Source organism: Zootoca vivipara, chromosome 7 (genome assembly GCF_963506605.1).
Source record: "Zootoca vivipara chromosome 7, rZooViv1.1, whole genome shotgun sequence".
NCBI lineage: Eukaryota > Metazoa > Chordata > Lepidosauria > Squamata > Lacertidae > Zootoca > Zootoca vivipara.
In genome coordinates, this window is record NC_083282.1 from 60,808,936 (window position 1) to 60,881,024 (window position 72,089).

General features: G+C 42.0%; 1 protein-coding gene across 5 annotated transcripts; it reads left to right on the top strand.

The window, feature by feature from the left end:
* Positions 1–2,916: 2,916 nt before the first annotated feature.
* Positions 2,917–39,979, top strand: CTTNBP2NL (CTTNBP2 N-terminal like). 5 transcript variants are annotated; one of them, XM_035123020.2, is made up of 5 exons: positions 2,917–2,986; positions 11,483–11,590; positions 25,008–25,238; positions 26,753–26,860; positions 27,689–39,979. In XM_035123020.2, exons 2-5 carry the CDS (start codon positions 11,492–11,494, stop codon positions 29,123–29,125), a joined length of 1,875 nt encoding a protein of 624 aa, XP_034978911.2. In that variant the 5' UTR covers positions 2,917–2,986; positions 11,483–11,491; the 3' UTR covers positions 29,126–39,979. The 5 variants fall into 5 exon arrangements, with proteins under 5 accessions (XP_034978911.2, XP_034978910.2, XP_060133133.1 ...); XM_035123019.2 differs by lacking the exon at positions 2,917–2,986 and adding an exon at positions 2,993–3,213; XM_060277150.1 differs by lacking the exon at positions 2,917–2,986 and adding an exon at positions 3,220–6,178.
* Positions 39,980–72,089: the final 32,110 nt, after the last annotated feature.

Genomic DNA, 72,089 nt, shown 5'->3' on the forward strand with positions numbered 1-72,089 from the left:
GTTACAAAGCAGCTCTTTTGAGCGGTCAAACAATGCTTCTAATGTTTGAGGGATGTTTTCTACAGTTCAGTTCTTCTGCGTAATTAAAATTGGTGTGCATTCATTGGCATTTCCTAGCAGGGTGACATATTAACACTGAAACATTGCTGAGTTAAATTAAACACAATGCATAGTGCTTTATGATATTTTAAGTGAATTGGTGGTATATAAATACTTCCACAAACAAACAAATTACTGTTAGCAATTTGGGGGGAGGGATGCATGAGAGAGTGACTTTCAGATGGAAATGTGGAAGACTCCTCTTGGGCACAGACCTTATTTGAGGGTCTGGGACCCTTTAATTAGCCAGCCACATTTCTTATCCTGTGTTCAGACACCTGTGGATAATGTGACTAATTTCTTATCTGTCCTATAGTCAGGGGCAGCTCTTGGCAGGGCTTCAGTGTCAGCCACCTGTTAGAGGAGCACTGCTATATAGTCATGTAGTCGCAGACAATGTTTATGTAAGATAGGAAAGGGGCTTGGGAACTCAACTCAATGTAGACCAAGACCATGAAGGATGCTACATACTGGTCATTAAATAAGTCCATCTCTTGCTGTTCTGAAAGAGTTCCACCAACTGAAGGGACCTAAGCTATCTAGCTTTTGCTTCCCTCTTCCATCCACCCCCCCCCCCGCCCCACCATCTTGCCTCAAATTAAATATGTTTGTCAAGGAACAGTACTGGTGTGCCCTTTGCTTTGCACCAATCCAAAAAGAACCTCTGCTCCCAGCAGAACACCCTCCAGTTTACATAAGAACATGAGGGGTCCCTGCTGGATCAGGCCAGTGGCCCATCTAGACCTGCGTCCTCTTCTCATCTTAACCAATGAGATGCCAGTGAGAAGCCTGAAAGCAGGACCTGAATACAACAGAAACTTCCCCTTCTGTTGTTTCTAGAGACTGGTATTCAGAACTATTTCTGCCTCTATCAGTGGAGTTAGAAGATAGTCATCAGGGACGGGTTAGTAGCCATGGATGTTCTTCATCCACTGTCATTGGCCAAGGCAATTTCCCTGCTGAAACCAGGCCTGAAAACAGATTGTAGTGGGTGCAGGTAATTAGAGGCAGTGCTACTGCCAGGTTATTTTGCACCCTAGGCAAGACTAACTACTGGCACACACACACACACACACACACACACAAATGCTAACTTCAATTTTTTTAAAAAAATGTATTGTAGGGGAAAAATGAAAGGCAAAAAACTTGAAACTTCAAAAAAAATTGCAAGATTAAGTAATGCAACAATCTTTGATTGTCTTTCTCAAATAAAAAAAGAAAATGTTTTAGGACACAAATCATTTTGAATTGGGATGTAAAGAGTCTCTTAAAAGTTTCCATTTCAGGCACATCAATTTTGTTACCAATTCCTTTAGTAACATGTTTGGGCAAGTTCAATTGATATAGTTGCCAAGCAATTATATTCTGCAACATTGTTGAGCAGATAAGTCTATATAGTTGCCAAGCAATTATATTTTGCGACATTGTTGAGCTTATGTAAGTTTTTGTAGTTTGAGCTTTGAGAAATTGCATTCAGCACTTTCCACTGGCACTGAAAGTGTGGGAAGAATCGTTGGAGGAACAGATACATTAGACAAATTATCCAGGAGTTTTTGTTGTAGTGTGAAAAGAACACTTTGTGGCAACATGAACTTTGGAAGTCTTTGAGCTATAGCTATAAATTCACATAAATTCTTCAGTATCAATATCTTGCTTCCATTGTGCATCAATGATTTTTCCAAATTACTGCTGGCCTTAAGTACATCTTAAGGAAGTTTTTTTGTTGATACTGTATATATTATACAGGAAGCCAGATAGAGAATTATATTGTTGTAGCTGTTGGAATCTCTCTTCCACAGACTGTATGGGCATATCTAAGACAGCATAGTAGAAACCTGCTTTGAATTTCTTCTTTGGAGTTTGTGGTGCCTCTTCTAAGGTATCATATTTCAGTTTCTTGCTCCTTTTCTAACTTGTTCTGTCTCAACATTTGGTACAAGGATTTCTAGCTGCTTTGCAATCTCAGTAGCACCTATCAGAACTTGCTGGGAAAATTTTCATCACACTCGCAGACCACAAAGGTAACTATCGGTCATTTGCAGCTGGCTTGTAGCTGAATTTAAAACATCTTCCTAATTTTGTAGTAACTTGCTGTAAAATTGACTTCAAAATGGATGTCTTACCATGTAAGAAGGGATACCACAAACTCGAACTTACCGATTGCATCAGCAAGGGCCTTAACTTCAATTCAGGAACAAAATTTAAAAAAAATCCTTCCAGCAGCACCTTAAAGACCAACTAAGTTTTTTATTTTGGTATGAGCTTTCGTGTGCATGCACACTTCTTCAGATACACTGAAATAGAAGGCCCCAGACGCTTATATGTAGAGAAAGTGTGGGGAGGGGTATCACTCAGAAGGGTGGTGGAAATGGGTGATTGACTGACTTCAATTCAGGAAGTATTTCCAGATAAACCTTTTAGGTGTGTGTCATCAAAAATCTCATCAAAAATATTGGGGGGGGGGAGTAAGCCCCACCCTGCATAATCGATCACATTGACGCAGCACACGCACACCATTTGAATGGGAATGCCCATTAACGGGGGTGAGGCTCAAATATTTTATTCTGGGCGAGGGGGCCAAATGGACCTTGGCCCCTAGGACTTGGATTCTATGCCCAGTCCTGCTGCAACCCCACCCCCCACGGCTGTATGCCACAGACTCTTTCGCTTGCTGAAGCGTTGGGACAGAAAAGCTTCCACTGGTACATTTCTGCCGCACTCGGCGACTGAAGTTTTACCTGGAAGCATTTTTGAATTTGGCGCCAGAGGGTCCGTCGCTAAGGTGGTTGCTAAGGACGCCTTGGGTTCTCAGAAAGACGTCGCTACTTCCTCCTTCCTTCCTGCATTCAGGCCAGGCTGAAGAAGGCACTCCTTGCGAATCGCTCTGGTAAGGGCTGCTTTCTCCGGGTCCTCCCCTCGCTGAGCCTTTTTGCATAAGGAAGGGGAGCTCTCTGTTTCCCACCCAGAGAAGGCTGCTTGTTTCTCTCTGTGTGTTTTTCCCTCCTCCACCCGGTGAAAAGGGTGTTTGCTTTGTTTCACTCGGCCACTGATAAAGTCTTCCACCGGGAGCTTGGCTACTTCAGCGTTGTCTGCCTTCTGTGCGTTGCCTTGCATGTAAGTTTAGAGCTGCTGGCTTAGAAAAGCTTCCTTTGCGTTTAAGTTTGGAGCAGCAGGTTTGGAATGCTCTCTCTGTTTGTTTGGTTAGAGCCCACACACAGCTTATTTTTTGCTTTCTTTTAAGACTACAGCTGCCTATTTATTTTTAAAAAAATGTTCTCTCTGTGTGTTTTTTGCATTTACGTTTGGAGATGCTCGTTTATCTATTATTTATTTATTTATTTATGGCTCTGTTTTTCGTTCAACTTTAGCTCCCCCTTAACTTTTGGCCTCGTCCACTTGGCCCTCCGAGCGATGGTAATAATCTGGTGCTCTGGCAGAAAAGGTTACCCTGCCCTTGTTTTAGAACATCGGGTACTGGGGAGGGGGGGGTGCATTGAGCAAGTCCCAAAAGGAAAAGCGGGAACTTCACAGATCAGTCTGCACCTTCAAATGCAACTCATGATCAATAAAAGTTATTGCAAAAAATAACTTGTACATTTGGCAAAAATAAGTGTTTGCTTGCACAGTTGTAACAGATACTATCATGGGAAAGCACAATTACCACTATATATTGTGTGGAATGACCCTGCATGTCTGGGACTTGGGAGCTGTGTGTGTGAGAGAGAGATATTCTAAGGTTTGGTTGCCTTGTAATCCATATTTAATTTCCTAAATGAGAGGCGCTGCTGAGCAAGATTTTACTGAGAATCCTCACAATCTCAGGAGTGTAAGGATGGTCGTGGTAACTTGGTGATACAGCATGAAGCACTTTGCACATGCAGAAGCTGAGCAAGTTTTTAAAAGCATGTTTGGAATGGAAGAAAGTGTATTTATTTGTTCTAAGTGATAAAATGAGTCTTTGTATGATAGCAACGAAGAGGGGGAAATGAAAATTTCTGGTGACTGTGGGGTACTGTGACCACAAAGGTATGTTTTGGGCAGGAGCAGGTCAGATAAACCTTGTGGTCACAGACTTTTTAGAGGATTGCTGTTTGAACTGTTTGGTTTTGGATTGTTTTAGATCTGCTTGAAAACGATTTGGTAAGTATTAAAAAAGAATTGAGGGTTTTTATTTATTTTTAATGGGTGCCAGGATAGTGTTCAATAGGACTTCTTTCTGGAAACAGGTTGAGACTAGGAAAATCAAATGGCTGAAACAAAAATAGAAAGTATTTACATTGACTGCTTAAATAAAGGGCTGCTTTGGACTACTGAAACATTTGCAGTGCATGACAATTTGTTTACTATATGTCAAACTTTATTCATGACTTGGTGAAGGATTCTGGCAATCACTTTATGTTTTGATGCCCTCTCAATTAATATTATAGTGATCTTACATGTCACCTGCAGTGGTATGTAGTTTTGTATGACATTAGAGAATATTGTAAAGCGTTTCTTCCTAGAATGATTTTTTTTATTTAGAAAACCTTTCAAAGTAATGAGATTCCTAATTTAGTAATTAAAATCTGTCTTATTAGTATTTTCAAAAATCAGTATTAATGTAGGATAAGGTTCCTCGAGGTTTGCCATCACTGTAGCTTACTCTAGCCACTACCTCCAATATCTCTGCTTCTTTTAAAGTTATTGCTTTTGCATGCCACTGCTATACTGAACCTGTGTTTGTTGAAGGTGTGCTTAGTGGCCATAACGGCACTGACAGCATAAGTTAGCAGGAGTTCTAAAAGCAAACACACTGTTGTATAGGAAATTAGTTGTATGTTCTAGTTTTTTCTAAAAATGAAGATGTTATATTTCTAACAATTACTAGCAGTAAATTAATTTGGATTGGCAGGAAACAAGGACTGAGGTTCTGATTTGGATATCTTGAATAATATGATTTTAAGACTTTTAATTCCTAGGCTCATGAACAGATTTGTATGTATTTCCTTTTGACTATAATAATACAAATATGCTCCTGCAGATCTCTTTAACTGCCACCACCCAAAACTATTGCTATCATGCATTTTGTAAATTTGATAATTTGTTATCCTCACCGCTTTGGCTATTGTGCCTCTAATATTAAGCAGAAATGTTGCAGCAACTATAGTTTGTTCACGTGCAACACTACACACATGCCAGTGTGGAGGAAATGGATGTCCGTATGGCCATTCTACACATTTCAGGCAACAAACAGTGATCTGGATTATACTCAGAATTATAATTCTCAAGATCCCATAATGCATCAGACTATTCCAGGACCCACTAGTGACATAGCTTTAATGGCTTTAATGTTATCTTAGGACACCACTAGATAATCTTGTGTGTTTTTCACTTCCCCATGCCTTTTTCAGCTTTCATTGTTGCTGCTGTCTCCAGCTGGCTTACCTCAGGCAGACTAAAATGGGGATTTCCACACTGAACACCGTCTGCCTCTTTTGGAAACATGTTGTGTCAGACTGATTTTTTTTTTGTTACAGTCCTTCTGACTGAGAAATCCAAGATGTAAAGTAAGGGTGGAGGGAGGTGTGGAGGAAAGTGAGAATGAAACAATTGTTCATGTGCTTGGGAGGTAACTTTGCACAATTAATCAGAGTGCATGGCTGCCCCCTGAAGGATGGTGTATGTCTTCCTGCTCATGAAGTCCAAGTGGTCTGCCCTTGATTCAGTTCTGGGTTTCATGCCATGTCACGTAAAAGGTCCCCTTTTGTATTATTTTATTATAGATATAGAATGGTTGGGGAACACTGAGCAGTCCGTTTCCCACTCCTGGTAAAAGCTCTATTTGACTCATTTGCAAAAGTTGCATTTCACTCATTTGCTACTACTAAGAGTATGTACAAGGATGAATGCGGAAAGCCCTTGAAAGGCTAGCTTGTATCTCAGAGTAAATGTTTGGCAGTTCCTGGATTGGCCAGAATGATATCCAGTTAGAATCACCAGAATATGATATGACGTGAACTGGAAAAAAAGCTCTTTATTAGGAGGATGATTGTGAGAAATGAATTGAAGCTACTGTCTTCAATTTGGAGAACTGAAGAAGGTAAACCAGCAGTGACTTTGTATGCTACTGTAGGTTTTGTGCAGCTTTCTATAAAAATGGCTATCTCACTATATGGTCTATGAAACGAGGGTGCTGCCATTTATCTATAAAGTAGTACCTCGGGTTAAGAACTGTATTCATTCTGGAGGTCCGTTTTTAACCTGAAACTGTTCTTAACCTGAGGTACCACTTTAGCTAATGGGGCCTCCCGCTCAGGGCCAGCCCTACGGCAAGGCTGGGGGGTGCTGGGCGCCGGGCTGCCAGGGGGGCGCCGGGCTGTGCCCGCCAGACAGCCGCGCTGGGAAATGGGGCGGGGGGGGGGCGCCGGAGGGATCTTCGCACCATGGCGCCAGGGCACCAGATATGCTTAAGATGGTCCTGCTCCCGCTGCTTTGCTGTCATGTGATTTCTGTTCTCAACCTGAAGCAAAGTTATTAACCCGAGGTACTATTTCTGGGTTAGTGGAGTCTGTAACCTAAAGTGTCTGTAACCTGAGGTACCACTGTACTTTACTCAGGGTTTGTGCCTCTGATAATTTCAAGATGGCAAAAAACTTTTAAATCCTTGCTTCTGCCCATCACTTCATGCTGGATGAAGGCAAACAAGTTGAAACCTCTTCCAGTAAGACATAAGCTGTACTCAAACATTTTATCTGGAAGGTGCGTTGGAGCTCTGACCCAACCAAATGGGCTTCTCTTTGTAGAATCATAGAATTGTAGAGTTGGAAGGGACCCTGAGGATCATCTAGTCCACCCCCATGCAATGCAGGAATAGGCAGTTTTCTCATACGGGGATCGAACCTGCAATCAGCACCATGCTCTATCTATCTAGCCAACTGAGCTGTCCAAGCATTTCATTTCTGATTTAACAGGTCTTCCAGTCACAGGGAGTTTTCTAAACTTGTTCAGCTGAATGCACTTAGAAATCCTCTTAGTATGTTTGCACTAAATGCACAAATGTCTGCAGAGGAGCCCCCACACCCAAAGATGTTGGTCTTGTTTCATTCTTATGTTTGGGTGAATGTATTACCATGGCTGAAGGAGCTATGGTTTAGGGAGCAAGCTGATTTTGATAGAGGTTTTCAACCAGTTTTAGATGGGTTGCCCTCCCGTTGAAAGACCTCATTCATAGCATGTTCATTGGTGGCAAGGAGTAACTTTAATCAATTTAAGGTGTTATTAACTATTATTCCTATCATTGCTGCCCATGGGCCAAACTGTTTAGAGCTGATGGGAGTTTTCCCAAAACTTTTGAAGGGCACCATGTTGGCTACCCCTCTTCTATAAGTAAAAAAAACCCCAAACATTCACAGGGTAGTTCTGATCATATCTGTTCTGCTTCCATTGCTGAATGTGAACAGCTACATGCCAGCTGATGCTGTGAACCAGATTTGGCTTGACAAATCCAAGCAATCATTCTTTACAGCACCAGTTAGCTATTTCTGCTCTCTTTTTAGGTGCTTCCAAGTCACACAGCCTGGCCTGTGTGAGTGATATTCATGAACAGCATTTCTTTGAGAACAGCCTCCAATTCACAGGCCCCATAGATGTGACTGTTGCAACCTCTGCCTTTAATGGACAAAGTGCTGGCTTAGATCTATCACTTGGCATCATTGCTAGCTGATTCTCAGAACAGTGCTGGAAATTCACAGTACAGCAAAGAGGGAAGTGCAAGAGAACTGGGGACAGAATAAATAAAAGAACAGGCATATATTTCTGATGATGGAAAGAATGTGTATCAAGTACCTTTCGTAGCGTTGGAGTTCCGCTTCTCAATAAAAGTTCTGAAAATGCCTCTCAAAAGACAGTGGAGATTATTGTTCCATTTTAAACCTAAGCAAAGCAGTAGCGGCACTATCCAGAGTTCTGTAGAAAAAAATTAGAAATACAAAAAACTGCATCCTCACAGACATCCTATAAATGTAGAGGAACCTGTGATTTTACCATATTAGTACTTAGAAAGTACTGAATGCCTTTGCAATCACTGAGAAGTTATTTAATTGGATTTCTTGTATACCTGCAGGATGAAGCAAAAAATATCAGATTTGCACAAACAGATATTTATTTGGCTGTTGCTGAATGAATCCCTCTTCTTCTTTTTAAAAAGGGAGACCTTTATTTTAAGTAGCTATCAGTCAGCATAGAAAAATAATTATTATTTTTGTTTGGCACAAGGATACATACTTGGCTATTAGAGTTTTCCAGGTTCATTTTTCTTCATATCTTTAGTACGAGACAGAGATAAGGGGCTAGTGATTGTGGGAAAGTGATGGTTTTCCCCCTCAAATGAAGAAAATTGGATCTCTAAGATTTTACATGCAAAGTTCTGAGTTGTGAAACTTTATAGTAAGCAATTGGACCCAGCTGAAGTGTGACTTGAGATGGACAGTACATGATGTCATTGAGTGTTACTTCTAGGTAAGTGGGCATAGGATTGCTGCCTAAATAACATTTTTGGAGTCCCATTGTATACTTGGCATTCTATACCATGTAGAGTGTAAATACTTTGTGCCATAAAGCCTTTGATGTGCCACAAGGCTTTACTGATTTTTTTTCCTTATTACTAGACATGCATTGAACTGTGCTTTTAAGCTGCTGCCCTATATATTTATTTATTAACATCAATTGAATTTTCTTTTGAGGCTACTGACATCTGGGTAAACACAATCCGAGTTGTGGTTTTTAGGCTGCATTCACAGTCTACTTAAAACTTACTCAGCTTAAGGATGCTGCAACTGCAACTGCCCTAGAGTAAGTGGGTTGTGGATACTTTTTAGCAATAGGAAAAAGGAATAACTTTTTAATCTCAAAAGTATATAGATAAACTGAATTAGCGCTACACATGTAAACTTCTGTAGAGGTTGCTGTTCTTGCATATATACCACAAGGAAGTACAGTAATACATTCCACGTTACGTGAAAATGACAGCATATTCTCAGCTAGCACCTTGGGGAGTTTTTGAAGTGCTTAAAATTCCAGGGTTACTTGGATACAATGAATTTAAATGAGGTTCGTGCACAGAGGAGCCTTGTTTCAGTAACAGGTATGCGCTGTCAAAGAGTTTAAGAAGGACAGGAAATATCTTCAATAATTGCAGGGAAATGCTGGCCTCTGTTTATTGTGGTTTATGCCAAGGAAATAGCACCAGGCATCTGAGGCAAAACCTTCAAACACAGATCTTTAAAAAAGAAAAACTGCTGATACATACTGCTGTATTGAGCTGGCCTTTCAGAAACGCTGCAATCAGTGTTTATTCTGATTGGTGTATTCACAAAATAATTGTGTGCTGCTTCACTCTGGCTAGAACGTGTGCATTTCGTGGTGACATTTTAAAAATTCGAGGGTAGCACAGAACTTACTAGCAGCAGGGTGGAAGAAGAAAGTATACTACAAAAATTATGTGGTCTATGTTTCTGCAACGGATAGTGTATAGATTATAGTGTGATGTAGAAAAACTCATGAGTTCAAGAAGCAGCTTCAGTTGATGTCAGTCCTTCCCAACATGAAAATATCTGTCAGATTTTGGTTTTTTTATATTACAATCAGTGGAATATATGGTCATCTGTTTACTGCTGTTAAGTAAAACATTTCTGAACGTCAGTTACCAACCATTTGCTGCTACTTCTATCTCACAGCTTTTCTGTAGAGAAGTGCTATTTCCTGTCAAGGTTCTGAAAACTTTATGCAACTCATCAAACTCTAGATGTAAAAACCCAAGACAAAGGTGTACTACTGTTTGGAATGGTTTATTTTTAAGTATGGTAAATTGTGGTCCATCGTATTTTGCTTTATGTAGCAGTGCCTTCCTGAAGGGCCTGTTGGAGTTGCCAGGAAGTTATAGCAACAGGGCAAATGTGTGCCTGAGGGAAGGATTTCACAAAGTGATGGAAATGTGGCTGTTAACTTCAAGAACAACATATCACCTTCTCTGTTGTGTCGGTACCAATTTAGGTCTGTCTGGTCTTGTTGGAAATTATGAAAGCAGGCGTTTGTGAGTTTTCCAAAGTGTTTAAACTTCCCCTAGACAGTCAACTTGTTTATCTGCAATACTGAATGTACATGGTATGATGACTGTTGTAATGAGCATTTATGCTGGGATCAAACAGCCACAATACCACAAAGAGCCACAGTTGTCCTTTCATTTGGAGAAGAATCTCTAATGAGATCAGCAGTGTCTTTTCTCTCCCTGCCCTGCCTTTGACATCTTTAGTGTTCTGCTGAAGAACCTAAAACGGTATTTCATCTTGAGCTCCAGTATGGGACTGGTCCAATGAATGCAGTGAGAATTCAGCAGATGGCCTGGTTTCTTGCGACATATTCAGTACATTCATACATCTCTGAGCAGCTGGATCACTACTATGCCTTAAACAAATCTAAATGTGTCTTTGTTTAGATCAACATATTATAATACAAATCACTTGCAAAGTGGTAATGGATGTAGAACATTTTGCATCCAATAGTCTCTTAAGCATACAGAAACTTTGAGATAGCTGTATCATAATTTCAAGATGCTAGCTTGCTGTAATTTATTTTTTTGACTATTTGATGGAATAAAGTGAGTAGTTGGACTCAAAATGTGTAAGGAAACTGACTTTGGGTAATATGCTTTCAAGTGATTGCCATCGTTGTTGTTGTTGTTGTTGTTTAGTCGTGTCTGACTCTTCGTGACCCCATGGACCAGAGCACACCAGGCTATGCCAGCATGCCTGCCAAGAAAACTCCATGGGATTGGTATCGTAGTGACTTCTAATAGATGGGGCTTCAAATTTATTAGGTAGGATGACTCCTAGTGATTCCAGCATGAGTGAACACCTTGAAACTTTGTCAGAGAATGTCTGTATAAAGTAGGTAAGATGTGGTTTTGCCACACTCTATGTAGTATTTCAAACATTAATTTTTAAGTCTAAAATTGTAGGGCTTTAGAATGATTCTCAATGGGATATTTAGCTATATAGTCTAAATGCCGAGTATGGTTAATGAGCCCTCTCATTATCCTAGTTAAATGGGTTGTTACTTGGTTGCTAGTGCTGCTGTATTAAAAGTTGTGTTGTTCCCAGGCCATCTGGGTGTGCATATGCTTGTGAGCCCAGGGGAAACAGTGAAGGATTGCTGATTTGCAAAGTAATTTTGCTGGCCGTAAAAAAGGAGAAGTGTTGGGTGGGTGTGTTTGGTAAAGGAGCTTCCAGACTGAAACCTTGGAAACTTCAAACTTGCATGTCATAAGTTCTTTATGGCATTATAAAAGTATGCTTGCTGGTTGTTCAAAAACAGCATCTAGCTTTATGCTCTCTCTCTCTCTCTCCAGGTGTTCAAGATGAATCTGGACAAACTCAGCAAACCTGAACTATTGACACTATTTAGCATTCTTGAAGGGGAACTAGAAGCCCAAGATGTTGTCATAGAAGCCTTGAAGGTAAGCTATAAATTACTGGAAGAGCTGCTATGCAAGAGTGCTGCTGCAGGTGCTGTCCTCATTTTCCACCCATAGATAAATTGTTTGCTAGCAATGGTTTATATACTGTTCAACAGTTCAGGCTTTATTAGCAGCCTTGGACCTCAAGTGCTACGTAGCCGCGTATACATTGGCATTTCATGTCCAAATTGATGAAAGGTACAGAAAGTGCCATGGTTAAACACCTTGATTACTACAAATTCAAACACATCATTTCAAAATCAGAATTGTTCTGATTTCATCACAGAAGTATAGTGCAACTTGAAGATCTTGTTCTAACTGTCATGTTTCAGCATGTTCTTCTAAAGAAATGGCCTGGTGAACAGCAGTTGTAGGAGTCTCAACAGGCAGGAGCAGCAATACAGATATTTCCTCTGAATACCTAACTATCCCTGTTGGTTTCTATCAGTCCTCTTCTGAGGCCTCCTCTGCAGTACAATACTTGTACAGGGTTAAAGTCTGTTGCTAGGAGACATATTGGCATGATTTGGTTCTCAATAGACCTTATCCGCCTAGTATTTTAAAGTGTTTTCATTGTGTTTAATTTATGCTTACCCCTTTTTTGCATTTTTGGTTGGCAGCGATGAAAACAAGGCTTGCTTGGTAAATGTATGTATTTGCTTAACTACTTAAAGAATAAACAAGAAGAATGAACCATCACAATTTCCATTGGTGTTTTCTGCAAGGGTAAATAACAAAGCACAATTCAAAGTGTTGGTGCTGACCTTTAAAGCCCTAAACGGCCTCGGTCCAGTATACCTGAAGGAGTGTCTCCACCTCCATTGTTCAGCCTGACACTGAAGTCCAGCGTTGAGGGCCTTCTGGTGGTTCCCTCACTGAGAGAAGCGAAGTTACAGAGAACCAGGCAGATGGCCTTCTCAGTAGTTACCGAAAGTTCATAACCTGAGGTGTTCGTAAACCGAGGTACCACTGTATCTTGCACATTAGGCTGTATGAATTGAGCTGTGTGCCAGATGGAGTCACCCAGGCAAGGGCAAAATCTGTAATGAATGTTTTAGTGCTGCCTGAAAGCTAAAAGAGAGCTACTGCTACTGCTGTAAGACTGTTCCACCTCAATATCTTCTAGGGCAGGGGGTAAAAACATGTGATTGTTTAAAGGAATTTAAAGACCCAAATTTTATTGGGTGTTAATTAACACCCAATAAAAGCAACCAACTGTGCTTTTTCAGGGATCGAGTTTGCAGGAACATTTGTTGCAGCATCCGCTGCTGCTATGCTGTTAGATCCTGGGTTCTTCTGGGGCTTAGCAGCTGGAACTTTCTGCCTGCCAGCCTCATGGAATCTGTAAGCAAACAAACCCACTCGGGGAATCAAGTTGTTGAGCAAAAATAATCTCCCTTCCACTGCCTTTACGTCTCCACCTGCTGTGAATTGTTGCAGGTCCCCACATGTCTGTATCAAAATTAATTAGAAGGCATTTGAATGAGTAGTCTGGGCACTTGCTGTTGCCACAGCAAGTAGCATGATGGATCAAATCAAAACACAGATCAGCAAAACAAATATCAGTTTTGCTCAAAAGTCCCACAAATGTGGAAAGAAAGAAAACAAGATGCCATTGTTGAAAACCTGCCTAGTCGCTTTGAAACCTGTAAGTGCTCTGGCTTCTCTTAACCCACCCTGTACCCCCACTGCACACCGACCCACTGCTGTCACTGCCAGAGGTACAGGAATGTCATAGAATTAGCATAAATATTGGAAGTACTTGGCAGTTTAAACTCTCAGCCTATAACGCCTAGAAAAAGAAGGGGATTCATGCTTTTGGTGGGAAGGGATGTAAAGACATATGGAGGCAATGCCAATGCAGAAGGAAGAGGGGATGCTCTGGTTAATAATAATAATAATAATATATAATAATAATAATAATAATAATAATAATAATAATAATAATATATTTATACCCTGCCCATCTGCCTGGGTTTCCCCAGCCACTCTGAGCGGCTTCCAAAGGAATATTAAAAACATAATAAAACGTCAAACATTAAAAACTTCCCTAAACAGGGCTGCATTCAGATTTCTTCTAAAAGTCAGATAGTTGTTTATTTCCTTTGACATCTGATGGGAGGTCATTCCACAGGGTGGGTGCCACTACCGAGAAGGCCCTCTGCTTGTTTCCCTGTAATCTCACTTCTTCCAGTGAGGGAACAGCTCTAAGGCCCTCGGAGCCGGACCTCAGTGTCAGGGCTAAATGATGCGGATGGAAACGCTCCTTCAGGTGCATCTTCTCTTTGAGCTCCCTTTCTGCCTTTCCATTTTTTAACATAGGTAATTGATGCACATATGGCAACTGTAGTCTATAGACTACATACTTGGCTGTCTGAGTTGCACCTGAGTTGACTCTGCATCTTGTTCCAAACAGAACAAGGAAGGGAGATAAGTAATTCTCCTTTCCTGTTCCACATATTAGGAAGAGGAAAATCAGGTGCTTCCTGCTTATCCTGCTCTGGATACTGAGGGATAAAAGCTGAATGTATGCACAAACATTTTATTTTTAAAGCAAACCTGTTTGAATAAAACCATTTAATAAAGCTGTCTTCTCTCTTTTCTCTTGGGGGAGATTCAGATATGAATTCCAGTTCCAGGTTTTTCATGTAGTATAAACTGATTTCATTTCTGCAAAATATGTGCAATACTTCCTCAGCAGACAATGATTTCTGGTTCTGTCTGAGCTGGCTGTCTTTAAAATAAAAAAGGACCCTTTATCCTTCTTTCACTTGGCTTCTTCCTCTTTTTTATTCTTCCTCTTTATTATTAATTTAGAAAACATCTGAAGGCAGCCCTGTTTAGGGAAGTTTTTAATGTGTGACATTTTAATGTATATTTAATCTTTGTTAGAAGCCACCCAGAGTGGCTAGGGAAACCCTATTATTATTATTATTATTATTATTATTATTATTATTATTATTTTGTTTCCTCATGCTTTTTATTTACCACTTTCTTACTACTGATTCTGAGGAATGAATCCAGTATTTTAGTGACTTTATTAAAGCTTTATCTAGTATATGCAAGCAAAACCAATGTGTCTTCCCATTTGGTAATTTTGGGAAAGGAAGGAAATGGGCCTCTTTCTGCAGCCAACTATGGGGAAGTCCATGTGCTCATCGTTTTCAAAATCTGTGCGAAGATACTACTTCTAATCGCAAATGACACTGGCTTTTATCCAACAGAAGCCTGTGAAATGACTTCTGAGGAAGGGGAATTTCCTGCCCCCATTGCTGCAGCCCTCAGAATCCCCTGATAAGTGTCTCCTGAGGGTGTTGTTCTTTTAGGTGAATTGCTGATCCATCTTTACAGACTAAATAAGAACTCCCATTCTAACACTTTAGGATAAGATTTGGCATTTCGTACCGACTTATGTATATGGTTATTCATCAATGCTAGCTAAGAACAAAAGGAGTTGTTCACCTGCTACGCGTGTATGAGAAATTCAGTTTGCATTTAAAGGTGAAACTTACCTAGGACACTTTTCTTATCAAGATGCAAATTAAAACAGACATCCTTTGAAATTTGCACTTCTCTGAATTTTGCAATGCTGTTCTCCTACCCAGTAGAACTGTGTGCAAAAATGCATAAATTAGGGAAAACAACATTAAAATGAATTACATTTCGGAAAACCGCTTTGCAAAAATGTGTTTAAGTAAAATTACATACAAATAAGTGAATATTAGTAGAAATTCAGTGACGAATTTTCAACAACTTTTTAAATTAAAACAAAAACAAAACCTGACATGGATATGTGAAGAACTGAACTTGTGGTTGAAAACATGAGAGAAACCAGAACTGACAGATTCACCCATCCCTGCCACCTGCACTAACTTGAAGAATAAGCTGAGCATTATGCTTTCTCAAGTAGCAAACTATACAAATACTGCAAGATAATGAAAATTGCTCATTTAAATTGAAGCTCATTTGGGAGAAACCTATCTTGTTTTACTTCACCTTTGTGATTTAATTCCTGCATCATTGCAAAAAATTTTGCACATGAATTTAATTACTGTTTGTCTAAGATGAAGAATTTACACAAAGAGAGAGAAAGAGAACTATTTCAAGCTATATAGTGTTTGAAAGATGTACGTTCCAAGGAAATGGACAAAAATAATTGAAATAGTACACAGTGGGATAGCTGAACTTTTAACGGATGGTATAGGAAAGAGGAAAATTGGTGAGAGTAACATTAGCCTTTCAGCCTTGAGGAACAGTCTTAATTGTGTAACAAGATTATCTGCCTGGTGGAGGCTGGACCCGACACCTCCCGGCTCAGCTGGCCGGTTCGTGCCACGGTGGTCACAGCAGATGGAGGCTCTGGGCATGGCGTTGCTTCAGCATGGCATGGTGGAGGCGGGCGAGGGCGGCGAGCTGATTCCAGGAGGTGCCACATCCAGCCTCCGCCTCTTCCCTGGCGCCCTCGAGAACTTGGCGCCCCGTGCCACTAGCCTCTATGGTTAAGATGCCCCTGCCCCTGTATCGCAAATACTGTTTATTAATTTATACCATCCAGGAACAGGCCCTGGTACCCTAGATCTATGACACTACTAATATAGAACTTGAGAAGGGGAGAGAATTAATGGCAGCAGCTCAGAATTTGTTATGGGAGCCAGAAACCTTCAGAGGAGATCTGTGGTAAGCAATACAATTTAGAAATCTTCCCCGTAAAATGTAAACCTATTTTTTGCTATTAAAGGCTCCATTTACCTGGGTAGTAGGTTCATGGTAATCTAAAGTCATTGGGTGCAAATTTCACTCTGCAGAGGTGGTAAAGTGTAGACAAAGTGCCACACCTTATTCTTGTATATAAAGCAGATTGATCACTTGATTGAGAAAGTGGCATGATTAGCCAAATGAGCTTTGTGTTTCTGTGTTTTCTTTTCATACACTGGCAGCTTTTAGCCATTATTGTACAGAACATCATTCTGATTTGGAGCTTCTGCAGACTAGAGATAAGAGGTTTCAGTCTTTTATCAAGTTTCTGGATGACAGATTACTTGCATTAATCTAGTCTCATTCTCTCTCTACCCCTATGTTATGATCTCACTCTGTGTTTATTTTCAAACGTCTGTCTCTAGGAGGGGGGAAAACTAGCAATAAGGAAGTTCAAGATTGCATGGTATGCTATTTAAAGAAGATGCATTTTCTGTGATCTAGAAGAGGCACTGAATTGTAAACCACCCTGTGATCCCTGGATGAAGGGTGTTAAAGAAATTCAATAGTAGTAATAAGTACTGTAGTAGTAATGATGATGGTGAAAGCAGCTTGACAAATGCAGGATCTTATAGCCAGTGATTTTTTCTGGGGGTACACAGAGGTACACATAGCCCTAAACATTTTGAGAATCTTAATACTTTTGTCCATTTACAGTATTTATTTCTCCCAATTCGAACTATTAAATGATTTTATTGAGTCACTATGAGAGTAAAGGTAAAGGGACCCCTGACCATTAGGTCCAGTCATGACCGACTCTGGGGTTGTGGCGCTCATCTCGCGTTATTGGCCAAGGGAGCAGGCATACAGCTTCCAGGTCATGTGGCCAACATGACTAAGCTGCTTCTGGCAAACCAGAGCAGTGCACCGAAATGCTCTTTACCTTCCTGCTGTAGCAGTACCTATTTATCTACTTGCACTTTGACATGCTTTCGAACTGCTAAGTTGGCAGGAGCTGGGACCGAGCAACAGGAGCTCACCCCGTCGTGGGGATTCAAACCGCCGACCTTCTGATCAGCAAGCCCTAGGCTCTGTGGTTTAACCCACAGTGCCACCCGCACCCCACACTATGAGAGTACCCCTAAACATTTTTTAAGGGAAAAAAGCACTGCTTTATAGCACAGTGAAGCCAGGTGTTTAAGCAGCTTACATGTATGATGTTATAAAGGGACAAGAAACACAATGGTTGGTATAACTCTGTTTCTTTGCTTCAGAAATACTGATAGCAACCAAACATTTTTGAACAGATCTAGAGGATGTGTTGTGGGTAAGGAGGGGAAAAAAACCAGTGGGAAGTATTCTCCAAAGGCAGTATGGAAATAATAATGAAAGTGTCTTACTTTCAAAGTGTAGCTTGTTTCATGCAGTGAACAACTCTTAATTCAATACAGTGGTACCTCTAGTTACGAACTTAATTTGTTCCTGTTCTTAACTAGAGGCACACTTTCGGTAATGGGGCCTCTTGCTGCCGCTGTGCTGCTGGCACACAATTTCCATTCTCATCCTGGGGCAAAGTTCTCAACTCGAGGTAACTCTTCCAGGTTAGTGGAGTTTGTAACCTGAAGTGTTTGTAACTCAAGGTACCACTGTACTAGCAAGTGCCCTGTACTCAGTGGCATCTTTCCATATCTGTGCTTTGCTCTTTGCCCTGCTCATTACTGCAGCTGCTACTTGCCCATGCCTCCATTGAGTCTTTTTTCCTTCACCCGGGAAACAGTGTTGGAGCTGATGCTGGGGATCTAAGCAGTTCTTTTCTCTCGGGAAAATGTCCTCTAGAGTAAATGCAGTAATGCAAGTGTTCAAGGCAACTGCCTTTGTCTCTTTAGCTATATTCCTTTTTGCAAGCAAACTTAATAATGGCTCATTACTCTCATTCAGACTCAACAAGTTTGTCAGTGCGGACTTCCCTATCAGTGTGGCGGCAAGGAAATGGGAAGTTTTCACTTTGTAGATTAACTGCCACTTGCCTTATGTTACAAATCTGAACAAACTGGTTGTCTTGCGGGCATCTTGATGTCTGCACGGCAATATAATTGAAAATACTATAATTAACCAATAATATGCATAATCATTCTTTCTTTCTTTTTCTTTAAAAAAAAATCCTCTCAAATGAGTCAATGTCTCATGATCTGGCTGTTTCCTGTTTTCCTAATCTCATCAGGCTTTAAAGATTTGTCCTCCCGGACAAATTACTCCATATTGGAGAAAGATCTGTCTTTTAGGATTTCCTGCTTTGCGGTTGTAGTTTTTTTAACTCATAGCAACCCATGAATTGAACAGTTTTTTGAAGTAAACAATTGTTCCATTTCTGGACAAACATAAAATTGAACACACATACAGAGTGGCTATTCACAAGTCTATTTTATATATTGGTATTTTGAGATTGCTTTAATCTGGGGTCGCTTTAAAGGCTTCTGTGAAAACATAGCTATGGTTTTCTTCTTGAGAAAAATACATTCTTTGGTCCCTGTCCAAAATGCCTACAAACTGGGGAGTCTCTTCATTTCTTCAGAATCTCAGTGAAAATGTTTTCTTACATATTTATTTTAATTTTATTACATATCCCACCTTTGAGGCTACCAGGGAACCCAAGGTGGTGTGCATGTGGTTTTCAGGCAATCACTTCAGGAAGGTGGTGACCTCATGAGCCTTCAGACCATATCCTGGAACATGCTCAAATCATTCCTTACTAATAGTGGCTCATTCTGTGCTACCTCCCAGCTACCACCTCTTTTAACAAGTGTAATAGATCCAGCAACAAAATGTTACAGATTGTAGAGGGTACATTATTGCCTTCTATACAAATAGCTTGCTTTTCCTGTAGTTTTAACTGCTGTATGTATGTTGTTGAACAGAGACTCAGCAGAGCTATTGCTTTATAGAGCTACTGTTTAAAATTAAAGTCTTTATTGAAGCTGAAAGGGCTACTTTGCTTGGTATGGCTTCAACATGTGTTTGTGTTCATAGAGACCCCCAGATGTGCAAGCACAGCCATCATTTAATACAGCTAGAGTATTAGTCTTGCAGGAGACAGGATCACTCTGTCACAAGAACTACTATATTTTTTTAAATAAAACAATAACAACATAGCATCCCATCCTATAAATCCCAAAGTGTTTTGTGAACAATAAGCAGGAACAGTTTTGCTTAAAGGAGTTGCTCTTACTATAAGGTGCTGGAAGAAAAAAGCATGATCCCTGCTTCCATTCTTTTTGTTGATTTAATTCTCTGGCCAATATGACAAAATGACTGCAAAACAAATACACCTTTCTGAATATGCAGCCTCTTCTGGGATTGCAGTCCCTCTGCAAAGTACCCTGTTTGTTTGTTTTTTAAAAAATCATCTCAAGATTTTTGATGTTTCAAAAGTAGAATAGAAACCTGTTGGAAAATTTTCTCTGCAGGATGTCTTTGATAACTCCTGCCTAGAGGGGATGACAGACAGCGTTGCATTCTAACAAACCATGATGATAAGGATTCTGGATATTAAAATTTGAGAATTGTTATGCTGTACTGTTAAAGTGCATTGCACTCTGGAATAGGAAGAGAAGAAAAACTTCTTACCAGCAAGTTAATAATACAACCCCTCTTTGCGTCATTGAGCCATTAATAAATATAGCTGTATGGCTCTGTGGTTTCCTTGGTGTACCTGAATCCCCTGTATATATTTCAGTATGTTGTTTGCCTATTCTTTTTCCTGTTTCCTGTTGGATGTTTACAGTAATCCTTTCCAGCCAGTGTATCTCAGATAATGAGCTGGGACTCACCAGTGCCCTTTCAGACTGGTCTCAGTGCGACAGCCTATCCTAGCTAAACTATGGCCTCTTGGTTGGACCAATGTCTGCACCAAAGATTCCTTGCATACTGAGTAAAGGTGGCCAAGAGGAGGGAAGGAAGGCTTCCCTCCCCTGAGGGGAAAAGGCCAGAGGAAGCGTTTGAATGAGAGATACAATGTTAATATTTAATATCATCATCAAAACTGGGAATAGAAAGGAAGGAGGATAAGAGAAGACAGCTAATATGGGAGGAAAATGTCAATGTAAAAGAACCAGGAAAGGAGGGTTAAAGGAACTGGTGTTGGGGTGCTGTGAAAATCCTATGCTATAAAATGAGTGTGAAAGAGGCTCCCATGCCTGCAGTTAGCAAATGTCTATACTTAGCTTGATGAAAGCTGAGTACAGAACTTCTTGCCATGAAGAAAACGATGTGGGAAAGAATTCAGTCATTTCAACATGGAGTATAAAATGATATCAGTCTGCAGATTATGGTGCCATGGTAAAAATTGAAGCCAGGCAGTATTTATTCCAGATTAGTTAATTCAAAATACTTTTGCCTCTGAGTTTAGCATCAGCTGTGGCTCTCCCCACGAGGGTTATGTACCCTTTGACAGACAGAAACATTGTTCACCCTTGGATTTAAATTATCTGTTTTGGGAACAGGTTAGTCTGATATTTCACAGGTCCCAGGAGCTCACCTGGAGTTTGCTTGGATAACTGCTCTTGTCTGAAGAAATAGCTTTGCCCTATTCATTAGGTTTACAGTAGCCAAAACAGGCCAGGCTTGGTCAAAATGACATTGTGAGCTGCATTGGGAGGAAGCAAATGCTATTGGTTCTGTGCTGTTCATAAGAACAGATTTTCATGAGAGAAATGGTGACATGAGTTAATTTTTTGGCTGCTTTTGTATAAATTAATCAGGGATTCCATGTAGGATTAATGTTCCTGCATACTTCAGTCCTCTTAAAGATGAATATATGATGGATCAGCAGTCTAAACTCCAGAGTGGTATTAAATTCACTGAACAATTAAATTTATTGAAAATGTACCACTCTTTCATTTAGCATTTGTGTGGACTGAGATTAGGCAAGCATCATTCTGCTTCTTGAATTTCCTGGAGTATTTTTCCTCTCCGGTTACAAAAGCCATTCATGAAATGCCATGTTGTTCTGTGCTCGGTAATTCTGAATGAGTATCAGTGTTCTCATCCCAGGGTGGGAAAGCAGAGTTGTCTGTAGTTCGGAACATGTGATTCAGCTGGTAAACTGGGACTTGTTTTGTGTGTAGAGAGCTTTTATGGGTATTGAACAAGGAAAGAGATTCGGGAATAGATTTCCCAGAACAGTCTGAAAGCAAAATATTTCCATCAGCCTCAAGACTGAAGGCTGCTTCACTGTTACTTTGTTTGACAGGAACTTTATAGACCCACTCTGTGTATCTACTACAGCTAAAATGCTAGAAGTGGAACTGTTCCGTGTTCCTATGTCAAGTGTGTGCCAGTAAATGGAATGTGTGGAGCAACCTTGAGCTGAAACAATGCCAGCAGCATGGTATTGTTGAGTTAAGCTGCAACTGAAGTAAAAGACAATCCGCTGATTATCTTGTATTTGGAGTTGGGAGAGCAAAAGTTGACCTGTCAAATACGCCTTGACATCAATAAGTGTTTGTGTAAGTGACACTCTACCTTTATGTTTGTGTCATCAGATAGCAGGAGTGGGACGTTCCCTCTAGGGAAGTATTGCCTATACTCATTGGCAGTGTCTCTCCAGGGTTTTAGGCAGGGGACATTCCCAGCCCTACCTGGAGATATAGGGAATTAAACCAGGGATTTTCTGCATGCAAAACAAATGTCCCAACACCGAGGACATCTTCCAGCCCTTCCAATGCTTTCTAGCTATAGTGGAGTTTCATATGCCCTTGCCAGTCTTATAGGAGAAGTCATTCCCTGCTGTCTCTCAAGAAAGTTTCAGCTCTCTTTTTTTCTCAGTTATCCCCTGTGGCATGACTTTTCCTACTGACTATATATGCATTCTGCAGGACCAGGCATCTCTGAATTTAGCCAGGGTTCAGGAGCTGTGAGGAAGCCAATGTACAGTCCTTTCATCAGCACAGGTTGCATGAGCCCTGAGGTCAGGACTGCCCTCAATTCTTGTTGGATTTCCAACGTGTAGGAAGGGCCTCTGGAAAGTGGTCTGGAAAGTTCCTAGGAGAGACTTGTCTTCAAAAAGGCCATACTTCATTTTATGCTAATTGCAAAACGTATCTAAATACTTAACTACTATTTGACAGTATGCAATCTACAAATAGTTCATGACGTTTAAAAACATTAAAAAGGGGGGTGGAATACTAACCCAAATGTTTAAAGTCATAATCAGGGCTGACATTTATAGTAGAAATAGCTGAACTGTATCTGACTTAGTTGTTTTCCCAGAACCAGTTCTGTGTCTCACATTAGATGTAGCACATCGGTGATGACTTAGATGGAACATGGAGAAGTGGGGTGGTGGTGAGATGGTGGTTCTCTCACTTGTGCACAAAGCTGTTTCCTCTTCTCTCCTCCTTGTTCCCTTTGCATGCCTCCACTAAGCTCAAAGTGCTCAAACCCAGCTGCTCTGCCCTTTAGCTCCCTACCCCTGGCAGTCTTGCGAGTAATGAGTGAAGAAGAAACCTCCTCCCTAGCCTGTTTGTCAAGTTGTTTGAACCCTATTCACAAAGGAAACGTAATACATTTCTGAAACAAATCCTGGAATCCTGACAAATTATCCAATCTGCTTTACTATGTTGTACTTTTTGGTTTTTTGTAATAGATCCATGTGTGTGTGTTTGTAATCTGTAGGCCAGTGTTGGCAACAATGGAGTAGGAAGCAGCTGTATAACCAGCAACTGCCTGACCTTGACGTATTCATCAGCCACCACAAGCAAACACAAAGGGGGCATGGAGCTGCGCATGTACTTTGGTTCTATAGTTCAAAGGGTTCCTTTTGTCTTGATCTTGGGAATTTCTTTTTTTGGCACCAATTAAAATACCACAGACCTCTGCATTTTGAAACTGGGCTTCCTTTTCCTGCAAATGGTTTCCTGCAGGGAAACTTGAGGATGTAAATTGATGGCTGTAGTTAATGGCAGTCGAGATCATGGTGAGAGGAAAGGATAGTAGTCAGTTTCTGCTCTTGTAATATCTTGTAATAAGATATTAAGTCCAATGCCACATAGCATGTTGCATTCAGCCCCCCATGCATCCCTATCCATTGTGGTCTATGTCAGAAATACAAAGCCACCCTAAAGATTACTCAGTAAGCAGTACTTTTTTTATAAAAAAACTGCCCACTATTTACCCCCAACATTAAATCACCATGCATCTTAAATGAATGTGTTCCATATAAAGAAGCATGCACCCCATTAGATATCACCACACTAACAGGTAGTGAGAATGGGTATGGAACCATTGCCATAAAGATAGGCTGTTGGTTTTAGGCAAGTGGTGATCTCAGCTTCTTCGCTTCCTCTTCTGAAGTGGCTCAGGAAGAGAACCCCCATGCTTTGTTTGTTTACCACAACACTGCCCTTCATAGAGCATAGGAAGCTGCCCAAATCAGGCACGTTGGATCTCCAGGATTTCAGGTGAAGTTTTCTCCCACCCCTACCTGGAGATACCAGGGATTGAACCAGACACCTTCCATGTGTAGAGCAGATGTTCTACCGCTGAGCTACAGCCTTTCCTTGGCCCTTGCTTCTTTCAAGGCTGCTTTCTTGCCTCCTCACTTCCTTCTCTTGGTATCCTCCTTTCTTCAGCCCCAACCAGTCAATCCCAATGGAAGGAACCTCCCATTTCTCAAGTTCTCTTGTTGTTGTAAGTGATAACCACAGTAAATAAGGTAGTGCTGTAATAAGTAGCTCTCATGCTCTTCCCACCCCCCTCTCAGGTCCTTCACAGTCACTCATTCCACTCACAAACAGCCAGTTGTGCTGGTTTTTGCACTCCTGCCTGTCCAGTATTTCATGACTCCTGTTTCCATGAGGTGACAGGATTTTATCTTGGATTTTATTTCTACCCCCCCCCCCTGGTAGCTAATATATGGTTACCAGATGTCCCCGTTTCCTGGGAACAGTCCCTGGATTTACAAATCTGTCCCCGGACAAAATCCGTCCCCGGAATGTCCCCGGATTTCATTTAATGTCCCCGGAATTATATTTTACGTGTTGTAGATTTATTAGTAGGGAATGAATCATATGGGGACTTCTGGAGAGGCAAAAAGGCAGGCAACATGGCAGCGAGCAGCTCCTGAAGCCAGCCAGAGCCAACTGCACTACCAGGCTGGCTCTGGGCTGCTGAGACTGCCGCTGCTGCTGCCACTGCCGAGGGGGAACTGGGGATGCCCAGTGCGTCAAGTGGGAGAACTGCTGACCCCCCCCCCAACCCAAAGCGAGCCGGGAGCGAGAGCACCTGGCCTCATAGCCAACTGCCCAGTGGCGTTCCGGGACCAGGAAAACCCTGGAGCTGATGCAGGGATAAGGAGGAGAGAAGGGAGAGAGAGAGAAAAAGGAAGAAGAAAAAAGAGGGGAGCCCCGACCTTGCTGCACTGCCACCACTGAGGAGGAGAAGTAGGAGAGCACTGGGAGGGCAAGGACATGTGGCCAAGCCCAGACCCGACCTGAGCCTACTCCACAGCAGCTAGCGCTCCAAGAGAGCAGGCCGGGGCCCAGAGGAAGGCTGCATGACAGAGGAGTCCACAAAAGAGAATACATTGCTTCTTCTTTTTAAAGATAAATAACCTTTTTTAATAACCTTTTTTCTCTCTTCAAAAAAAAGTGTCCCCTGATTCTTTGAAAAAAAAAATCTGGTAACCTTAAGCTAATAACATTAAAAACTTCTTCATATGTTTCAGGCCCGGCGCAGAGATACTTTCATTGAAGAGCGCTATGGACAATACAACATTAGTAATCCATTTACGGCTCTTCAGAGAGATTTTGAAGCACTGAACGAAGAGAATCGTGGTGATAAGCAGCCTGTTTGTACCAATCCCTTGACCATCCTGAAGGTAGTGATGAAGCATTGCAAGAATATGCAAGAAAAAATGTTGTTCCAACTAGCTGCTGCAGAGAGCAGGCACAGAAAGGTGGGTTGCAAGACCTTCGTACTTTGATCAAAGGGATAAAAATTCTTCTTGCTTAGCATTTGGTATCACAGAGCAGTTTAACACTACATGTTGAACCAGATTTTCTCCATCTTGATGTGACACTTTCAGTTTGTGACATTCATGGTTTTGCACATTTCCCAGTCTCAGGCTCGTAGTTTAGCTGTTTAAAATAGCATCGCAGTGCTAACATTCTTTTTATGAAGCTCCCAACAAGCACACTTCAATTAGTAAAGCACAAATACGTTGCTTTTTTAATGATGCTTCTATTGGAATGTAGAAAACTTTTCAGAACTGACCAAAGTCTTGTTATCATCCAGCTTCTCCTTTCCCTGTTGTGCTGGATGTTCTGTTAACCCATTTTAGTGCTTTGACCTTAAAGCTTCTGCCCCATAAGATGATAATTATCGATCTCTGATTGCAATTTGATTATAGGCAGCTTCAAATCTGCAGAGATGTGCTTTTCCAATAATTACAAATATCCTAGAAATTCAGCTCCTGACAATTCTGAAAGGAAGCAACCGCTTCCTTTTAGAACATTAACAAACTAGAACCTCTTTTATTCAGTTTGGTCATTTCCCCAAGTTCATAAATTTGAAAGATGCAGACGAATCTTTTCCTTCCTCTCCAAACGGTCTTGAGTTGTAGACTAGCATGCCCTATTGTATGTTAATATCTTTGTCCCAATCCCACAAAAAGAGTTGTCCAAATTGATTTGATTTACACCAGTTACACAGCTTCATAAACTCCAGAACAAGCATGTGGGCTTGGGAGAAGCAGAAGCTTTATCTCTTTTGCCATGGTCTAATTTCTACTTGAGAAACACCCATAAACTTGCATGTAGAAATGCCTCTTGTGCTGAAAAATGGGAAAAGAAAAATTGAGTGCTCTCCGGTTACTGGAAGAACAACATTGGCAGCGAGCAGTTGGATCTGGTTACAGCTGACAGAGACTTGAGAAAAAATGGAGCACTCCATTGGTTCAGCTGGGAACCAAGTGCTGTTTGGCTCCTCTTGGTTCGAAAGCACATCAAAGTGCAAGTAGATAAATAGGTACTGCTACAGCGGGAAGGTAAATGGCATTTCCGTGTGCTGCTCTGGTTCTCCAGAAGCAGCTTTGTCATGCTGGCCACATGACCTGGAAGCTGTACGCCGGCTCCCTTGGCCAATAACGCAAGATGAGCATCACAACCCCATAGTCGGTCACAACTGGACCTAATGGTCAGGGGTCCCTTTACCTTTACCTTTTAAAGAATTAGCATCTGAATTTGTTTATTTTCCTGTTCCTTCTCTGTTCCACCATGAAGTGACTTTAGCATTGTTCAGAATCTTTATGCTACTAGGTAAAGGTCAAAGATTTTATATGTCTGTATTTTTGTGCGTTCTGCTTGAAATGTTGCTTTAGGCAGAAAGGGGCCTGGCCTGTACATCTGGATACATTTGTAATTGTTGCTGTATTTAAAAGTGATTGATGGTGTTCTTCTTCTGGTCTGAAAGGTAATCTTGGATCTTGAGGAAGAGAGGCGGCGGCATGCCCAAGATACTGCTGAAGGAGATGATGTCACATACATGCTGGAAAAGGAACGAGAGCGGCTCGCACAACAGGTATGCCCTCTCACTAGTTAGTCAGCTCTCGGAGAGGAATGATTAATTGCTGCTTAGCACAGAAAGCATGCCTTGTATGGGTGGGGAAACTGATGGCTAGCATTGGTATTTGTGTATTTGAGAGCTTCATTCTCCACCGCCAGGGAGAGACTAGACTTACTAGAGTGAGATTTTTGTCCAGTGTGTGAAAGTGGCCTGCAGAAGTAAGAGATGTAATAACATTTGAGCATAAAAGGAAATCATGTCTCTAAAAAGAGGTTTATTTCCAATGCAAATTGCAAGTCGCAGCAGGGAGACCCAAACTGGGGCTGCAGTGGGAGCCCCATGCCTGCAGTTTGGCACTGAGACCTTTTTCCCATTGCCATACCACTAGTTTCCTCACCCACACAAGGCAAATAGTAGGTACACAATGGAACTGGTGTGTGATGGGAGAGAACATGTGAGTAACCCCAATTTGTTTTTTGCTCCACACTTGCACACCATAGGTATGAGGCCCTTGCCATGATTATGCCTGAGGGAATGTGACTATCAGTTGGCAGGGAGGTGGAATAAAAGGTCCCCACCCCTAATCTACATTATGTCTACTTTACACCTTATGGTTAATGTGCGTTCTGGTGTTAATCTGGTCATTTTCTGTGCACACATTGAGCTGGGAGTGCAGTCTGCTCATGAATCTTAATTTTTATCTACAGTGATCCTTACCCCCACCCATTCACTAACTGATATGACTGCCTTTGAGAATCTTTGTGTGTACGGAGTGTGCGCAAAACTATTTTTTACTTACTCCCCCTACTCCCACCCTGAGCTTCTTTACCTTCCTTTCTATAGCTGGAATTTGAGAAGTCGCAGGCGAAGAAGTTTGAGAAGGAGCAGAAGAAGCTATTGGGCCAGTTGGAGGAGGAGCATGATCGCCAGCAGCAGCTCTCTGCCATGCTTGTGTTGGAGTGCAAGAAAGCCACAGCCAAAGCCGCAGAGGAAGGACAGAAGCTTGGGGAGCTGAGGCTGAAGCTAGCTGAGGAAAGAAGCAAAGTAAGCCACTTGGAGGGAGAGCTAGCAGCCCAGAAGAAGAGAGGCTCGCAAATGGAGGCGCGAGTGGAGAAGCAGCTGTCTGAGTTTGACACTGAACGGGAGCAGCTGAGAGCCAAGCTGGATCGGGAAGAGAATCTCACCAAGGCCCTGAAGGAGGAAGTAGAGAATCTGAAGACAACTCTAAAAGAATTAGAGGCCTCATATAAAGCTGGGAGAGGCAAAGCAGAGCACACGCCACCAAAGGTCTCAAAGGTGTCCACAGCAACTGCCACAGAGGGCTCAAGTAGGTCAGTCACTTGCCAGACAGAAAGCCCCTGGACAGAGAGCCTCAGCCAGGGAAATACTATTCGACGGGCACCTATGTTATCGCCTATCTCTGCCACTGCTTCCCACTCTTATACCAAGGCAAATGGGCACTGTGATGCTCATGTACAAGCAAGTATGGAGCCAGCTCTGCCCAAGGATGAGCCGATTGGACCAGCAGCCGAGAGGGCCACAGAAATTAGCAGCTCCCCAGCAAGAACAGTTTCCATTTCCCCTTCAACCCCACCAGTCCCTTCCAGTGGGATATTCTTTTCTCCGAGCAACACAGCTTCTTCATCTCTGACACCCTCCCCATGTTCCTCCCCAGTGATGACTAAAAGCTTGGTTGGAGCATCAGTCAGCAGCCCCAGCTACCAATCTCCGTACCAAGTGGGGATCAACCAGCGCTTCCATGCGGCACGTCACAAATTCCAATCCCAATCTGATCAAGATCACCAGCCAAGCGGTCTCCAAAGTCCTCCATCTAGGGATCTGTCACCCACCCTGGTGGATAATTCCGCCGCAAAGCAGATTGCCCGTAATACAGTCACTCAGGTTCTCTCCAGGTTCACCAGCCAGCAGGGTTCCATCAAGCCAGTTTCTCCCAACAGTTCCCCCTTTGGCACAGACTACCGAAGCCTGGCCACTCCCCTGAGCCCCAAAAGTGAGCGTGGCCCAGGCAAGGTCTCTGGCCCGTTGAGTCCACTGTCACCTGGAATTAAATCACCAACCATACCCAGAGGAGAAAGAGGGAACCCTCCACCAATTCCTCCCAAGAAACCTGGACTGGTTCCTTCTCCAGCGAGTCCCACTCCACCAACCAAAACATCCTCTCAGGCATCTTCTCCTATGGACTTGGCAAGTAGCTGCTCAAGCAATCCTGTTATAGCCAATGGGAAAGAAATTGAGATCTTATTGCCAACCAGTAGCTAGCTTCCAGAAAGTGTTGCATTCCTAGTGTTTGCCATTCCTGGAGCTGAAACAGCTCCTGTCTTATCCACTTTACGTTATTTATTGCATTTGGGGAGTAACAAGATCTATTTGTATAGCACATTTAGTGTACTTTTCCTTTTGATTTATAGTATGTAGAAAATGACACAACTTGTGTACAAACCTTTAAACACTAGATCTTCGAGGTATCCTAACGGCAGCAGGCACATCAAACGAACAGAGAAGCAGTTGATTTCCTGTGCTGGGAGCTGACCAGTGGACTATGACAATGAAGCAGCTGTTTTTAAATTATGCAGCAAAATACACTCCATGCAAACTTCCATTCCAGACAGACATTTCCTAAGAAGTGCCTGAGCTTAAGCTGTACTGCAGCCATGCATGTGTTTCTCTGCAAAACCAGAAGTGATTGTCCAATTGAAGAAAGCACAGATTCCTCTCTGAATCATGAATGTTGAAATAACCACTGTCCTTAATCCTTTCCAGTAGTTCTGTTATCAGCAGAAAGGAAATGTTCCAGAGGCCAGCCAATTGTTTCCCTCTTAGGAACCAAGTCAGTTAATGTCGCTGCATTGTCAGGCACATTTGGCCTTAATAGGGAGCTTTATACACCCTGAGCTTTTCCTATGTGACCATGTAAACATAAAATAAAGGGGGGGGGGCTTTAAGCAATCAGGGTGCCATTTTTTCTTCAGCCAAGTACTCATTTCTTTTTCTATAGAGAGAGAGAAAATAGGTGAGATTAAATCTGGAAGTGTTCCACTAGGTTTTTTCAATATTTTTCATGTATTTTGCTGCTTTGTATGTAGAACCTCTGAGAGCAGAATCTTCTGTGATAATGATCTTAACATTACTTGAAATGAGAAGTGGTTAGTCAGTTCTATGCATGTTTTAGCACTGGAAAGATAGGGATTTATGCTAGATGATTCAAAGCAATAATGTTGGGTTGCATCCAGCTAAGTTTTACTCAAAGTAAACCCATGGAAATTAATGATGCTTGCAAAAGTCATCCCTCCCTGGGAAGAGTAGCATTTTCAAAAGTTGTGTGTGCTGCAAGGAGAAAAGGAAATTTCTCCATCATCTATACAAACACAAACTATTTCTTTTTCTCTTCAGATCCTCAGGGAGACAGAAACATTGTGTGGTGCTGGTGACTTGCAGCTCTTGCTCTGCCCACTAGCAGCTCTGGCCACACTGATATCTGGACCTCTACAAAGGTCCCTCCCTGGTGGGGAGGTTGTCTTATCCTGCACTGGACACGAGGTCTTGATGCTGCTTCAAAACTCCACTAACTCCTACCCTAAACTTTTTTCTAAGCTATGTTGAAGTATTTTAGCAAAGTGACTGATATTTCTGAAACTAGGAGGTCATACCACTTGACCATATACCTCTTAAATTTTGATCAGAGTACCGTAATTTCAATTGGCTGCCCCTACACTAACAGTAGTCCAGAATCTCTTATAGACAACTAGGAAAGCACACAAACAGTTCATTTGTGCAGTACAAGTTTCTGAATATGGTCTGTGTAGCTCCATACTGGGTGAATGGTTTCTTATTGGTATCTCTGTGAATCATGAACTATAAGGGTATTGTAGCAGCACTTAAAATCTTTCCTTTGAATTAGACTAACTTGTATCCTGACATGATAGAGATTTATAGATAATAATATTATTAGGAAAATACACAGAGTATTGTACTCTACAGTGGATGGTGGGAAGAGAGAAGGAAAGAGGAGATTTATATTTTTGCCAGTAGTCTGTCTTCAGAGATTAAGCTAAGCACAACTATTAAAATGTTCCCAGCTAATCCAGTAAGACATCTAGGGTTAGTATTGTAGGTTTTCTATAGACCTGTGTATGCAGGGGTGGAAAACATTTTTATTCTTCTCAGAATCCTGTATCGCTGGAGAAGTTCCTGGATAATAATGATGATAATATATTTTAATGAAGTCAAAACTGCATAATTTAGTATTATCATTAACATTGGTATATTTGTAAAGTCAAATGTATGAAGCACAGTCTTTTTACCATTTTTATAGCTGGCAGCATTAAACACTTCAAACGTTCACACTATCAACAAAGGGTTATATTTTTATGATGTGAATATTGTGCAAGAACATATTTGAGAAGTAGGTTGGGCTGCTTGTATCATTAAATGTTTTTACTGGATAGCCCTGAAGCATTTGCTAGCAATTTGTAGGCATTTTGTTAGCTGTAGTATGTCTGAAACACATATAGAAAAATGTGCAAACACTTCCAGTAGCTGGCAATACCAGGGACAAAGCTTTTAAAACAAAAACAAGGAACTTCCTAATACTTGGTAGGAATGCTGCCAGTATTTGCCACCACTTTTGTCCTGAGCTTCTGGGCAGTTTAGCCTTTGCTCTTCAGAGTTCTTTAGGGTGGATTATACCAACATCCATGCCAACCATTGCCATGCAACAACATAACATTATGATGTGATGGCACCTCTCCAGCCAGCATTTGGGTAGGGAACCACACCTCTTCATTTCCGCTGCATATTCTGGTAGTCTTGCATCATGCAGCAGTGAGCCAGCACCCTTGGGAAATATGTAAGAGGGTAGATTAGGTGCATACCTTAAAGATTATCTGCAGCTTTGGTGCATCTGAGATTGCAACCAATGACACAAATTTCTATACAGACCTTTTAGGGCTTAGGTGCCAGTACTTGGCAGAGGATATGGGCACTTGAACAGCACATTTCCACCTATCTGATCACACTTCTGCATATAACCTGATTCTTTTTCCACTTCTGGGGGGTGGAGTCAGACTTTGCATAAGGCAAAGTCCTCTCCCTGGTCTGGAATGTTGCAAAACAATCCGTACAACATCAAAAGCCTGTTAAGGTTCCACCCACCACTTTCTACCACCCTGCGCTCAAATCTATGAAGGTATTAGTCTCACCTGTGACAATCTACTTAACGCAGCCCATTTTCTAGAGCTATGACTCCTAGGAGCCTTAGAGCAACTCTGCAACCTGCTTTGAAACTATGGGAATAGAAGCAAAGAGACGATTGCCAACAGAACATCTCTATGCTGCTGCCTTATTTAGTTTTGTCTCTTGCAGCTCACATACAGGAATTTTCTTTTTAGTGTAAGGAAAGAAGACTTTGGACAAAACTCCCCCTTTCTCTTGAGTAATTGTCAGTGAAAAAAACAACAGTGTCTGCACTGTCCCGGAAGCCAGAGTCTGAGACTTTGAACTAATTCTTTTTTACTGGATGATGGGACAAGTTAAAAATATATTTATGACTAGGAAAATTCCAGTCTTCTGACTCTTTCTTAGACTTCTTGCACTATGACCATGGGGTGATGTGGTTAGAGTGTCAGACTTGGAGAACCTGTGTTCAAATCCCTATTTGGTCTTGAAACTTACTGGATAACAGGCTGAGAATTGGGAGGATAAAATCAGTGGAGGTTACTTCCTACTGCAGTTACTCTCTTCATTGTCTTGATTTGTGCAGCAACTTGTCTGCAGCTCTGAGAGCCATTATTTTCCAGTCCAGGAGTGTTCAAAAATAATTCTCTTATGCCACCTTGTGTTGTGAATAATACATGTTTCTCTGTTGACTCTGGCATATATACGGTATATTCTTGCAACTTTTAAAATGAGGGGATTGAAAGGCACGCTTGGATTTAGGCTTATCTCTTGAATGTTATTTCTCCAGGTGACTGGTATGTTTCTTAATTCAGTAGAATTTCCACCTCACTAGGTCCTTTCCCCCCTGAAGAGCTACCAACTCCCATAAGAAGAAAGATTACATCATTTGGGACTTCTTAGTTTAGAAAAATGGCAAGGAAGCAGTAACTGGATTGAAGTTTTTCAACTTCTATAGACAAAGTGGTTAGAGAAAAGTTATTTTCCTTCTCTCATAACGCTAGAACCCATAGACATCCAATGAAGTTGATTTTATTGAATGCTGACTGCATAGGCATAGAATTGACATAAACACATTCTGAGCAGCTAGAAAATTTTCAGGTTGGAATGCAAGTTTACTAAAATGCCAGTTGCCTGGCTGCACTGGAGGAATTAGGTTACAGCTCCCCAAACAAGCAAAGAAGCAATGGGTTTTAGCCATAAGACACAGCAGAGACTGTGGTTGGGATATATTATTTACTTACACATATATACAACCGGGGCCTATGATTGACACTCCAAAGGGGTCTTGCTTTTCCCATAGCCACAACCTTGGATTCAAGCAGAAATCAGCCATGGCTCTCTCTCTCTGCCTTTCCAACCCACAGCTTTTCCCTTTAGGTCACATACCAGCAAACTCTGCTCTAAAACTCAGGTTTTGTCCTTTTAGATAACTCAGAGATGGTGGAAGGCCCCCACCCATTTGCTGTGCCAGAGTCCCCTCTCCTTTGCTCTCTTAATGTCCCATCACCTTTCCTTTGTTTTTCTGCATGGTCCATCATCCCGAGTGGTTACCACATCAGGAAACTAGCCTGGCTTATGTTTTAACACTTGCTGGGTCTAGGAGTTAGAAAGTCTGGCACCCACAAACAATACATTGTTAGAGCCCAACCCTATCACCCCTACCTAGCATAGTCAATGACCAGTGGTAGTGAGTTTTGGTCCAGCTGCATGTCCTCATCCTTGTTGGCATGTTCTGTATCCAGGCCCAGGTTGTGAGCCACATCTTGCCCCTGAACAGGTGAAGACCTTGCCTGTGTACCTGTACCAGGAGTATGACAGAGGCTTTACCTTAGCCCAGTGATGGTGAACCTATGACATGGGTGTCAGACGTGACACACAGAGCCCTCACTGCTGGCACGCGCGCCATCGGGCAATTCATGCTGTTGTTGTCCCCCCCCCCATTTTTCTCCTGCTGCTCCTACATCTTGTCTCCTCTAGAGCAGTGTTTCTCAACCAGTGTGCCTCCAGATGTTTTGGGACTACAACTCCCATCATCCCTAGCTAGCAAGACCAGTGGTCAGGAATGATGGGAGTTGTAGTCCCAAAACATCTGGAGGCACACTGGTTGAGAAACACTGCTCTAGAGCTTGTCTCTGCTACAGCTTGTCTCCACTGTTAAAACCCGGATCCTTTTTTTTTTTTTTTTGTTGCTGGTAGCCAGAGATTGGTTTTTTAAAACTTTCCGTGCTGTTTCTTTCTGGCGCTTTGGCAGACTATGTTGGTGCTGCGTGTTAGTTCCAGTGAAGGTATTCTTCGTCATTTATTTCTGTTCTCTTCCCCCCCCCAAAGTGCAGCAGCTTTGGGGCACCCCCCAAAAGCAAAGCAACTTTTGCACCCCCCAAAAAAAACCTCCAAAACTTTGGTCAGCAGCTCCCCCCAAAAAGCTCAACAACTCTGGACACTTTGTGATAAATAAGGGGTTTTTGGTTTGGTTTGGTTAAATAATTAGTTTTTGGTTTATTAAATACAGTTATATATTACAATTATACATTTTTGTAATTTAAACTATAAATATCGCTAAATTGTGTTTTTTTTTCTCGAAGTGACACACCACCCAAGTTATGCTCGTTTTTTGGGTGAATTTTGACACACCAAGCTCAAAAGGTTGCCCATCACTGCCTTAGCCTGTCCTCTTTATGCTTGAATTGGAGGAAGGAGAGAGCAGGTTAGTGGAAAGGGTGCAGGGGTGACAACTTGAATAAAATATTTGGGGGGGGGACAGTTAAGCTCTACCATGTATAATGGATCACAAGACATGGCATGCATACACTGTTTGAATGGCAATGCCCATCAACTGGGGCAGCAGCCCCCTTAAATATGTTATGGGGGAGGGCTAATGGGACCTTGGTCCCTAGGAGCTGGCTCCTATAGAAAAGGGTGCTAAGCATACAATCTACAAGAGGAGCATGGAATAGGGTCCTTGGGGATCAAGGAAAGAAGCTCAATCTGCCCAGATCTGGTGGGTGCTAGAGAGACAGCTGAGGAGTCAGCATTGTATGGAGGAGGGAGTAGAAACTTGTGGGGAGTACAGAGGGTGAAATAATGGTGGAGGTTGTGGGTCTTGCGGCTCTAGGTCATAGGAAGTTCTCAGAGGGATTGGGAAGCTGACTGGCCTAGTATTTGGCAGTCTGTAGCATTTGTGACTCATGATTTCGTGAAAATTACAACCTTTAAACCAGACTTGCAGAATGTTCCTTGCTCTGCAGAGCTGCCTGTTGGAAACTTCAGCCAAAGGAAATATTGGTTGCTGAAAGGCACTTTCCCTGAATACGATGACATTGCCCATTCTGCCACAGTGGACGCTCCTGCCAGTTTATTAATTGAAACCTGCTATGACTTCCAGAACAATGATGCTAATAATTAGCTGTCTGGTGAAAACTTCCTCTGGAAACATTTTCATGGCATATCCACCAGAGAGCAGCCTTTCCATATCAATTCACTCGTATGGCCAAATTTTGCTTAGGGTCCTTTCCAACTAAACAAATGCCAGTGGCCAAAAAGAGTTGACTATTTGAAATGTTGTTTGCTTTATTTTATTTCAGAATGTATAAAGCATAAAGAAGACCTGAGTGGTGTACAGAAATAGAATATAAAACATGGTGCATGTCATAAAATAGTATTAAAACACAGAAACAGACAAGAATTAAAAAACTGCAGAAATAAAATAGACTATAATCTGGGTAGGCTTAGGACAAAATAAAGGTCTTCAACAAATGTTGATAATCTAACAGTGTTGGCACTTGCTTCACTTGGAGGGGAGGAGGAATTTCAGAGCGCCTTGCTGTCCCATAGTCAAGTCACAACATGCTTACTGCAGGGGCATGAACAGGGCCATCTTAAGTGTATCCGGCGCCATGGTGCAAAAATCCCTCCAGCGCCCCCCCCCCATTTCCCCAGAGTTGCCAACCTTTTTACGGCGCTGCCGGCAGCTTTGCGAGGCTGGAGGAGGCAGGCAGCGGCTGGAGGATGGCTCCTCCAGTGGGGAAGATGCAGAGGCTCTTGGCGCGGGGCTGCTTCCGTGAGGCGGGCGAGTGGGTGAGCTGATGCCAGGAGGCACCGCACCGCACCCAGCCTCCGCCTCTTCCCTGGCGCCCTCCAGAACTTGGCGCCCCAGCGCCCCACACCACTTGCCTCTATGGGCAAGACGCCCCTGGGCGTGAATGACTTGCTCTACACCTTTGCGACCTGAGTGTGCTGTTGACAGCTTTTAGGATGCTCCAGAAGAGAATAATTTTTCCTTGGCCTATGTGAAACTGCCGGGTTTCTCATTTTGCTTTTGGGGAAGGCTGCTTTTGCAGCAAGTAACAGAGCAATCACTCGCAACTATTAGAAGCAAGAATTAACTTGGCAATTTCTGGGTTTGCATCTGAGATTGCTAGTGCTTTACTATGGGGTAAATTGACTTATTATTGTATATTTATTTATAACCTGTCTTTTTTCCTGAAGGGGCTCAAGGTAGCTTACAGATAAAAACAAGAACTTCTAAAAACATAGAAAAACCAATCATTAAAATACAATTAAACTCTGATAGAACTACATACATACATAAAATCTATATACATATTAAAAAATCTATTTTAAACTTACCAAGGATTACAATAAAAACAGTACAGCATCAGCCCTTTCATTAAAAACAGTCACTTCCCAAAAGCCAGCAGACTCTGCTGAAGCTGATAACATATAACCAAGAAAGTTAAATTTATTTCATTTTATTTGCAAGCTTCTCTCTCTGTGTGTGTGTTTCCTTGTGTTTCCTTTTTCCTCACCCCCACCCATTTCCCAGATAAACTGCTTTTAAAAAACATTTAGACACTGAGCTTCCTTGAATCAAAGAGGAATTTCTCACTAAAACCTTCCCCATGTGTTTAGGACCACATGGTTAAGCTGCACGTCATAAGGATATTTCACAAGGTTTGGGTTAGGTTCTGTCTCCTCTGAAGTTTTTGGGGAGACCAAGCACTAAACAGACAAGTGCGGCAGCCCATCATAATTCTTTGAGGTGAGGAACCTTTGTCTAAAAAGGGGTCTCCCAGCAAGGAGCTCCGCCAATCCACAACAGGTGGCAAAATCTGTGTGGCCACTATAGTGGCCCGTTGTCCATGCACTGACTTTCACATCTCCAAGGCATGAACAGAGTCTCCCCAGATACCTAGAGTTTCTCCATCACTGAAGGCCAGGATATTGTGTCCAAAATCATCTCAGATCAGAGGTCCACAGAGGCATCCTGTTTCAAAGGAAGTTCTAACAGATGCTGTTTATAAAGCTACCCTGGGTAGAAAATGTCTCCAGGAACTGGTCAGCAGAGGGCAGCATTGTTCAGGCAGAGGCTTTCTACTCCTTTCCACCTGGCAGAAAGAGGTTATCAATTCACTCCCAAATCGGTGCAGAGATGCAAACAGGCTAATGGGAGTTACGGCACCTTTTCCTTAGGCCTCTGTGTGATGAGCACACAAGCTTCCTGGCGTCACAGAGCTGCTCTTGAAAAGCCTGGTTCATCTTTCCCAGAGGCGACTTCATACCTCTATTCCTAGGAAGCCGGGTAAACACAGCACTTTCTCAAATGGAGAATGGCTATTGGAATTGTTGTGCGCAGCCTGCTATCTCCAGCTCCTGAGATAAGGCCGGATGTGGTGTACTTCTTCACCAGGCACACAGGAGCGAGAGATACCAGGCTGCACACAGAATGAATGGGATCAGAGCACCAATGGCAAGGAGCCGGGAGCAACTTAAGGGGCAATTTCTGTGAGGAAACAGAGTGGTGAGTAGAGGGCTAAAGCCATCCTCCCACCATCACAGTCGTAATCCAGACTTATCATGGGCCTGGGTGAAGCTCTATAACAGCTTTTTGTAAAAACATTTCACTGTGTGCCAATGAAAGCTGGTCTGCTTAGGCAAAAAGGGCAAAGCCCCACCAACCTATTTGCCTTCTTTCTTAAGAACCAGTCCAGGGAGTGGCACTGTCTGCCAGCATCCTTCTCCTTAATCTCCTTAATCTGTTGTAGCGAGAAGGATGGGGGCAAAACTAGAATTATTTGGCTCTGCGTGTTATTGACTCGAGTTCCCCCAACTGGGCTCACTGCCTTCCTCCCTAACTGTGGCAGCTAGACTGGTAACACTGGTCTTGGAAGATCTACATTAGCTCCCAGTACGTTTCCGAGCACAATTCAAAGTGTTGGTGCTGACCTTTAAAGCCCTAAACGGCCTCGGGCCAGTATACCTGAAGGAGCGCTTCCACCCCCATCATTCTGCCCAGACACTGAGGTCCAGTGCTGAGGGCCTTCTGGTGGTTCCCTCGCTGTGAGAAGCCAAGTTACAGGGAACCAGGCAGAGGGCCTTCTCGGTAGTGGCACCCACCCTGTGGAATGCCCTCCCACCAGATGTCAAAGAGATCAACAACTACCAGACTTTTAGAAGACATCTGAAGGCAGCCCTGTTTAGGGAAGCTTTTAATGTTTGACGGACTATTGTATTTTAATATTTTGTTGGAAGCCGCCCAGAGTGGCTGGGGAAACCCAGCCAGATGGACGGGGTATAAATTATATTATTATTATTATTATTATTATTATTATTATTATTATTATTATGAATATCCAACGGATGCAACCCCCCCCCAAACCCACTGGTTTCTGCTTAATGTAATGCAGTTCATCATCTGTATCTAGGACCAACAAAGAGTATTTCCCTCCTGGAATGTGTAGTCTTTTCTTGACTTACTTTGGGCAAATCTCTTTGCTCCAGAGCCCCCTTTCCCCCTTGCAAAGGGAAATTCCAACATCAGCAGCGACTGTTCTCCTATTGTCAGCATAATAATTCCATCCTGAAGAGAAAGTGTAACCAGATCTTTCCCAGCCCCAAACACTGAGCAGGGCAGAGGGTTGGCGTTTGTTTAGAAATTCAATGGAGAAAAACCTAATTACATGATGCGGGTGGGATGGACAGCCTTAAAACCATTTAGTTTTAGAATAATATTTGGCACAGAGAAGAAAAGAAAGAAGCAGCATTTAACACAAGTCTCTCCCCCCCCCCCGCCGCCCTTTCTTCCTGGAAATTTCACTATATGGATCACATTGGGCCATGCCAAGGATAAAATATGTCCAGCTGGCTTTTATACCTCTCATCCTCAGTGTTATCATGAGCTGTGAGTGTTAAAGATGGAACAAATGCAAGAAGGGTTGATGCACTGCTCTTCAGAGGTCTTTGATGTGCTAGCAACCCAGGGGTGCATGGAAGATGAAGGATGGAGCACGAAGATGGAGGCTAGAAGGCTGGCAGAACTTTTTTTTGGGGGGGGGGAGGAAAAAATCTCTCTCATCTCCAACCCAAACAAAGCCAGTGTCGATGACCTTGATTTGGCCTAAGTGAAATACGGTTTGGAACATTTGGCAGCAACTCAGGTGGCTGCAGGAAATGAGGGGTCACTAACTTATTGGGGTTCATGAGAAGCAGTTTTGGGCACCACATACTGTGATCTATGGGCTACAATAGAATCCTCCTTACAAGCCTAATTTCAGCAGCGGGAGGGGACTTTGTGGGTGCCAGGGAGGGCTGACCCACAGGTGTCGTATTGGCAACTTGTGGGGTAAACTATAGGGCATTAGAGCCCTATTAATGGGAGGCAAGTGGAGCCATGTAGAGTAGGGGGAAGAAAAGGACCTGCTTAGTGCTTCCTAGAAATGCTACATGACTGCTTATGGCTTCCTGGGTCTCTCTCTCTCTCATGTTCTCTCTATGTATTTAAGCAGACACCTAATTATTCTAATTGCAGTTATTTTCTGGATATCCCCCCCCCCAATAATTACTCCGAATTTTTGACTTGTTCTTTTTTTTTTTTTTAATAAACCTTTATTAGATATTAAAATTACAAAAGGAAATACCAAGACAAGAAAGCAAATGAAAGATTAGCAACCAAAAAATACAAAGAATACATGAAACAAATACAGATTGCTTAGCAATTCAAAAATTAAAACCTTATTAAATAAGCTTCCCAGCCTCAGAATCCCCAGACTGATTCCTTACAATCCTATATCAAAATATAGAGCTGTGAAAAGAACTAGAAAAAGGAAATGGATAAACAGAACAGCGGGAACGAAACATCCAAGGTAAGTCAATGGGGGGGAGGGGAGAAGATAAGAAAGGGTGTGAAGGGAGGGAAAAAGTAGAAAGAGATAGGCGAAAGGTAAGTAAAGCTAAAAAGGATAGTCAAGAGGGATAGGTGAAATTCCGACTTCCAAACACTTATAGTCGGTTCCCTTACATAATTAAATTCTACTAGGCTACTCCTTATCTTTGATCTTAGAATACATTTATTCCCTTTCCAACTTCTTATTTCTTATTATCTTGTGCTTCTTAGTCTAAACATATCACCATCTTAGTGCTTATCTGTTGTTTATAGAAGTAATCCTCCACATATTTCCATTCTTCTTTAATTTTTTGTTTTGGTATTCCTCTAATCAAGGCGGTTAATTTAGCTAGGGTCATATATTCGGCTAATTTTATATACCACTCCTGAATTGTTGGGATCTTATCGCCTTTCCAATTTTGGGCGATCAGCGCCCTGGCTGCCGCGCAAGCATAGAGTAATATATTCTTCCTATCCTTTGGTATGTCCCCAGGTATTATGCTCAACAGCAGGATCTCCGGCTTTTTTTCAAAGGTAAGTTTGAGCATTTTTTTCAATTCTTCGTATATATTTGACCAGTAGATGCCAATCTTGCAACACCTCCACCAACAGTGAAAAAAATCTCCCAATTTTTCCTTACACTTCCAGCAATTATTTTGATCGTTCCTATAAATTTTAGCTAATTTGGCTGGGGTCAGGTGCCATCTGTATACCATCTTCCATAAATTTTCTCTTATCGCCATGCACGCTGAGAAATTTATATCCTCGTTCCAGAGTTTCTCCCACTGCTCAACAAAGATTACCCTTCCTATATCTTGAGACCATTTTATCATTGTGTGTTTAACCATCTCATCCTTCATTTCCCACTCAAGTAAAAATTTATACAATTTGGCCAATGGCTTCTCCCAATTTTCTAATAACAATTCCTGCAATTTCGACCTTTTATCCTCAAAACCTACTATTTTATGTTCCCTAAATATTGATTGCACTTGAATATAATGGTACCAACTTTGGCAATATTGTTCAACCTCAGTATAAGATTTAAGTTCGTACTGGTTATTAATTTTCCTAATCAAATCTTTGTATGTAGGCCAAATACCTCCTTTGGGTTCTTTACTTGTCGATGACATTTCTAAAGGTGAGATCCACCAGGGAACTTTTGGTTCTAACAAACTCCTAAACTCATTCCATATATCAAGTAAGGGTTTTTTAAACACGTGATTGGTAAATGATGAATGTTCTCCCTTTTTTTCTTTTATTAGATGAGCATGCCAACCTCCAATATTTTTGAATCCTTCCAATTTGAGTAACTCCGAATCCTCCAGCAAGAACCATTCCCTCATCCAGCACAAGCAGGAGGCCGCGTAATACAGTTTCAAGTTCGGGACCCCCCAACCTCCTCTCTCTTTTGCATCAGTCAATATCCTAAACTGTACCCGCGCTTTCCTTCCTTGCCAAATAAAGTTGCTCATATCTTTCTTCCAATTCTCGAATGTTTCTTTTTTGAGTTTTATTGGTAACATTTGAAATAAAAATATTAATTTTGGCAACACCATCATTTTAATTGCGGCAATCCTGCCTGCAAACGTTAGCTTTAATCCGTTCCACCTCACCAGATCCTCCTTTATTGTTTTCCAAATTTTATCATAATTGTTCTCAAAAAGTTCCACATTATTATTGGATATAGTAATTCCTAAATATTTGATTTTTTTCACTATTCCCCACTCACTAATCAAATATATTTCCTCTTCCTCCTCCTTCCTTATATTTTTAATCATCAATTTGGTTTTCTGATTATTGACTTTTAATCCGGCTACCTCCCCATAATCTAATAACTTTTGTTTTAATTTAGGTATGGTTTCCACTGGGTCCTCCAACATTATTATTAAATCATCAGCAAATGCTCGTAATTTAAACTCACTTTTCCCAACCGATATCCCTTTAAGATCTTTATCCATTAGCAGATCATTTATCAAAAAATTCAATGCCCATATGAACAGCAGCGGGGACAGAGGACATCCCTGCCTCGTCCCCTTAGATATTTCAAATCCTTTAGTTATCTCTCCATTGATGATCAGCCTTGCCATTTGTTTGCTATATATAGCATTTATTCCCTCCATGAATCTGCCCGTGATTCCTAATTTCTTTAGCGTCCCCTTCATAAATTCCCATACCAAATTGTCAAATGCCTTTTCGGCGTCCAGAAATATAAAAACTGCTTTTTTACTAGGGTTCCAATTTAGGTATTCAAATACGTCTAACAAAATTCTGATGTTACTGGACATTTTTCTTCGGGGTAAAAAGCCTTGTTGCTCTTTGCCTATAACTCTATTCAAAACATGCTTTATCCTGTTAGCTAAAATCCCCGCATACAATTTATAATCGGTATTCAGCAGAGAAATAGGCCTATAATTCCCTATTTCCTCTTTTTTATCTTTATCTTTCGGTACCAGGGTGATAAACGTATCTTGCCAAGACTTTGGGAACATTCCCCCTTCTGAGATCTTATTCACCATTCCTTTGTAAACATCTCTTAATTCATTCCGGAATACTTTGTAATGTTTCCCCGTCAGGCCATCTGTACCCGGCGATTTCCCCAATTTAAGTTTGTTTATTTCCTCATCTATTTCTTGCCCTGAAATTGGATCGTTTAATTTCTTAAGCTCTTCTGGACTAATTCTAATTCCATTAAATTTGTCTAAATATTTCTCTAATTTCTTTTTATTAACATTTTCCCCTTTGTACAATTTGCTATAGTATTTCACAAAGCAGTCTTGTATTTCCTCCGAATCGGTCTTAATCCTTCCCCCCTCCTTTATTGCTATTATTTGTTGCTGGCTCTGTCTCTTCCTTAGCTGCCAAGCTAAGAGCTTACCCGATCTATTTCCTAATTCAAAGGTTCTTTGCTTTGCCCATATAATCCTATTTTCTATTTCTTCATCCATTAATTGTTTCAAATTAGTTTGCAAAATTTTAACCTGCATTTTAATAGTGATATCTTTTGGATTTTCCCCCAATTCTTTCTCCTTTATTTTTATCTCTTTTTCCAATTTCTCTAATTTCTCTCGCTTATCCCTCTTGTATCTACTTTTTTGTTGTATGTACAACCCTCGAATAAACGCTTTGCTGGCATCCCATACCGATGTTATATCAACCTCTGGCGTCATATTGATTTGGAAAAATTCCTTAACCAGCTCTCTCAATTTTTGGACAAAGGCCTCATCATTCAACATCCTCTCATCCATTCTCCATCTTTTAAAGCTTTTCCTACTCTCCTTGATCTTTAGCGTTACCGGGTTATGGTCGGTTATTGATTTTGCCATGATTTCACATTTCCTAACCAATGTTGTTAGGCCAGTGGAGACCAACATTATATCTATTCTGGAAGCCGACTTCCTAGCCTCGGAATAATATGTATATTTCCTCTCCTTTGGGTATTTAAACCTCCAGATATCTTTTAATTCATAATTATCAATTATTTGGAAGAAGGTCTGTGGCAATTTACCCCCCTTTTTGGAGTCGCTCGATCTATCCATATTGGGCAGCATGACACCATTAAAGTCCCCAGCCAATATTACTTCATCTCCATCAATTACCTCATTTAACATTTGTTCAATTTTTTGGAAGAAGCTCGATTTGCATCCGTTTGGTGCATATATATTTATCACCATTACCTTCCCTTTGGGTGTGTAGATTCTTACCCCTACCACCCTCCCTTCTTCATCCTGGAATACCTTTTCTGATTTTAAATTCCCCTTTACATACGTAACTACTCCTCTTTTTTTTTTCCTTTTATCAGCCGAAATGTACTCTATTCCCAATCGTTTGTTCCTTAAGACCCTTTCATGCTTTCCCATAACGTGCGTTTCCTGCAAACATATCACATTCCAACTCCCTTTTTTTAATACATGCTCCACCCTATTTCTTTTCCTCTTGGAGTTTAACCCATTTATATTCCATGACACGACATTTATTTCCATGATTAGAGTTAGAATTATTAATATTATTTTTATCCTCTTAATGATTTTCTCAACAAATTATCTTTTTTCTTTCTTTCTTGATTTAATCAAATTTTATTATCTCAATAACGAAATTAAGGAAAATATCTGTGAGGACTTAAAACCCCTCAATACCTATATTCCCCTCTTTACTGCCCCCTTAAGCACACAGTGCTTTCAAATAACGACCGTTCTTAGTGGCCTACTTCTGTTTCGTTTTCTTCTGCTTCTTCCCCTCCTCCCAGCAATTCCTTTCCTGATCTTTCTAGGAAATTTTCTGCGTCTTCTATACTCTTTATTGTCTTTCTTCTTTCCTTAAAAGTAAAAGTGAGGCCCTCGGGAAATTCCCACACATACCAAATCCCCTTCGCTGATAGGGCATCCGTCAGTCTTTTATATTTCAGTCTTTTTACTCTGAACCTCTTTGGAACCTCTTTAAAGATGGCAATTGATTTGCCCTCTATCACCAGGGATTCCTGCTTTTTCCTTTGTAAAATTTTGTCCTTTAGCAGTCCGGAATTTAGGAAAATCAAACAATCTCCAGGTCCCTTAAACTTCTTGGATCGGTCGCCCCTTATACGATATATTTTATCGACGTCCATCATCAGATCTTCTTCTTTGACACTGAGCCAGTTCGCAAGTTCCTTAAACAGTTTCTCCTCAATCCTTTCACCCTGCCTCTCTGGTACGCCCCTTAATCTGAGAATTAGTTCCTTCTGTCTCATCTCTATTAGGGCCAGCTGGTCCGCCAAATCTTCCTGCGTCTTTAACAATTCTCTTCTTTCCTTATCATTTCGTTCTTGTATCCTTTTCAAATCTCTGCTCTCTGATGTCAGTTTGCTGATGTTATCTTCCTGGTTGTTGACTTTAATATTCAATTCTTTCACCGCTTTTTCCATTTCCTTATTTTTACCGAAAAGTTCCTTAATTTGTCCAGTCAATTCTGAAATTACTTTGGAATTATTTTCTAATTTACTCTCCACAGAATCTAATTTATCGCTTAAGGTCTTATTCATTTCAACAATTAAAGTCTTATTCATTTCAGTAATCAACTCCTTGACATCCCCTAATGGGTCATTATCACCTGTGAGAGATTGGCGTTTCCCCGTCGCCGTTGCTGCTCTGGTTTTAGATCCCATGTTCTTACGTCTTTTTTCTCTCTTTATTTTTCCAAAACAGGTAACCTCTAGGTCCTCCAGTTCTTCTTTTTTCTCTTCTAATAAAGCCCCACTTCTTCCTTAGTGGGAATCTCCCCAAAACGGGCTCTATTATATCATTATTTCCAAATTAGGAATTAAGCATAGAATTTCCCAATTTCAGATTCAGACTTGTTCTTTGGAATTTGATCAAAAGCCTTAGTATCATCTAAGGGCAATTGGTATTTTATGGATTTAACAGACATATATAATACTTAAAGCTCACCCAATCAATCAGAAATTTATCTGTCTATGATTATTGATCTGAACATACATAATTTGGTTTAAATGTTTTGCTGGAAGTCCTAATTAATAATTATTAGGTACTGATTAGTAATAGTAATGGACATCTAAGAATGACCATCATTTTTTTTTGTATGCAGCCTTTCCATAGTTAAAACCATGATCAAGGCGGCTTACAGCATGAAAAGATGTGCATAATTACAAGCATAACAAAAGTAGTTCATGAACAGTATATAAAACACATCGAAAAAGTACGCAACAAAATTTAACAATTTCCACATGAATCACAATAAGATCTAAAAATAAAGATACAAAAAATAATATCAATAATCTCCCCAACAAAAACCTGTAAACAATAGCCCAGCCCAAGAGTCAGTGTCCTCCTGTTTCCCCCCTGGTTGGCTAAGACAATTATTCTGGATATCTTCCATGAATCAGGACTGGGCTCATCTTGCATAATTCAATTAAATAATATACAGTATTTGTGTTTTCATGCATTGCTTTGCTCTCTATTTTCTGGTCAAGTATTGGGCAAAGATCCCAAATGTGGCATGTTTTAACAAGATTTTGACCCACTCAGCATTAATGAGCAAGGATGCTGTCCATCACTGGTAGATTTATTCCATCTCCTTGTTTAAAATTTAGATCATAGCTAAGTTATATTGGCTGTGGAGTATCTGTTTCCATCACCAAATAGGCTTTTTACTAATGTAGTTTATATGATTCCACCAATGGCAGACTCAAGTGGTCCACCATAAACACAGTTGCCTAGTTTAGCTGAATGGTGTTGTGAAAAGATTTCATGTGATGGGTTAATGCAAAGATGCCAAAATCATCTCCATACCTCCCACCCACCCACCTTTCCTGTACTCAATTGCATTGGAGGAATCATTCAAAAGTCTCGATTTACTACTTTGGCATGCTGTTATTTCATGAGACTGACTCAAGTGACATTAAGGTAATTTGAAAACTGTTGATCAAGTTTACTGTACTTACCTCAGTCCCAGCTATTGACTTATGCTTTAAATGCTTGTGGATGAGCGTGAATCTTGTGGTACCTGAATTTCTTGTGGAACCTGAATTTCTTGCTCAACAGGCAAACTTGAAGTCTGCAGATTCCACTCCCCCCACACCCCATCCGCAAACTGTAAATGCATTCTTCCGGATGTGAGATTCAAATGACTTTGTGTTTGGTTTTGCTTTTTCTAAAGATGCTCAAAATCTGTATCCTTGGAAAACATCTGGAAAAACACCAGTTTCCCTACAGACACTTCTAGATTTAACAGCCCTCTTGGTAGGTCTGCTTCCCTCAGGAGTCCAGGGCGGTGGCGGCCCAAGCGAGGGCATTTTCTGTGGCATCCCCTAAATTGGGAACTTCCCTCCCCACAGAGGTGTGAGTGGCTTCTTCACTGTAAATGAAGAGACACCTCTTTACCCTGGACTTCAACATCTGAGGTGTGTGCTCTCAGGGCCCACCCATGACAGTAATCTGTTTTAACTGTTTTTAATTCTGAATTGTGAATTATAATTTGAATAATAACCTACCCTGGGTCCTGCTGCTGATGGGGGTCGTAAGAATCAGAATAATAATGCATTTAGAAAAACTAATGCAGAGGAATAACTTGTTATAGGAAAAGTCCTAGAAGGGAAAATGACAGAACACTAATTGTCACCAAGAGCTCCTAGTTGAAACCACTCCAGTATATCGGCAATGAGCTACAGTCCTGAATCAGAAGAGATGCAAAAGGGGCCCTATAGGCTGGAGAAGTATAGTAATACTACCGTAGTAGTATTTAGTGGTAGTAAAAGGATGCAGGTGGCGCTGTGGTCTAAACCACTGAGCCTCTTGGGCTTGCTGATCGGAAGGTTGGTGGTTCGAATCCCTGCTACGGGGTGAGCTCCAGTTGCTGTGTCCCAGCTACTGCCAACCTAGCAGTTTGAAAGCACACCAGTCCAAGTAGATAAATAGGTACCGCTGTGGTGGGAAGGTAAGCACCGTTTCTGTGCGCTCTGGTTTCCATCATGGTGTCCCGTTGCACCAGAAGCGGTATAGTCACGATGGCCACATGACCCAGAAAGCTGTCTGTGGACAAACGCCAGCTCCCTTGGCCTGAAGTGAGATGAGCACCACACCCCATAGTCGCCTTTGACTGGACTTAACCATCCAGGGGTCCTTTACCTTTACCTTTTACCTTTTAGTAGTAGTAAATGTATTAAATAGTGATTTTTAATGGATGGGTTATTCTCATGGTTGTTCTGCTGCCTTGCGAAAGGGCATTCATATTAGATTTGTGAATAGGAGAGCCCCCTTCTGCTGCTTTCAAATTCATCTTGCTCGTCGTCTTTCGAGGAGACTCATTCTGCGTGCCTCTCCCCAACTCAGTACTTCGCTCTAGGAGACCAGTAAAGCTTTTCTGTCCACAGCTGCCTCTTGTCCGCCTCACAGGCAGTGAGAGTGTGTGTGTGTTGCTGGGTGATTAATCTCTTGTGCTTGAATAATTGGCCGAGGCGGCGATTAATAACCCACCCACCCACCCTTCTCCAATCTTAGACACAGTGCTGCCTGGTAAACACTGGCCTTTTACTAACTGTGACTGGGGATGTTCTGACTGTTGGGACACAAAAAAACAGCACCAGTGTTATTGTAAAGGCTGCAGGGCCCAGAGCCACCAAGGTAGGCCGTGTGTTAGGATCCAGGGTCAGATATGTTTGACTGCGAAGGGTCACCACGGCGGGAGGTTTGTTTGTGGAGGGCTCGCAGCGATGGGAATGTCGGCTGTCACTTAAGGGCTGAGGAGCAGGCTGCCGGCCTGAGGCGGGAAATGCCTGACAAGTTTGGACTAGGAGGCGAGTTGATGAGCTGAGAGGTGAAAATTCACAGCTCGGTGCAAGGGGCTTCTCCTGAAGAGGCGTTTTATGCGAGGGGGGAAGATGCAGAGACGCAGCTACAGATTATGCGTACCGACACACAGCTATGGTTGCGTGGGGAAGGGCTGTAGCTCAGTGGAAGAATATCTGCTCTGTACTCAGAAGGTCCTAGGTTCAATCCCCGGTGTCTCCAGGTAGAGCTGGATATCTCCGTCTGAAACCCTGGGGAATCGCTTCCAGTTAGAATATTGACGATCTTGAATTGTAGGATTACTGACATTTAGAACATGAAATTGGTAAGATTCGCACAATGTGGTGAAGACGTAATTTCCAGAAGAAATTACTGAGATTTCCCTTGTGGAAAGAAGCATGCAAGCAATCTCATGAAAGAAATGTTAGCTGCCAATGCAGGGATGTATACATTCTGCTATAGAAATGGAAGCATGTGCTCAGAAAAGCCATAGCTGTCTATTTGAATTGGGTCACATATAAATAAATAAATACATTAATAGTGGAGATCAATGGGGTATACTCGCAGTTAAGGGTATAGTTTTACAGTCAAAGCTAAGTGTTTTTCACGATAAAGTTAAAGCAGAAGGCAAGCTCAAATGCAACTCTGCAGTAGGAAAATTCACCAGAATACCCATCATGTTTTGTGAGGTGTTTAAAACTGTTTCGAAATACTAATAATGAATACTTTCTAGTGTTGTTGTTGTTGTTGTTGTTGGTGATGATGATTGTTGTTATTAATTAAATTTGTATACTGCCCTTCATCTGTTGATATCAGAGCAGTTCCCAGCATAAAAATACAAGATAAAAATAGGAAATGCACAATAAAAACAAGAATAAAAACTACACGTACACACACACACACACACACACACACACACACACACGTATATGTATATGTATATGTAGACAAATTCCATACAGAATAGTATGGGGGTGGAGAAGAGGGGAGAATGTTTTGTCAGGCAAGCTGATGGAATGATTGGAAGAGCATGAATTGAGTTCCTCCCAGAGGATCATAGAGTTGGAAGTCCTTTTCATCATCTGCATGCAACACAGGATACAGTTACAAAACCCTTGGCTGATGGCTGTCCAGCCTGTGCTACATATTGATTACCAGATATTCACAAAATTACCAGCTATGCATAACAACAGCCACAGCCACTCAGCCATATGCACAGACCCATTCAATGGCTATTCCTCTCTTGTGGCTGCCTTGCCCCATATTCCGCTCTACGAACAAGCACTTTGTATCTGCCATTTGTACCCATCTATTGACCAAGTGGACATACGCACTATGGGTTTTTTCACCCATTGAATATCAGCTGCTGGTTCTGAAGCTTGCTCAACCATCATTGTGCAAGTCAGCTCACCCCACTCAACATGTGATTCCCATTACTTTGCTTGTGTGCATTGAACTCTGACATTGTACAAAAAAATGTTAACATGTCAGGAGCGTAATGTTGTGTGATGACAAATATGCAGAATGCATGGCAATTTCCAAATGTGAAAATGCGATTCCTGGGAAATATTGGGAAACTCACATTTTGACGTTTACGTTTCAAACCTCTTTTGGCAGGGCTTTCAAACAGCCTCCATAAAAGCAGGGCTCATTCACTTATCGTACTGTAAATGCCTTGAAATCTTAGTGTATAGCTGGAGTAGGGAATCTGTGGCCCTTTAGATCGGGGTCAGCAAACTTTTTCAGCATTTTGTGGGAGGCCGGACTATATTTTGTAGGGAAAAATGGACAAATTCCCATGCCCCACAAATAACCCAGAGATGTATTTTAAATAAAAGGACACATTCTACTCATGTAAACACACACTGATTCCTGGACCATCCACGGGCCAGATTTAGAAGGTGATTGGGTCGGATCCGCCCCCGCCCCCGGGCCTTAGTTTGCCTGCCCATGTTTTAGATGTTTTGGGAATATTTGCTTATCCATAATGTTTTCTATATATACCATTTCTTGGCCCAAACGCCCACAAAAGGTTGGTGAAGCCTGCAACACACACCATGAAGTCTATTGAAGGCATTCATTCCATGCCTGTAAATCAGGGAAGGGAAGTCCAGATATTCTTAGATTCCAGCTGCCATGATCTCTGACCCTGGGCCAATGCCATACTGGTTAGGGTTGATAAGAAATGGAGCCTAAGAACATCTGGAACAGTGGAGGCTAGTCCATTAGGGCAAAGGCAGAAATGCCAGTCAGCAACCACTGCCCCCACCTGCCTGTCTTCTTACTTACAACCATGGCAGGGAGTGGTTTAGTAATTATTTCTAAATTCGAACCTATCTACCCATATTGCCTCTGTCAGTTATCTTTTTCAAGGGGCTTGCATTAATTTACAAAGCCCCCGAACAACTTAGGGGTCACCTGAACCCTTATATCCCAGCTCAGTCACTGAGAACTTCTACAGGAGCATCATTGGTTGTTCCCCAATCCCTACATTGGCTAAACTTACTTGACAACCGCAAGATATAGAGCTTTTAGTGTGATTGGCCCAGTATTGTGTGGAATACTCTGCCAAGAGGGATTCAGCCGGCGCCTTCTGTTTCAAATTTTAAGTGCCTGCTGAAAACTTTTTTATTCTGCCAGGCAATTAAGAATACAACTTTCCACAATAGTTAATTGAAGTCTGATTTTAATCTTTTTTTATATGGCTTTTACTATATGGCTTTATGTACTTTTGTTGTAAACCACTTTTATGTTTTATGAAACCGTGGAATGTATGTATTTTGATAAAATAAGTAAGTAAAATTATCATACACAAATTGTGTTCAAATGTGTGTAATCTCTTACCATTCTTTGGTGAGGCGTCAGTACATAGCTGCTAAAGATGCCCAAATGGCCAGGCTTGGGTGTTCCATATATACACAGGTTGCAGAATCCAACATTCCTTGGCACAAAATTTGCACTTGTCTAGGCACAGAGCTTGAGCTGCTGTTAGGACAGAGTATGAATAGCATTACGTAGAATGCACACTTTGCTTTAGAAATGAGATGAGTCGCAAATGGCATGGAAGATTGTGAAGAGTACAATGTATGGGGGAAGACCATGCCCTAGAATAGGGATGGGGACTCTTTTTCAGTCCAGGGGCCATCATTCTTCATGAATTAGCTTCCAGGGGCTATATACAGTGGAACCTCGATTGTCAAGTGTAATCTGTTCCGGAAGACTGTTTGACTTCCGAAACGTTCAACAACCAAGGTGCAATTGCCAGTCGGCAAAATCCATTGAAAAAATCTGGGTTGTCTGCGTTCAAAAGCCGAAATGTTTGACTTCCGAAGCATTCAACAACTGAGATTCCACTTTACCCTTGTTGGGTGGATTCAAAAGCAAAAATGGTAAGAGCAATGGATGCAGCTGCAGCCAGCTACCCATAAGTCAGAAGTTTTTCCACCCACCCACCCCTTTACATCCCCTGTGATATCAAGCTGGAGGTATTACCAGAGTTCAAGGACATATAGGAGGAAGGATTGTTGCTGAGTCATGGAGCTTCTGATTTGCAGCATCCTCAGCCTCTCCAGATTTCTGCCAACCAATGTAGTCAATGCTGAGCTAGATGGACCAATGGTCCAGCTCAGCAGAAGGCAGCCTCCTGTATTCCCTTTGTTTCTATTCCAGCAGGAGGGTGCAGAGCAGCCCTGGTGATGGTGAGGCCTGAGGAGAGGGAGTGCCCTGGGCTGGATATAAAGCCCTGAAGAGCTTCATTTGGCCCCCAAGCCTGAGGTTCCTCACTCACTGCCCTGGAACTTTTGCCATTCAGCAGCTGTGTTCAGAATATCCTAAAAAGCAATTTCACAAAATGGCAACACTCAAGTCCTTTTATGAAGGCTGCATTTGAAAGATGAAGATTTCTCCTAATGTTACCTAATAAGAGGAGCAAAACAGAGGAGGGAAACCTAGCAAAGGGTCTTTGAATCAAATGTGGTCTGCTGATTTTCTTTGCTGCTGCAGATTAGCCCCAATAGGCAGAGATAAACTCATACAGCTGGAGGCGAACTAATTGATACAATAAGTTATGTAATTGCCTTGCAAAGAAGTTAATGATCTGGCTCATGGAATGCTTTGATCCTGCCTGAAAGGCAAGAATATTCACTAATGGCTTCAATTAGATTTGTGGAATGAAATTAATTTCATCCCATGGGTGAGATCTTCTCTGGTGTTGACCACTGACTATAGGGAATGTTTTCTTATTCAGATGTACAGTATGTTTCTCCTCATAAAGGTGGGTAGGTGCAGGGCCCACACACAGGTGAAGGAGACCCAAGCCAGGAAGTCAAGAAGCTGCTGGCCAGGGCTGTAAATTCTTTACCATGAAGGGGAAAATAAGGTTGAAATGCAGATCATGCTTGGGGATCTTTGTACAAAACACATTTCTCCGTCTTATATGATCTGCAGAAGCCCACTTCAAGCAGTATTAGAACAAGAAGGGCAATGTTCTGAAGAAGGAGCTGCTGATCAGTGGACAGAGGTGGACAAAGAGATTGGATAGAAAACTCTATACAGTGGTACCTCGGTTTACAAACAGTCCCATTTACAAACGCCTCCGTTTATGAATGCCGCGGACCTGGAAGTGTTTACATCTGGGTTCCGCGGCATCGGATGCACAGATGCGCTCTATCGGCGCTTCACGCACGCACAGAAGCATGCCTTTGGGGAGTGAATGCCTCCATTTACGAACGCCTCCATGGAACGGATCGCATTTGTAAACCGAGGTTCCACTGTAGCTTGTAGTTGCTTGAAGGCCAAAGTTATACAATATTATGTAAGCTATGCAGCTGCAGCTTTAAGCCATGCAGGCATTTCTTGTGTATACGTAGGCAGGAGAAAGTATCAGATTGTGGCAGCAGGAGGGAGGAACAAGCACCATAATGGAGGACATCGAGATCCCAGAGATAGGAGGAGCCAGTGCTGCTGATAGGATTTACAGGCTCAGTTTGGAGCAAGTGCAATGGAGTGAGTTGCTTTAAGACCAAAAGACAGAGAATTGTGTCCTAGTCTACATTTGCATTGGAATCGAAATAGTGTTTTTAATTGTTTTAATTGTGTAATTGTTTTCATTTGTGTAATTTTGCAGTTCTTTTTACTGCTAATGGTTTTTATTGTGAAATTTCTTTCAGATATTTTCTGGGAAGCGATTAAAAATATGGATGTAAATAAATACAGAAAGCTGTGTTTTCAGGGTGCTTTTTGCTTGGGTACAGCTGTTACACATACTGCTGTTTCTGGCTAGAAATACAAATCAGAAGCTAGGAATGTAAACATATGTAACAAAGGGACCTAAAGAAGCTGAAGGACCTTCACCACTCTATCCTCCGGTTTTTCCGACTTTGGGGAGGTCTAGGTGGGAGAAAGGTCATGTGCTATAGGTTTGTACAGAGACTAGAGAAATAATGCTAGAGCAGTGTGTATGTGAAAATACAGCTGATTTTTGTTCACAGCATATAATAGGAGTCTATAGTTAACAGGCTGGGAACTAAATATAAGACACCTTCTTATTGTATGGCTTCTATGGATGTAGTGAACATGAAATATGAAAATTATTACTTCAAATGATGCAGAGGTCTCTGAGGCAACCTGTCATTTGCCTGGCAAGAGGAAACACCTTACACTTTTTCCTGGCATAGAAGGGGAATATAGAGTAAGCTCTATAAGACTAGTCTAGCAATAAAACTCATTGCTCAGATTTTCCTTCCTGCATTTCCCCCCCTTCCTCTGGTGCCCAGGGCTTTAATGATGCCATTTTGTCAAAATTTCCTTCCCTAGTGTAGCCTTTATTTGTTTGTTGTTCAATTGAGAATCAGAAGCCATGAGGTTTAGATTACTTAGACAATGACACCTGATGTTTTCTGAGCTAGCATAATGCTGAAGCCCCACTAGACCCTAGCAGCTGATCAGGAGTACCAGGTCCACTTCTGGGCACCATATTTTGAGAAGAGGAAGTTGACACACCCAGGGAAGAGCAACCAGGATCATGAGGAGTTGGGAAATCAAGGGTTGCGATACTGCCATTTTGTTCATGCAACAGACTTCCATTTGTGCAACAAAACGTCCCCGCTGCTCTCCCCTTCAGACCCCACACCCTTAAAAACTACTACAGTTGATTGGAGGAATTTATGTGCAACCGATTTTGGGGCCACAGGGGAGAAAAAAGGAAAAGGAAGTCCCACTGCAGAAGTGGAAACTGCTCACATAGCCCTGGATGCAACTAGGGTTGCCAGACTCAATAGTGGACAGGACTTCTGTGCCTTTAATTGTTTAATTTCCAAGCAAAGGGTCTGCTGGTTTCTCTTTAAGGTTTCCAGACTCAAAAGATAGCAGGGCAATTAAAGGCACAGAAGTCCTGTCCACTATTGAGTCTGGCAACCCTAGATGCAACTCCAAGAAACAGTTGAAAGAGGAAACAGTGCATCGCCTGAGGAGGAAAATAAGGGGAGACATGCTACCTGTCTTCAAATTTCTGAAGGGCTGCCATGCAGAAGATGGAACAGACTTGCTCTCTGTTGCTCCAGAGGGAAAGACAAGAACCAATGGGTGGAAATGGCAAAGGAGTAGATTTTGGTGAAAGGGTCAGGGGACCTTTCCCATGACAAGTGCTTTTTGACAGTGGAAAAGATGTTGGGTAGATAGATAGATAGATAGATAGATAGATAGATAGATAGATAGATACTTTATTGCCATCGTACATAGTACAATGAAATTGAATGCCATCCCATAAAAACAAAACAGAAACACAATTACAGCCACACATACATACACACCCATCACAACTCCCCAAGATCATATTATTTAGTTACAGCATTTAACTAAATAAATAATATGATCTTGGGGAGTTGTGATGGATGCTGGATGCATCCAGTCTGTAGAGGGCAGACAGGAAAATGCACTTTTTGGTTTCCCACTAAACACCTAAGCCCTGCCCCTTCTTGTTCAGTTACGCTCTTCCCCCTCTCTCTTGCACGAGGGTGCAATGAAACTAGCTTCAGTCATAGCTTCCATCCTTGTGAATATGAAGTAACTGTAAGTAAAGAACCTTTTTTTCCCTTTACCAATAGTGGGATGTGTGAAAAAGAGACAGAACAGGTGGTGGTGGGACTTCCAAGCTTTTAAACTCATATACATACAAGCCAGCCAATTTTATTTTAAAAACTTAACTACAGACTGCTTTGAAAGATGGTGAGCTCTCCTTGGTTGCAGGTATTTAAGTTGAGGCTGAATGGCCGTCTGGCAAGGGATGCTGAAATTGCATGTTGCCTTGCAGATTCTGCATAGATGACCTCCAAGGCCTCTTTCAACTCTACAGTTCTATGAATATATGCTTCTGTCATGTGCTTTTAAAACAATGATAAGCCTGGCCCAGCAGCAATAGCAGCAGCTCAAAGTCCACTAGGGAAAGCAGTGCTAGAAGTGTACATTCCTTTATTAGAATTGACAGCATTTTCCTTGATCATGGCCATGCCATCCCATTACTGTGTCTTTGTCCGAAAATCCTGTTTCATGCAGGAATTGCTAAGTGGAATTCTGTGGACTAGGAAGAACAAGCAGTCAGAATAAATTATCCTGATGATCTCTTCTCGCTTTAATCTAGGTATCTCTATGTGACTACACTCTCAGAATGCACCAATTCCAGACTTAATGGGTAGACATGTTTTACTTCTGCCATGAAGTGGCCACCATGAAGGGAACTGCAATGGAATGATGGCAAGGGGGCGGAGGTGACCTAGTGACTTTGGGGCATATCTGCATTATTGTAGTGAAATAAATATGCATGTAGAATTTCCTGAGTGATGTTTGCAAAATGTTACAAGCATTTTGAGACCCACATTATTTTATTTGGTCTTATTTAGCACTGGAGCAGCAAATGCATTAAAAAACAACAGAGCATGCATATTGTCATTAGGCAGTGGTGTGTTAACTATAGGACAGCCTGGAGGCATACATTTACATGCATAGAAATGGGTCCACAGTCACTCCCCATCCTGAATCAATAGCAGCATCGTCTCATGGATGGAACAGGTGTATATGGCATCAAATCCTGATCCCTGTGTGAACTCAAGACCAAACTCTGACATGCACACTTTTAAAAAACAAACAAGCAAAGCCAGCACTGCAGGTGCAGAAGCCAGATTAGATCCACTATTTGGGGGAAGGGAGTTAATTTCTGAGTACCTGTGGTCCTCCAGATGTTCCTGTGCTACAGCTCCCATCACTCCCAACCACTGGTCACGATGGCTGGAACTGATCACTAATCTCTAGGTGGCCACAGGTTCCCCACATCTGGGTTAACATCAGGTCTAGTTTAGCCCTCAGATACACACACGGCACTCACACAAGAAGGACTCCAGTTCATTTGAACAAAGCTCTGTGTGAGTGTAGCAATGCACACACAATCATCTACTTGCTTTGTTACAATGGGGTGGGCTTCAAGGGTTCCCATACCGCTATGAGAATAATTGAGCTGATGCATAATCAAAATGCCAGAATGTTAGCAGGGTTAGAAATTCCCCTTTGAGAGCAGCATTGGGGAGAATCTCACTTCTAGGGATGTGTATAATTTTAGCATGACCTGCTGCACAAAACATTGAATGCTTGCTGAGTGTTCTTGTTCAAGCATATCACAAAGAAATCCTATTGAGCTTTTGAAGAGAGAAAATATTTGAGGAAAAACTTTGTCTAAGCTGTACCCAACAGAGCTCATCTCTTTGGTATGAGATAGCCGGAAGCAATGTTGGAAACAACAATGCAGGGGGAATTGTTAGAGTTTTCTTCTACATATGTAGGTAGGCCTTTATAAAAGCACAACAAAAGCCACCCATCCTCAACAGAACATTTTGTATTGCTAGGAACATCAGAAGAGTGATCCTGATGTGTCACATCAAAGGTCAGCATCCTGTTCCCACAGTGGCCAACCAGATGCCTACGGGAAGCTCACAAATGGCTCATAAACACAACAGCCCTGCATTGCATTCTTAATATAAGTATTAAATGGTCACAGGGCACATGATGCAGCCATCTTGATGAAGCTAAGCAGGTCGATGGCTGGTCAGTGACTAGATAGAAGTCCACCTGAGAACCTGATGCACACAGAAGGATGGGTAATATCCAACTCAGAAAAGACCCATTGGCAGACATGGCTGGTGAAAAGGCATGACTGCTCCAAGCAATATTTCCTTCTCCTGTCACTTGAAGCATCCATGCGCTCGTTCTGCTTCTCTCTGATTGTAGACCTAAGCTCCAAAATGGAGCAACTGAATGAGCCTAATAACAGCAGGAGGCAGCATATCTTAATCCATTTGTGCATTTCTTTCTTCAGGTGTTCCTAAATTTGAGCACCTGTGTCAAACCTTGCTCCTGCCACAAGGCAAACTATTCTGGTGAAAAATGGGTAGGTGGCAGCCCTTATATACTCCAATACATTCAGAATCCAGAGAAGATTGTGAAATGCAGGCAGATCTTCCAGTTAAAAGAGAGGTCTGGAGGGTGGCAACATGAGAACGGGCCTTCTCTGCAGTGGCTCCCCGTCTGTGGAATGTTCTCCCCAGGGAAGTTCACCTGGCACTTTCATTATACACCTTTAGACACCAGGCAAAAACATTCCTTTTAACTTTGGTTGATTTGATTGACACCCTATGCCCTTTTAAAATGTGGGTTTTGGGGGGGGGTATTATTGGGTTGTTGTTTTTACTTTGATTATGTATGTTGTCAGGGGACGTCAGAGGACAAGATGGTTGGACAGTGTTCTCGAAGCTATGAACATGAGTTTGACCAAACTGCGGGAGGCAGTGCAAGACAGGAGTGCCTGGCGTTCTATGGTCCATGGGGTCACGAAGAGTCGGACACGACTAAACGACTAAACAACAACAACAACAATGTATGTTGTGGTTTTATATTTTGATTTTGTTCTGTGAACTGCCCTGAGCCCTCCTGCTATAGGGCAGTATATAAATTCAAATACTACTACTACTACTACTACTAATAATAATAATAATAATAATAGCAGCATTTTAATCAATTGAACCTGAAAATTCACTTTAGCTTGCATCCTAATATAAGTTAATATGGGAATGTTTCTAATGATAACAATAGTCATAATAATAAGAATAATTCTGCATTCCCTTCTCCCTAGCAGCTTCCACAGCTCATCTAGTGTCATAGTGGTCTGGGGTTGTAGGGGTTGAAGACCTGTCACTATTTCTACAGCAGAGTCCCTGTCCCCAGCGCTCTAGAGAGCCAGTGTGGTGTAGTGGTTAAGAGCAGTGGACTCATAATCTGGTGAACCGGGTTTGATTCCCCGCTCCTCCACATGCAGCTGCTGGGTGACCTTGGGCTAGTCACACTTCTCTGAAGTCTCTCAGCCTCACTCACCTCACAGGGTGTTTGTTGTGGGGGAGGAAGGGAAAGGAGATTGTTAGCCACTTTGAGACTCCTTAAGGGGAGTGAAAGGTGGAACATCAAGTCCAAACTCCTCCTCCTCCTCCTCCTCCTCCTCCTCCTCCTCCTCCTCCTCCTCTTCTTCTTCTTCTTCTTCTTCTTCTTCTTCTTCTTCTTCTTCTTCTTCTTCTTCTTCTTCTTCTTCTTCTTCTTCTTCTTGAGCCACCAATCCAGCATGCAAGGGGAGCTGTTTAGCCACTGAATGCTAAGCATTTAGAAACACTGAAAACACTAAGTGCTTCAGTTTCAAGGGAATGGTGTGCAAGTTCTGCTACATACAATGAAATTTCACAGAGAACACAATTTAAGTCACTCCTTGGAGCACCCATGTATGTGCACAGAAAACAGTAGATCTATCTGAAAGGCAACATGTGGAGATCTGCATTAATTGTTGCAGTGCATCCCTAATTATTTTTATTGTATGAATGTTTTATCTTAACGGGGGGGGGGATGATTGTAAGGGTGAGTGGTTTGGACTGTCATTTAGGACTCCTGGCCCCATCCCACGTTGTTCAGGAAGGCCACCCAGAGCAGTGTTTCGGAGGTCACAGGCAACTGCAGAGAGAGGAGGGAATGTTAAATCTGAAGCGGAAGGTTAAGAAGCACCTTATTAATGAGATTGCTGCTATTGGAAATGAAGAGCAGAGAGACAGCTCCTCACCACCACTATGGTAATCTTAGACCAGATTTTAAAAGATGTCAGCAAGCAAAGCAACTTATGAACGTATTGCTTTGCTTCCCATGACTAATTCAAAGGTCCCTGAAATAAACAGAACTTGTTCAGCTTGTTATCCGCAGGGGGGAAAGGTGTTGTGTGAAGTTCCTGAGACTCTGGTTCAAAAACTTTTCATAAGCACCGAAAATTCACTGAAGATAAGAGGGAGAATGAATGACCCAGAAAACAGGATGGAGAATAAGAGAGGGGGGAGAAATACAATGGGTCTGAAGAAAAGCATTTATAAAGAGGGATTCTATTGCAGAAAGAAATTCCTGCCAGTTTGATACCAAGCAGTACCATAGTCACAACTAATTACGGGGCGGGGGATTCAGTTTGTATCACATTCAAAGCCAAATTCATCAAATTCATAGTTTCTGAAATAATATGAGAACCGAAGCAGGGCCATCCTTTGAAATTATCACTTATCCAAATTTTGTAATTCAGCTCTTGAACCAACCACTGTTTACCAAAATACATATATTAAGAAAAAGTGTGCTTTAAATAGATCTATTAGTGAAAATAGCAGGGGGGAATCATTATATTAGGAGAAACTGCTTGCATAAATGTGTTTATTGGGAGAATTTCCATGAGGATTTTAAAAAAGAAAATCTGCAAATTGCTGCAGAAAGGCAGAGAACCAAATTTAAGATTTGAGAGAACAAAAATAGTCAGTTTTATCCATCTCTACTCACCACTGGGGGAAAACAGAGAGCCTTCTTACTTTGACTCTAATGTTGCTTGTAACAGACATCAAAAACTTAATAGGAAAGCAGAATCACAAACCATAAAATAGTATATAGTTTTGCAGCAGCAGTAAAATAAAAAGCAAGGAGACTGGGAAAGAGAAGTTACTGTATGTAGGAGGCTGCCCTACTGCAAGGCTTTTCTATGCAAAGAGGGATGGTGGCAAGGAAACTTAAGCCCAGAGGTAGTCAATGTTGCAGATTTCTGTTGCTGGTTGGACTACAACTCCAATAAGCCCCAACAGGCATGGCCAACGATCTAGGATGATGGGAGCTGTAGTCCAACAATATCTGGCAAGCAACACTTTGGCCACCCTTGCTTTAGGCCAGGCATCCCCAAACTTTGGCCCTCCAGATGTTTTGGACCACAATTCCCATCTTCCCCAACCACTGGTCCTGTTAGCTAGGGATCATGGGAGTTGTAGGCCAAAACATCTGGAGGGCCGCAGTTTGGGGGTGCCTGCTTTAGGCGGCTCTCAGATGACAGGATGAGGGAGACCACAAGTTTGCTTTGATCATGGTGGTCATGCAGTTTTATTACAATAAGTAAAGCAATTTTCACACATTTGGCCAACTTCGCAAGTTTAAATTATTAAAATTCTCAAATATTGCTGTGACAAGCTCACTGTGTGGGATTTTCTGTGGGTATACAGATGATGATGATGATGATGATATGGCTGTGTGTTCAAGACTGCAAGGCTAGAAAGGGTTGTATGCACCAGCTAGGCTACAATCCATGGCTACGGGCTGCACTTGACTTGGTGAGTCACCAGCTGTGTAGACCTGCAGCAGAGGAATAGCTGAGATCATGAGAGGCCACTATCCTCCCTTCATACAATGTGGTTCCCACCTGTGTGCTCTGGGAATTAGTTTTCACATTTGTGAAGCAAAGGTGCTTAAATCTGTCAGGATTCTATGTGATAAGAATTTTAACACAGAGTTCTCCCTGTCCAACCTTTGCAACGAAGAACTTTATACCCGTTTTGACATACACCAGATCCTCCTGAGAAGACCTGCCTGCCAAGAGAAGAAATGGCACATGAGGAAATACATCTTAAAGACATTTAGACAGGAGAGACTTTGGAATCTGAAACAGTAAACACAGTTGCTGAGCTCCACCGATCAGGTGGTGCTCTGGAAAATGTAAAAGACATTTTTTAATTTTTTTTTAAAAAAACCCAAAAACCATAAATCATGCAAGTAAATAATTAAAAAGGAAGAGTGTTTGTTTGTCCTTGTTTGACCAGATGCAGAGGTTTCTGGATGTTTGGGACTATCTGGCAGGAAACCATGTGTTAGAAAAGGCCGACAAGTGTCTGTTATGCAAAAAAGACTCTTGCAATATTCAAGGAACTCTTCAACATATCGAAGTTGACAGTACCTTGAAATGAATCCATAATGCTGAAATCCCAGCCAGATAGGAACCATTCCTGTCTCCAACCTCCCGTCCCACCACCCCTCCCCCAACCCAGTTACCTGCCTCAGCAATTCTGAAGGTCAGGAGTCGGCGCTGAGGTAGATTTTGTTCTTCCATGGCCACCCTCCTTAATGGGTGCTTTGTATCAACAGTGCTTTACTCATTTATTTTGTGAAAAGATGCCCCTTTCAACCAATTGGTTCCCAGGGTTGTTGTTGTTGTTTAGTCGTTTAGTCGTGTCTGACTCTTCATGACCCCATGGACCATAGCACGCCAGGCACTCCTGTCTTGCACTGCCTCCCGCAGTTTGGTCAAACTCATGTTCGTAGCTTCGAGAACACTGTCCAACCATCTCATCCTCTGTCGTCCCCTTCTCCTAGTGCCCTCAATCTTTCCCAACATCAGGGTCTTTTCCGAGGATTCTTCTCTTCTCATGAGGTGGCCAAAGTATTGGAGCCTCAGCTTCACGATCTGTCCTTCCAGGGAGCACTCAGGGCTGATTTCCTTAAGAATGGATAGGTTTGATCTTCTTGCAGTCCATGGGACTCTCAAGAGTCTCCTCCAGCACCATAATTCAAAAGCATCAATTCTTCGGCGATCAGCCTTCTTTATGGTCCAGCTCTCACTTCCATACATCACTACTGGGAAAACCATAGCTTTAACTATAGGGTAGTTCCCAACAAGCGTAAGAAGAGCCCTGCCAGATTGGGCCAAAGGCCCATCTAGCCCAGCATCCTGCTCTCACAGAGAGAAGTATCCAGATAAGTAATAAGTACAAAATAAGACCAGCTGTTAAAAGCATCTGATTGAAGCAATTAGAGCTTGGAGCTTAAAGGGCTCGGCTGGAAAGAACACAACAAGATGCCTTATGCCAACTTGGGTCAGTGGTCCTCTAGCTCAGTATTGTTGGAACTTGCTATCCAGGGTTTCAGAGGTTTTCCCCAGTTCTATCTTGAGATCCCATTGATCCACTATGGTTTTAAACTAAGTGGCATAGCTGTACAGGGATTCAGACAGCAGTCTTTCCCAGACCTATCCAGAGATGTCAAGGATTGACCACAGAACCTTCTGTATGCAAGGTATGTGATTTAACAGTGAGTTACAGTCTCTCCCTTGCTTGGCCCTCACAAAATACCCAGTAGGTGCCAAGCAAGCCATCCAGGGGAGGGAGTGCCATAAACTTGATGGATGGTGCCCGTGTTGTCAAGATGGCCTTGACTTTAGTTACTGGGAGTTAGCGGTGTACAAATCTGTCAAATTTGATTTCTCTCAAGTTCTCATCTCCCCAATATTACATTCAGTTCTCCACATTTACACAGCAAAAGAGAGAGAGAGAAATTCTCATGAAAATTCCTCAGCATTTCAGGATTATTTTTTCCTAATCAACACACTTCTGTTCCCACGTTTGACTGTCATTGGCTTTTTTTTCAATGCATTTGTGCATGCCATTTTTACTAATGTATGCATTTTTGGCACACTATTTGCATTATAAATATTGGTTGGTTGGAGAGCTGCATTGCAAAGTTCACAGAAGTGCAAATTTCAAAGGATTACTGCACTGCGATTTGTGTATTCGTTTGAGAAGTGTGAATTAGATTATTTTCATGAAAATGCAAACAAAATTTAAATTTTCCCCCTTCAATCAAGAACATGGTGCAACCAAACTAAATATTTTTCCATCATCATTATCATCATGGGGGAAAATATCTTGAGAGAAAATTAAATTTACCGGTGGTATTGCCCAAAGCATGAACTAGCCATGAAAGTGGAAATTGAACCAAGTAATGCCCCATTTGCTTCTGGCATCATTGATTGACACAACAACATCTAGTGGAGTAATCAGACTCTACCTCCTAGAGCATCCAGGAAATGAGCAAAACCAGGCAACTGCAGGCTTGTACGTACGCAGAGAAACTCACTCCTCTTAGCAGCTTTGTATCTTGCGACTGAATTTTGATGTCCAGATTCAAAATGTCTGGCAGAGTTTCAAACTCTGAACTGAGAAATAATCTCATAATTGCTTGTTCAATGTCAGAAGTTGCAAGGAATGATAATCATAGCATAAACAGATCTATACAGATGCTTTTGGGGGTAAAATAATAATAATGCAAACGTAATGGTGATGATGACTTGTTCCATAGGCCCATGAGAATTGGAATCCAACTTCAACTGGAGGGTCACTCATTCTCCATTCTTGATATCAACCTTTATTATTACTCTTAAAGCAGTCAGGTCAAGTTAATGTAGCGCTACTCTATTATACACTCTACTTTTAGAATTTTAGTTTAGGTATGCATGTTTCTGTGTGCTGCTCTGGTTCGCCAGAAGTGGCTTTGTCATGCTGGCCACATGACCTGGAAGCTGTACGCCGGCTGCCTCGGCACAATAGAGCGAGATGAGCACCACAACCCCAGAGTCGGTCACGACTGGACCTAATGGTCAGGGGTCCCTTTACCTTTACCTTTATGCACCTAAAAATGTGATATTTGAATGTGGAAAAGATACATTTGTAAACACACATGTCATGATCAAATCTATATCTGTGGCATAAGTAATTGTTTAGACCTCACGCATGAGATAGCCTATATTTCAATGTCGTTCATTCAGAGGTTAGGTAAGCAACAGTGACAGGCAGCTGTTAACACAAAAGCAGAGGGTGACCTCCCATTATTGTACTTATGTGACAATGACATCCTTTTGTTCCATGGCCTCATCCAGTGTCATGGAGTCGTGCATGATTACAAGTGGGAATCTACAACAAATTGCTATAGTATAGGCCCAGAAATGCTCTTGTATGCTCAAGTGGCTCATGAACCTTCTGGCTGTGTTTGGGGATTTCAGGGGAAAACCCTCAGGAGTGGGGGGGGAGGAAATATGGCATTTCCCCCCTTTTCTATCATCCTGAAACTGTCCCCCATTGTGCTATACAGGTGGCAACCATTTTAGCTGCGTCCAATTGATGTGTGATGATGGCCGACGCATGGGTCCATTTGGACCCAGAAGAAGGCTGAATGGGGGCTGAACGGGCATAGGATGGGGCAAAACAGTGCAGAGTGCAGTTATACATATTCTGCCAAGGTGCACAGGGGCCAGGAACAGAACCCACGTGCGAAATGGTCGCCAGCTATATAGCAGTAAAGGGCTCCTGACCCTGAACCTAGCAAAAGGAGTTTCCAGGGGGTGAGAAGGGGGGGGGAATGTTCTTTTCTCTTTCTACGTTTCCTGAAACTTCCCCAGAGTTTGGGGGTAAGAGAATTTCTAAACTCCTAATGCACACACTCCTGTTCCTATATCACCTCTATGTTCTACTAGGGGTTCAAGCAAGCCAATACTCTATTTTTCCTCTACCTTTTCCTTTCATTTTATTCTGTTCTCAGTTCAGCTGACATCTTCAGCTGTCTGTGAATTAGCTGCTCTCAACATTCCATAGGCATTGGAAGTCCCTGAGCACAGATATTTATTGAACCATTGGTTTTTTTTAAAGAAATCTTTTAAATTTACAAACTAGCATAATTCCACATACCTAGGGAGTATGAAAAAGGCAGTAACTTATTTTGGGGTGACCCTGTTTTATTCCCAAACCATTTCATTTCTAATAACTTAGCTAGAGTATTTCAGCTATTTCAACTTAGCTGTTTCCATTTCTGGGCACCACAATTTAAGAAAGATATTGACAAGCTGGCATATGTGCAGAGGAGGGCGACCAAGATGATAAAGGGTCTGGTAACCAAGCCTTATGAGGAATGACTGAGAGAGTTGGTTGTATTTAGCCTGGAAAAGAAGACAGTGGGAGGAGATATGATAACCATATACAAATAAAGGGCTGTCACATGGAAGACAGAGAAAGCTTTTTTTCTTCTCCGGAGGGTAGAACCCAAACGAATGGATTCAAGTTTCAAGAAAGGAGATCAAAATCAGAAAGAATTTTCTGATAGTAAGAGCTGTTCAACAGTGGAACGGACTCTGCCATTCTTCTTTCTCATCTTTGGAACAAATAATGTGTTGATGTGCATCTCCCTGCCTCTGCCCTCACCAGCTAATACAGTGGTACCTCGGTTTACAAACACAATTGGTTCTGGGAGTCTGTACTTAACCCGAAGCGAACTTTCCCATTGAAAGTAATGGAAAGCGGATTAATCTGTTCCAGACGGGTTCGCGGAGTACTCAACCTGAAGCTTACTTAACCTGAGGTATGAGTGTAATTGGTTCCGGAAGTCCGTACTTAACCTGAAGCGTACTTAACCTGAAGTGAACTTTCCCATTGAAAGTAATGGAAAGTGGATTGATCCGTTCCAGACAGGTCCGCGGAGTACTTAAACTGAAAATACTCAAACCGAGACGTACTTAAACTGAGGTATGACTGTACAGTGGTACCTCGGTTTACAAACACAATTGGTTCCGGGAGTCTGTACTTAACCTGAAGCATACTTAACCTGAAGCGAACTTTCCCATTGAAAGTAATGGAAAGTGGATTAATCCATTCCAGACAGGTCCACGGAGTACTTAAACTGAAAATACTCAAACCAAGGCGTACTTAAATCGAGGTATGACTGTAATGGGAATGGGGCAGGGACTGGGATGATATCACATATATGAGTTAGATGTCAAGAAGGGCCATAACTCATTGGTAGAGCATCTGCTTTGCATGCAGAAGGTCCCAGGTTCAACCCTGGCATCTCTAGGTAGGGCTAGGAATTTCTCCTTGCCTAAACACTGGGGAACCACTGCCAGTCAAAGCTGAGTTAGACAACGGGGTCTGAATCAGTATGAGGCAGCTTCCTATGTTCCTTTGGTACAAAGAAAAGAGAAACAAGAGACAGCATCTCTTATGCCTAGTTTGACAAAGCAAAAGACAAAAACAGAACCATGTATTCGAGCACACATATATCATACCTGTATGCCCATCACAAAGGCCATATTAACTTTAGCTCCCTGTTAATTGTAGATTTCCTTGCAAAACCAGGTTTGTTTCTGTGTAACGTGCAAAAGAGCTCCAAAGGGATGGAGTTTAGGATCTGTCTGCAAATAAGTAAAAAAAACAGAATACATTCCTAATTATTTTTCCCCCGGCTTTCCATTCTGCATGAGCTAATCAAGATTGCCTCCCCAGACCATTAAAATCAATGAGATATTCACAGCAGTTTTACACAAATTTATGCCAGGGTGATGTGAAAAATTAAATTAGAGAAAACGTGCACAGGCAGCTGTCATCAATGCAGAACAGTTGTGTATATTTCCTCTTTCTATGTGGAAATCCAACAGAGACTAAAGCATCATTTTCTAGTTTCAGTCACTTTTTTGCCCAGCAGGAAATGGTAAATGTGTATATTGGGAAAAGTCTGCACTTCCAAGTAAACATACAGAAAACTAAATAAGAAAGACAAACTGCAGAAGTGAATGGGTTGGACACAGATGCTGAGGATTAAAAAGAAACCTTGGAGATTTCTGGTCCAGAGTAAGGCTATTTTTTCTGGTCACAAAAACGAAAAATATATATGATTTTTTTTTCAGAACCATATAAAACTCTTTTTAAAAATAAAAAAAACATTGCATTTTGATATATTGTCCAAATGATCCAAACTTTATTGCCAAATGCCTACGTTTTTATGTGCTTAAACACAATGAGTTATGGAAATCTTAAAACAATGGAATGATCCTTTTTATTGCTTTCAATTTGTTCAAAGTAACAACTCCTTTTTTTGCTAAGTTGAAACTTTCTTCTTTCTCTCCATTTTATGGACTTGCAAAAATGTCTCTTCTGTTTTCAACCCTCTACATATGCATGTCATAAATACCAGGGCAAGATCCAATGCTTGTGGATAGTCCCCTCTCACACAGACCTTTTTTCTCAAGGAACATTTTTATGGTTAGTGAGATTTGGCAACCTCTTCCTTAGAACCTGCTCTGACAAGATAGGCTTCAAATTCCTTGAATCAGATCCAAGCATGTGGATTCCCAGTCCCCACACTCTGTGGGAGACCTTGGCCTGTCAGTCACGTAGTGGAGTTTATAAATCTGCTGGCACTCTAGGTAATAGAAATGAAGGGTGTGTCATGGGTGGCCTATCAGTCATGCTCCTCCATCCCAATTACACTCTGCCTCTTAACATGTTTAAGGCTCCAGTTTGGAAGAAGTCTGCAAATGATGAAGTTCCAAGTCTTTCAGGAATCCCCCCCCCCCCGCCGCCGCCGCCTTTAAAAACATGTTGCAATCCAAGATGGAAGAGCCAAACTGCCTCTCAATCTTAAAAATAAAATTTAAAAAGCCAATGGTATTTAACAGGTAGTGATCTGAAATTATTTATTTCTATAGGCCCCTAATGGATGTTGATTATCTGCATCACTTCTGGTTCATCCTGAAGGCAGCAAGATCCTAATGATTTTGCCTTATGACTGACCTAGAAATGTCCTACATCAGACAGATTGAGATTCAAGCCACGGCCATCTATTGGGATACGGAAACTGCAGCCCTCCAGTTGTAGCTCCCATCACCCACTACTGTTAGTCATGCTCGCGGGGGCTAATAGGAGTTCTGGAGGGCCACAGACTCAGCATCACTGTATCGGTAGCAAATCACTCTGGGCTATCTGGATTGTACAGTCCGGTTATCTAGTGAATAACATTTTCATAAGAAAATGTAGGATGCTGTCTTACACCAGGCAAGTCTATTTGGCTATCTGCCTCTTAAAGAGATATAAGTTAACCCAAACTTTCCTTCACTCTGGGTCCTAATTCTTAACTTCTTTTTTCCTTTTGTGCCTTGCTCAGTTTTGTTTATGACATATCACTTTTCTCTTCTTTTATTTAGCTTTCAATTGAATGTTGTTGCATTCTTATATGAAATCACCTTTTTTTAAAAAAAGAAAAGAAAATGTTGTTAATTTTTGGCAAGCTGCTTTGAGATTTATTTTTTATATTAGGCAGAAAGTGGTGCTATAAATAAGGGACCCAGGTGGCGCTATGGGTTAAACCACAGAGTCTAGGGCTTGCTGATCAGAAGGTCGGCGGTTCGAATCCCTGCAATGGGGTGAGCTCCCGTTGCTCAGTCCCAGCTCCTGCCCACCTAGCAGTTCGAAAGCACATCAAAGTGCAAGTAGATAAATAGGGACCGCTCCGGCGGGAAGGTAAACGGCGTTTCCGCGCGCTGCTCTGGTTTGCCAGAAGCAGCTTTGTCATGCTGGCCACATGGCCCGGAAGCTGTCTGCGGACAAACGCCGGCTCCCTCGGCCTATAGAGCGAGATGAGCGCCGCAACCCCAGAGTTGGACACGACTGGACCTGATGGTCAGGGGCCCCTTTACCTTTACCTTTAGTGCTATAAATAAAGTAGGATTGTCATATTTCAGAGAGTGAAAATCCAGACACAAAAGTTGGTGAGCTTTCTTAGGCAAAGTTGTTGAAATCGGCTCTTCCAATAAGGGTTGGACTTTTCAGTGATTTCTTCCCGGGCACGGTTCCTGATGGGGACATATGGCAACTCTAAAATAAAGTCTCATCAGCGCTATACTTTTAAGGCTGTATCATGCCACTTTATCATGGCTTCCCCCAAAGAATCCTGGGAGCTATGGTTTGTTAAGGGTGCTGAGAGTTATTAGGAGACCCATTTTCCCCTCGCAGAACTCCAGTTTTCAGACTGATTTAACAGTCAATCCCTGTTTCCAGGGTACTCATTATCTCACAAGTCATATGCTGAAAGACCTCAGTGTTTCTGTTGAGTCTGGGTTTTGATTTTTGCAGGTTTTCTGGTATTTTCTCATTCTACCACCCCAACCCGAAAATGCATACTTTCACATAATAGTAGTGTTTGATTTGTGGTACAATACACAAGATAAGATAAGACAACAAAAATGAGCAAAGACGCCAGGTTGGACCACATAAGTGCTCAGGACAGAACATGGGAGACGAAAGTTTGCAAGCGCGTAGAAAATGCTGTAATGAGAATGTACAGTGCTACTTGAACTTCCAGAATAAAGATTACAAAACACCACAAATGAGCAATGGAAACCCTGTGGTGGGGCTTGTTGCATATGGTCCAGGTCCAGTTTTGAAATTATAGAATCATAGAATCATAGAGTTGGAAGAGACCACAAGGGCCATCCAGTCCAACCCCCTGCCAAGCAGGAAACACCATCAAAGCATTCATGACATAGGGCTGTCAAGCCTCTGCTTAAAGACCTCCAAAGAAGGAGACTCCACCACACTCCTTGATAGCAAATTCCACTGCCGAATAGCTCTTACTGTCAGGAAGTTCTTCCTAATGTTTAGGTGGAATCTTCTTTCTTGTAGTTTGAATCCATTGCTCCATGTCCACTTCTCTGGGGCAGCAGAAAACAACCTTTCTCCCTCCTCTATGTGACATCCTTAGGTCTGAAGTAAGTGAAGTGAATGGATAGATTAGATAGATAGATAGATAGATAGATAGATAGATAGATAGATAGATAGATAGATGATAGCTAGCTAGAGATAGATATAGTGGTCCCTCGACTTACAAATTACTCGACATGCGTAGGTTTCGACTTACGAACGGGACAAATGGCCGCATGCTTATGAATTTTTCTACATCCAAACGGAAACCGTTGGCAGTTTTAAATGTGGTTTCCTCAACTTACAAATTTTTACATGCGGTTTCCTCGGCTTATGAATTTTTCCGAATATTTTTTTCCCTATGGGAAACCACATTTCGACTTCTGAACTTTTCGACCTACGAATGTGCATTCGGAACACATTAAGTTCGTAAGTCAAGGGACCACTGTAGATAGATAGATGATAGATAGATGATAGATAGATAGATGATAGATAGATAAAGGTAAAGGGGCCCCTGACCATCAGGTCCAGTCGTGTCCGACTCTGGTGTTGCGGCGCTCATCTCACTCTATAGGCCGAGGGAGCCGGCGTTTGTCCGCAGACAGCTTCCGGGTCATGTGGCCAGCATGACAAAGCTGCTTCTGGCGAACCAGAGCAGCACACAGAAACGCCGTTTACCTTCCCGCCGGAGCGGTCCCTATTTATCTACTTGCACTTTGATGTGCTTTCGAACTGCTAGGTGGGCAGGAGCTGGGACCAAGCAACGGGAGCTCACCCCGTTGCAGGGATTCGAACCGCCGACCTTCTGACCAGCAAGCCCTAGACTCTGTGGATTAACCCACAGTGCCACCTGGGTCCCCTAGATAGATAGATAGATAGATAGATGATAGATAGCTGTGTGCACTAGAGTTGTCTGAACAGTGAGGCGTTTCAGGAGTACAGCGGTAACTGAATATTGCTTTTTGAAATATTTTGTCTGTTTACAAATATACAGGCTGTGCATAGGTGGGGGTCCTTTAACAAAGTCAAAACTGGCTTTCTCAGCTTCTGACTCAAAACTACAGTCAACAAATGAATTACAGGAATGTTGGGTGGGAGGGGGAAAGAAGGGAAAGAAAGGCATGCCTTTTTCAGAAAGATGGTCTAATAATTAATTCCCATGGCACCATATCACCTCTATTTGCTTAACAAAGGAATGAGCTTAGCCAACCAGATTTCACTATTTAAACCATTCTTCTCTTGGCCAAACCCACACTGAGCTAGAAGGGACCCTGTAGACCACTCAGTCCATCCCCCTAATCTCATAATACTATGAACCGGATACAATCACTGGGTTACCATGCAAGTTCCAAGACTTAGAAAGTAGATTATTTGGATGAGCCTCTAGGAATACAGTATGTTCAAGATGAAGTAGATGTTCTCTATGTATAAACCATGTATTACTTCTCAAAATGAGAAAGAAACCCTGAGTTCTGAGCATGGAATATAGATCCTCCCATTTAGACTACCCAGTGTATTACATCGCAGTTAAGTAATGCTGTCTGGTGCCCTTGAGTGACCTATGTGGAAGTAATCTGTGGGCAAAGATCGAGGATAATGGGTTGCCTTCTTTAAAAAGCTAAACTGCTCAGTCACTCTGACTTTGAGAAATTGGCTAGGGTCACAGCCCAGTTAAGAGGAGGGAAGGAGGGGGAATTTGTTCAGGCATGGCCCCAACATGTCATAGAACTTAGTTCATGCTCAATCATTGGATACCATTTGAGCTCACTCGCTTTCTGAATACACTAGATTGGCTTGAAAACCAAGGTTTGATATAGTGAGCACATATGGGAGGAGTGGGGAACTCCCCAGCAACATCCTCTTTCCCTAGACTATGCCCCTCAACAGCCTTGGGTCACATCCTCAAGTGTTTTTGTGTTGTATTCTTGAACTCTGATGCCTCTTCTTGCTTGCCT

Excerpts from the sequence above, each read along its gene's own strand:
- CTTNBP2NL (XM_035123020.2), top strand. The coding sequence starts at position 11,492 with ATGAATCTGGACAAACTCAGCAAACCTGAACTATTGACACTATTTAGC. Across the intron at positions 25,239-26,752 it reads CAGAGAGCAGGCACAGAAAG|GTAATCTTGGATCTTGAGGA; the intron begins GTGGGTTGCAAG and ends CTGGTCTGAAAG. Across the intron at positions 26,861-27,688 it reads GAGAGCGGCTCGCACAACAG|CTGGAATTTGAGAAGTCGCA; the intron begins GTATGCCCTCTC and ends TCCTTTCTATAG.